This window comes from Pelobates fuscus, chromosome 5 (genome assembly GCF_036172605.1).
Source record: "Pelobates fuscus isolate aPelFus1 chromosome 5, aPelFus1.pri, whole genome shotgun sequence".
NCBI lineage: Eukaryota > Metazoa > Chordata > Amphibia > Anura > Pelobatidae > Pelobates > Pelobates fuscus.
Window position 1 is genome coordinate 271267769 of NC_086321.1, and position 72089 is coordinate 271339857.

Sequence of the window (72089 nt, forward strand, 5' to 3'; positions counted from 1 at the left end):
GAACAAAACCAAGGAAAGGGGAGGAGGGCTGTGCAAGATGGCCCACCCCAAATAGACAACCAAATAAAACACAGAAAATTATAGTAGATTAGTCTATAATAACAGTATAACAATATACAATCACAAATCTGCAGAGCAAGAAAATATGAGGTACTTAGCTGAGGCAGCAGCAAAGAAAGAGGAGTGGCTTAGGGTCACATGGAAGTATATGGAATGAGGATTGCTCCCACTGGTTGCATTTGTTATATCCTTTATGAATAAGTTAACCCTTTAAGGGTATTTGTTTTCTTTTAATATCTTAATATTCTTTCTTTGCTGCTGAGGAAAAAAGAAAGCAATAAAGCCTAATACAAGCTTCTGTGTCCTTTAATTAATAAAATCAGTGACTCTCCATTCACAGAGGCGGCTTGGGAAAGGTACGTTTTTGTGACTGCTCTCAGCCAATCAGCAATGCCCCTGCCCGGCGGCACTCCGCACTTTCTGAAATTTCAGAAGCCGGATGCTGCCTGGGAGGAGTGGGAATCAGCGCTGGTGGTAACTTTGGGGTTAAACGACTTCAGGGGCCTGGCACCATAACAACCTTATTTAGATTAAGTTGTTATGGTGCCTAAGCTATCCCTTTAATAACCATCAGGTTTATTTAAAGCAGTAAGACTTCAAAGTTCATGCAAAGTGGATTTCACATTTAAGGCCATAATAGTCGATGTGGAACCATTATCACGGTCATCTATGTCTCCAGCTCGGCTACCTTGGCCTTACATGTGAAACTCCCTCTGAATTCTCAGTTAGTGAATCTCCTGCTGCCCGTGCTGGCTGCCTAGCCCGGGGACTGGAGCTATAGTCAGCATTTCCCACCGATACTGATCCTATCTCTCACACTATCAGCTTAAAGAGAACAGGAAGGGTGACGTCAGACACGGCTGCTCCTTTAGTGACCCTCAGATGACGTCACCGCCTTATCATTCATAACTGACAGCATCACGGGACTCGGAGGGATGGGTGGGCGCGAGCGATTATGTCATCCTGGAACTCTTACTATGAGGAGGAGTCTGAAGGGTTTGCCATCCAATGAGAACTCCGCCCACTGTGCGCGCTCCAGGTTTCATGCCTACACCGTGTCTAAACGCCAGCAGCGGCATTCACGGGAGGAGGTGGGACCTAGCGACGAGGGGGCGTGGTGACGTTTGGCAGAAGTGGGCGGTGCATGGAAAAAATAGAACGCGGGGACGTGAGCTGAGTAAGAGAAGCTAGGATGGGGGGCGTGGCTATGCGTCTGGCTGATAGAACTGTAGGAGGGTGGTGGGGTTGAAGTGCAGCGCGAGCCTTGATGTCAGTTGGCCTCCTTGGTCCTCGCGCAGGGATTCTGGAGTCATATCCTCTGCCAGCAGCCAGAGCAGGCATTCCCCGCAGCAGGAGGCGGCGGGAGCGGAGCAAAGAGCCGGGTTACGCTGCTCTGAAACATTGTGGTGGACAGGCGGAATAAAAAGGAAATCCTGGAAATAAAAGAACACTTTGATACAGCATCCCCCGCATTGCTGAAATAAGAGACTGGCGGTACTGGCACACGATCTCTAGCTATTTCCCAGTACAATATTTGATGATCACCGCTGCAGGGATTTCTATGTTGTGCTGTCCGCAGTGAGAGCTGGCTGGGGGCCGTCATTACAGAGATATTTCATTCATCGGGCACACACCTTGCCCCTCTCTGGTGCCAGTCAGCCCCTAGGATCTGCCCGGTGCCCCCCTGTCGGCGATGGCGGTGCTAGATCTGGCCCTGCAGGGTCTCGCCATCTTCGGCGTCATCCTCTTCTTCGTGCTGTGGTTCATGCACTTCTTATCCATCGTTTACACGTAAGTGAACTGCTGGCTGCACACTACATGGCCCTAACCTGGCCCCCATGGAGAGGGGGTGACCTGTCACCCAGGCTGTGTAAATATAATAATAATAATAATAATAACTGGGAGCCCTGCCTAATAATGATAATAATAACTGGGTGTCCTGGCTGTTTAATAATATAATAATAACTGGGTGTCTGGGCAGTGTAATAATAATAATAACTGGGTGTCCTGGCTGTTTAATAATAACTGGGTGTCTGGGCAGTGTAATAATAATAATAATAACTGGGTGCCCTGGCTGTTTAATAATAATAATAACTGGGTGCCCTGGCTGTTTAATAATAATAATAATAATAATAACTGGGTGCCCTGGCTGTTTAATAATAATAATAATAATATAATAATAACTGGGTGCCCTGGCTGTTTAATAATAGTAATAATATAATAATAACTGGGTGCCCTGGCTGTTTAATAATAATAATAATAACTGGGTGCCCTGGCTGTTTAATAATAATAATAATAACTGGGTGCCCTGGCTGTTTAATAATAATAATAACTGGGTGCCCTGGCTGTTTAATAATAATAATAATAATAACTGGGTGCCCTGGCTGTTTAATAATAATAATAATAATAATAACTGGGAGCCCTGGCTGTTTAATAATAATAATAATAACTGGGTGCCCTGGCTGTGTAATAATAATAACTGGGAGCCCTGGCTGTTTAATAATATAATAATAACTGGGTGCCCTGGCTGTTTAATAATAATAATAATAATAACTGGGTGCCCTGGCTGTTTAATAATAATAATAATAATAATAATAATAATTGGGAGCCCTGGCTGTGTATTAATAATAATAATAATTGGGAGCCCTGGCTGTGTATTAATAATCATAATATAATAATAATAACAACTGGGTGCCCTGGCTGTTTAATAATAATAATAACTGGGTGCCCTGGCTGTTTAATAATAATAATAACTGGGTGCCCTGGCTGTGTAATAATAATAACTGGGAGCCCTGGCTATTTAATAATAATAATAATAATAATAATAACTGGGAGCCCTGGCTGTGTAATAATAATCATAATATAATAATAATAACTTGGTGCCCTGGCTGTTTAATAATAATAATAATAATAATAATAACTGGGAGCCCTGGCTGTGTAATAATAATAATAATAATTGGGTGCCCTGGCTGTGTAATAATAATAATATAATAATAACTGGGAGCCCTGGCTGTTTAATAATAATAATAACTGGGAGCCCTGGCTGTTTAATAATAATAATAATAATAATAATTGGGTGCCCTGGCTGTGTAATAATAATAATATAATAATAATAATAACTGGGAGCCCTGGCTGTTTAATAATAATAATAATAACTGGGAGCCCTGGCTGTTTAATAATAATAATAACTGGGAGCCCTGGCTGTTTAATAATAATAATAATAACTGGGAGCCCTGGCTGTTTAATAATAATAATAACTGGGAGCCCTGGCTGTGTAATAATAATAATAATAACTGGGAGCCTTGGCTGTGTAATAATAATAACTGGAAGCCCTGGCTGTGTAATAATAACTGGGTGTTCTGGCAATGTAATAATAATAACTGGGAGCCCTGGCTGTATAATAATAATAACTGGGTGTCCTGGCTGTATAATAATAATAACTGGGTGTCCTGGCTGTATAATAATAATAACTGGGTGTCCTGGCTGTATAATAATAATAACTGGGTGTCCTGGCTGTATAATAATAATAACTGGGAGCCCTGGCTGTGTAATAATAATTGGGTGCCCTGGCTGTGTAATAATAATATAATAATAATAATAATAACTGGGAGCCCTGGCTGTTTAATAATAATAATAATAATAATAACTGGGAGCCCTGGCTGTTTAATAATAATAACTGGGAGCCCTGGCTGTGTAATAATAATAATAATAACTGGGAGCCCTGGCTGTTTAATAATAATAATAATAACTGGGAGCCTTGGCTGTGTAATAATAATAACTGGGAGCCTTGGCTGTGTAATAATAATAACTGGAAGCCCTGGCTGTGTAATAATAACTGGGTGTTCTGGCAATGTAATAATAATAACTGGGAGCCCTGGCTGTATAATAATAATAACTGGGAGCCCTGGCTGTATAATAATAATAACTGGGTGTCCTGGCTGTGTAATAATAATAATAACTGGAAGCCCTGGGTGTTCTCGCAATATAATAATAACTGAGTGTCCTGGCTGTTTATTAATAACTGGGAGCTCTGGCTGTGTAATAATAATAATAATAACTGGGTGTCCTGGCAGTGTGATAAAAATACTAATAACTGGTAGCCATGGTGGCAGTGAGAGCCCTGGTTGTCACAGGTGGGAGGGGTTGCATTGTTTGGAAGATGGGTGCAGTGTTCCTGTCACTAGGTATTGATACACACACCCAGCCCCCTCCCCCTGACACTGTCACCAAACACCACTCTCCAGGCACCACAGAGGGCCTGCACCATTGCTGCACCATGGATGCAGTGTGGACTCCTTAACATAGACACTGAACAGGCAATTTATAGCTCACACTAACCATATTAAAGAAAACCTCTTCAGCTATTGTTCTAGCTGAGCAACTTTGGCCTAAAATTAGCTTTCTCTCCCAAGACTGTTGTAGTGAAAAATAATCCATTGTGTCTGCTACCGTTTTATATCTTTAGTATGGAGAAGTCCAACTATTGTATTCCCTCTCCAGTCTCCATGTATCTTAGACTATACCATTATTGTGGTTTTCCCTTTTAGATTTTCAAGATGAGGATTTTTTTTGCTCTATTTCTGATTGTCACTAGTCAATCATAAGCAGAAATGCTGAACATCGTACATGAATTATAAATGCATTTTCTTCTGATATTGATTTTCGCATTTTAGGAGAGGGCCATACCACCCCACCCCACCCTCTCCTCTCACATCCGTTCATACAAACGCTCCTTTCTTCCAACCTCCTGCTTCTGGCCATCCAGTGAAGATCAGGGGACCCTTGAATGAAGCATCATGTGTTGAGACTGAAAGGCAGGAAATCCTTTTTATCAGCCTGTATATATATGTCTGGAGAAGCAGTTAAAAACCCTCTGTCTAGTCCTGGCAGACATGCTTTTTTCTTCTTCTTGGTGTGTGGCTGTGTATACCATGGTTTCAGCATTTCTTTCCTGACTATTTAGAAGGATATGGGTAATGCTTTACCTGGAAAAGCTCAATAATTATTATTTTTTGTGTGTGTATGATTAAACTATCTGCTAATTCGTTTCTGAAATGGGCTTATATACATGTATTATCTTGTCTGTTACATGTCCTTTGTTTATAGGCACACATGGAATAAGCTAATCTAAGTGTATTTTACATTTTGTGCATTTTGAGATCGTCACTCTGGAATTCTCTGCTCCAGAATAGGTGGAAAAAATATTTTAAAGCAGTACAGATATCTGTACCTTCACCATTATTTCTGATATACTGTGTTCCATAAATAATATTTATAGTACGTGTAATGCTAGTACAATAAATACACATTCAAAAAAAGTAGCTGAGGTGACATAACCGTAAAATTTTATTTTAACGTTGCTATTAAGGCTCGTAAAGTGTTGTGGGAGTCTTACTTTTGCAATAGTTGGGAAGCTACATTTTGTCCATCATTGCTACTTGATATATATATTTTGGATCTGTCTTTCTCAATGGGATATTTAACATTGCTCTTTACCCGTCTATCGGTATGCTTTTATTTGTATATTATAATTTTTAGAAACATTTTTACACATAGTAGTGTAGAATTCTGTATTGCCTTGCGTGAAACTGTATGTATGAGTGATGAATTTAGCACAATTTTTTTTTAAATATGAGTGACATGTTCCACAGAGTGGTTTGAGGAGATGAATAGTGCCTGCTGGTTACTCTGGCATTTAATATTTCACACTTCTTTTCAGAGCTCTACACATTTTAAAAAAACAAACAAAAAACACCTCTGTAGGTATAATGGAAAACATACATTTTCTGTCATAACATATATCAATGGTTTGCTAAAATGGTACATCGATGGAAACCTGTCTGGAAAGTGCCACAGTATTGTTTTGCATAAATGATGCATGTTAGCTACAATTTAGTCCCCAGAACCATAGCGTAATGTAGTTGTTTTGGTGTCTATGCTCTGTCCCTGCAGGTATTTTAATGTGTAAACACTGTCTTTTCAGAGAATACCTAGTGTTTACATTACAGCCTAGGGACACCTCTAGTGGTCACTCCTCAGACTACCAATAAAGGGTGCTTTGTGGGGCAGTGCTGCACAACGGACACTGAACATTCCCTATAAAGATGCATTGATTTTATGTATCACTATAAGGAGATTCTTATTGGCCAGGGTGGTGTTTAGCCTCCCAATGCTTTCCTATGGGAATGCATTTTATTGGCTGAGATCATCAGTTTTGATGATCCCTGCCAATGAGGTGGATCGCAGGTGGAAGCAGTGCCGGCAGACCCACACGGCTTTGGAATAAAGATGAGTAAACTCACCTTTCAAAAAGCTGGCCGGGGGGCCTAAACATTGCTCTCACAGCTATTGTGACAGGAATACATGTTTGTATTCCTGTCACTATATAGTGTTCCTTTAAACCCAAACAAGGTTATTCACTAAAGTGAAAATTCAAGGTGATTTGAAATGTAAGGTCACAATAGCCAAAATTGAGAAATTCTCTAAGTCAGCGATGCTTTCAGATTGGATACTCTGGCTTTAAATTTAAGAAACACAAGATCACTTTAAATTCTCACTTTAGTAAATGGTCATGTTAGTCTTATCACAATGATAAGGATTTTGAGGTATATTCACTGACAAAATTTAGATTTGGTTAAAAATAGTTGAGATTACAATGAAATAGAACCTTCATCTTGTGGTTGTTGTCACACAATGAAAGGCCCATGTTTGCTGTTTGCCATTTGATAAATAATTTATCTATACATTTTTATTATTTTTCTCTAAATGTATTGCAGGTTTTCCCAAGTTATGTAGAACAGCATTTGTTTTGTTGAACGTTATTGATCTGAACTCTGAGATATTCTCGAAGTTCCCTAGACTTTTTGTACTTATGCAAAAAGTCTGGACTTTGTTCTTAAAACCCCTTTTTTTTTTTTTCAAATACCATTTCCAAGCAATTACCGCAGTTCTATATTTAAAACTGATTTGTACCCTTGGGAGCCAGTGAGCATTTAACTACTCCCAATGGAATTTTTCGTGTTGGCGGCACAGCTGATTGTTTACGGTTAACGTGTTTCTTAATGGCTACTCTTTTCAAGGTTTGTTCAACCCATTATGTCCACCCTTCCTTTTTCCATCATTGGTTAACATTGTTGTTTGTGGTTTGGACACATATCTTTTGTCATGCAAGCTTTAGATCCACATCAAGAACCTTTTTGATGTTGTACATTGTTTTGTAGAGAACCCTGCCAGTGTTATTTTACTGACCCCTTTTCTCTAGTTTCTAATCTGATATACTTGCAATTTATCAGTTAACCGTGTGTTTGATTTCATTTGTAATTTGGGGTTTGACAGATTTCAGATGTACAGTAAGACAATTTTTTTTTTTTTTTTTTATGGTAATTCCATTTGATCTAATGTAAAACTTAAGACACTGATTTTGGACCCTAAATAAATGTAGGACCTTTCAGGAACACTCCAAGAACCATAACTATTACAGTCTGCTGTAGTGCCTATGGTGCCAGGAATTCCCTTACGACCTCCAAAGTAATTTTGTCAAGCAGTTTTAAAACTGTTTTTACTACTTACCTGTGTTCCCTGGGGACCCAACAGCATCTAGCTTTTCCAACTGGAGAAGCCTATTGTCTCCTTTGAGCTAGGCACGGCTCGATTCATGGCTGCACTCATTGGCTGACAGTGCTCGGTTACAGCTCTCATCCAAGGCTATCAGCCTTGCTTTTCAGGGCAGGAGAAACTGTGAGCAGTTTTGGTGCGATGATGCTGTGTAAGAAACATACACTGTCTACATGTATGATATAAGACTGACAAACGCAAGAGACACTTCTTGCTTAAGAGAGAATATGATTCCTGGCAATAAAGCTGACCATGAGGGACAGCCTGAGGTAAGTAAAACTCACCTGCCTTGGCCAGCGGAACCACGTTGGATCTGCCTGTTTCGGTAGTCTTTGCAAAATACGCAAAGACCCCGAAATTGACATATTCACTTTAACCCCTTAAGGACCAAACTTCTGGAATAAAAGGGAATCATGACATGTCACACACGTCATGTGTCCTTAAGGGGTTAAAGGGTCTAATCCTACGGATGTAGCAAGATAAAAATAACATCCATCCTTTACTTCAGAGATACCACAGACATCAATGTGGATATTGATGATTCTACTATCTCATGAGATTTCATTGCTTTCTTAGTAAACCAAAGCTTTGCAACTATATTGACTTGTTTCTAGACTCTGCATAAAAGTAATGTTCGAGTGAAAATCTAAACCTTAGATTAAGACAATGAGTGGCATGTTGGAAATAGTCTATTAAGCCTTTTTTATTTGGATACCTTTTTGAACAATAATATTAAAAGTATTAATGTAAAGCATTTTACATTCAGAAGAAATATGTCCTCTAATTTGTGAAGGCAAGTAAACCTTTATATTTCAGACAGCAGTTGGCCTGTCTAACTGTGGGATAAAAGCAGCTTTGCAGAACTAGCTTCTTGAGATATCAGGAAGTAATCACAGGCTTTGCTGTCCCCTTTAAACCAATGCTTTCAGTTCTTGACTTGGTCCATGATTTGCAGTTTGTGCACTCTTGATGTGACACATTGAAACAGATGTCAGTGCACATAGCCGAATAACGACAGCTGTCTGAGCCTGAGCATTTCATCTGCAGCCCTTTAACTGTCACCTGTCAAAATGTCTACTTAGAACCCACTGCATTTATACACAAACACGTTGTGCTCTGTTAATATCTGTATGCACCAGGCAATCCTGTGTCATTGCCATTAAAATATGAGTCAAAGAACTATAAATTAGTCATCATACAGAACATACACTCTTACGAATGTATTCACCTAATTCTATATTTAAAGTTTTTACTGGCCTAGATTCTGCAGGGCAAACAATGCTTTAATTTTGTTACTCCATCGTCTGACAACATTGTTCTCTATAATTATTATTGGCTAATCAATCTAATAATTCAGTTGCTGTTAGTTGAAACCAATCATTACATGCCCTTCTGGCTCCTTTAAATTGTATAAAAAGGCATGTACGCGTCCCTTTTTTTTGTTTGTTTGTTTGCTTTTCACAGTGTTTTGGTGGCGTTACCGAAGTAGAAAGGCAGTCTACATTACCTTACAACTGGTTGTTACTAACTCTGGATTGGAATAGAAAGCTGTAACTGGGTTTGCATTAGCTGATATTTCAAAGATTGAGTAACATGGTCTTGCAATAGATAGAGCAACAAGTTATAATTTGGGTTTAATCTGCCAAATTCTTTCAGGTTTGTTTCACCAACTATTTCCAGTACACTCATGGCTGAAAGTAAATACATGTTTTGGGTTTTATCAAGTGAATGAAGAACAGTGTTCTTGTCTCCAGTAATCATCTGTTGGGCCTTCTTTTAATGTAAATCTCGGAAAGTATTGAGATACAAACAAGTACAATCATTGGAAAAAGAAAAGACACCCACTTTGAATTCTGTGTTTTTTTTATATCCGGATATAAACAAGGTAAAGAAAACCTCAGATGAACAACTCATGACATATTACACAGGTTTCACGAGTTAACAAAAATGAAGAAGCCGTGTGTGGGAAAAACCAAGTACATCCTTACTGCTGTCATTGGAATTAAGAGGCAAAGTATTAAACAGGTGCTGCTAATCAAATTAATTGATCACCAGCAAGTGTGACCACCTCGATAAAAGCCAACGTTTTAGCAGTTTGCTAGTCTGGAGCATTCAGGTTTGTCTTAACACAATGCCAAGACATCCGCAATGATCTTGGAGAAGCAGTTGTTGCTGCCACTCAAACTGGTAATGGTTCCAAGGCCATTTCCAAGCAATTTAAAGTCCATCATTCTATAGAGTGGACATGCCAGCAAAATAAGAGGATAAGGAGTTGGAAACTACTCCATGTTTGTAAATGCAAGAAAACCATTTGGCAGAAGAAGGAAAGAAACAAGACAAGATGGAGAATAGTGGGGAAAAAAGTAGAATGTGATGATCGGAAGGCAGAACTGTAGTTCACGAAATGCTTAGGTGCATAGTTACCCATCTGTGCCCTATATACAAAATAGATGGTTTGGTTACTTGCTTCAAATAAGTTGGAGTTTACCTTGGTAATAAAATTCAAATAATAATAATAATATTGAGAAGGTGATTTGCACGAACTGTGCATGGCTATAAACCCTTGAATGTTTAGTTCTGCCAGACAGACTGACAGTGTTTTAAACCACATACAATACACTGACACTCAAACTGCAGTACAGATTGTATAGAAGTGTGGACCTCTCACACAATCTTCTTCTGCACAAGGCTCACATGCTAGGCAACTGTTGCTGGGGTGTCTGATAATGCAGCTATTATTGATGCAATGCTGAGGTAGCAAACCACAGTATGGGAATCCTTATCCAAAGCGGCTGGAGTCTTCTCTTGGTTGTGCTGACACATAAAGCAGTATTACTTATATTGATGAACAATGGTACTTTCTTTGAATTGGTCGTTTCTAATGTTGGCTGACAAAGGTTTTCTGTGCAGAAAGATGTTAAATTAAAATTTAAAGCAGCATAAAATAATATAGACTCCAAAAATGAAATCTACCTAAATTACTCCTAGCAAAATCCACAAGTACGTTTAGTGTTATTGGTTCCCAGCTACTGCAATAAGTTGTGTTTTTATAGCTAAAGGAATTTGCTTCTTGCTGATGCTTGCTGAGCTCTCAAATAAAGACTCAAAACAATTAGACATGTTGTCTAGGGACTAACATTCACTGGCGTGTGTTTCCTAAGCTTCTGTTGTGCCAGTTTACTCGCTGGGTTTTCTGTCTGGTTAACATGGCTTTATAACTTGTGAGCCAACTCATTTCTGTAAATTATAAGATATATTTATTGCGCTGTCTGTTTGCTAATCCATAGTTTGTTTTTGTAAGGTAATTGCCATATTAAATAATGGTTATTATAAAATGGTAAATACCAGGTTCACTTTAGGCGTTTACTTTAAAGATCTGGGTATGATTACATTTCATAATGCAGGGTTGTGCACACCATGTTTGCCTACATCTTCTGGTGGACAGCAGCATAGGGGACAGTTGAAGGTGATTTATTTAGCAGAGGAGTATTCATATCTACATGATTGGGGGAATCTCTGAGAGCAAAGGAGTAGGTAATAGATGGATATTTTGATGCTATGTTTTAGCTCCAACAAAGACAAGAGAATGTCCCAATTGGAAGCTTTGCTAAAAATTGATGAATGACAAGATGATAAAAGCATGGACAGAAAAATATACAACATAATTGCACATACTTCATAGTAGCAGAAAACGAAAGGTTGGTATTACTAAGATGAAGGCCAGTTTAGTATTCAAATTGTAAAGGAACACCATAGTATTAGGAATGCAAATGCGTATTCCTAACGCTATAGTGCCCTAGTCACCATTCAGGTGAACGGACCCTGGTGCCAGGGTTAAAAAGATGATTTTACTTGCCATTTCTCCCTCGCAGGATCGATCTCCAGCGAGATTATCGAGATTAATGAAATCCCCCAATACAATGCTTCCCTATAGGAAAGCATTGAGAGGCTAGTACGCATGCATGTCAAAATTCTGCATCAGTCAGACTGTCTGTCTGAGACCATCTAATTGAACCTTTGGATATTTACTCCACTATATCACGGATGCATCTCTAGTGGTTGTCAATATTGTCAATATGACAGCCACTGGATGCAGCTTAACCCTGAAATGGAAACACTACCATTCCCGCATAACAGCAATATTTAATGGACGAGAAGGTGTGTGTGTGTCTCCTATAGAATGATTTTAAGAGCCATACTTTGGTTAATCAGAAAGCTTGGTGATCCTGAATTTTGCATTCATGAGATAATGGGCATTTCTGAAGGTCACTGTAATATGGTTGTATCTCTAATGGTTGTTATTGGTTTTTTTTTGGGGGGGGGGGGGGGGAGGGGGTTTGGTTTATGGCTTGATATAAAGTTCTGTAAAAGTGTATTCTATTCAAAAACCAAAAACCTATCCTTAAATGAATCATTAAAATGTTAGGAATGCAAACATGTGTTTCCTTGTTGCTAGTGTGAGGGTTATCGAACTAAAAGATCACCGCAAATCCAATGCTTCCCCATAGAGGAACATTGGAAGGCTACTGCGCATGCACAGTAGAACGCCATGCAGCGCCAAGCAAATGGTGTAAGACCATTTGACCATCTTAACTCAGCAATGGAGGCAGAAGTGCCTCTAGTGGCTGTCACACTGCTGCTGTAGGTGCATTTTACGCTTCCTTGTAAACGTTATTTCTACAATACAGGAATGTTTTACATGTAAGGGTTAAAATCACATAACTAGTGCAAAAAGTGTTGATATGGCTTCATGGGGTGAGACGTTTTAGAATATGAGAAGGTACCAATACAGGTGAAATGTAAATCATCTGATGAGGAAGTAATGGATGTGACTAGCAGTATATATTCATTATGTACTACATAGTGTATACATTTGTAGTGTACAGCTAGCATAGCATTAATGGCATTCACTGACCAAAATGCATCCATTGGCTAAAATATATAATTTAGAATGGTGTCTGTTCTAAACCATTCCTGTGCAGCTACCACATCTGTTTATTCTGAGGAAGAACACTTGCCACTAAAGGGCGGTTGTTCGTGTAAAGAGTTCATCAACTAAACTAATCTGAATCAAATGTGCCTGGCCCATACTCTACTGGTCTATTTTTATTTTAAGATATTCTGGAAATACATTTGCCATCATATAGCAGCAATAAAGTCTTTCTCCTTAACACCCCCTATTTTTCTGAGATTTTAAAAGTTTACTTTTCCCACCAAAGTCCTTTTAACCCCTTAAGGACACATGACTGACATTTTCTGTCATGCTTGCCTTTTACTTTTGAAGCTGTGTCCTAAATTAAATTTGGGGTTAAATTGTAAGAATATTTATTTATTTATTTATGTATTGGTTTTAGTGCCAGGGGTGCCCTAATGATCTCCCAAAGTTATTTTTGAAAACCTCTTCATTTTGACAACTTGCCTGGGTCACCTGATTGATATTTTCATTGAGCTAAGCAGGTTCCCTTAGCTTGTGCTCTCAACCAATAAGTTTGGACTTGCTTAGTGCAGTGGAACTGCCCAGTTTTTCCTGTAAGGACCCAGGGAGTGTTCCTTTAAATGGTGACATGTTACAGACTGTGCCTTCAGATGTGTAGAAGCTGCTGTGTCTGGGTAATATGTAGAATATATATATTATGTGTTCTTGACAGTATTTGCATTCTTACATCTTACTCCAGACTTTAAAAGCCACAAATTCATCATGTTTTCACGTGAATTCTCAAAGAATAGCTCACTGTTTTGCACTTTTATATAGGCCTTGATTTAATAAGCTTTCCCAATGATTTGTTTACAAAGATCCCATAGACTTTAATGTTGGCTTCTGGAGATAAACCACTTGAATACTTTTCTAACATTATTTAATCATTTGGAAAGCTTATTAAATCGAGGCTACAGTCTTTGGAGAAATCCTAGAGCTCTAATCAGACTTAAAAGGCTACTGTAAATGCCATAATCGCTATAGTTCATTGTTGTTCATAGCCTTTGGGCCATATCCATCCATTTGCATTAGCTCTGTTTTAGATGTTTGTCAAAAACAAAGGCTCTCCCAGCACCTACAGTATGGCCCCTGTGGGTGTACCTTACCTAATGCAGAGATGGATCTCTGTATTGACTTGTGCAACTTTTAGAAGCAGTAATAGACTGGGAGCAGTGGACTAACCCACTCAATAACTGCAAATAACTATAGTGGTTCTGATACGTTGGATACCTTTTTAACACTGGTTTAATTTGACTCCAACCATTTCTTTTTACATTCCTTCTTCTCAATGTACCCAGTGTTGCGACTACATAAATAATTGCAGTGGTCTGACAAAGCTGCTGTAATATATAGTGAGCTGTTCCTGAATAAGAATTACGGTGCTAGTTGAAATAGTTGTACTACGTTTTTGTTTTTATTTCTCAATGAAATAATTTGTTCATTTTATTTTCAGGAGGCTACACCTCAACAAGAAGGCATCAGACAAGCAACCATACAGCAAGCTTCCTGGTGTTTCACTACTTAAACCACTTAAGGGGGTTGACCCTAACCTCATCAACAACTTAGAGACCTTTTTTGAGTTGGACTATCCAAAAGTATGTATATTTTCCCATTTTCAAGTCTGTATAAAACTGCCTCCGTTTGATTTAAAGATTTTCGTGACTAATGTCTTGCTACCAGTTATTTTGTAAGGATAGCCGTGCTTTAGCACAGATCCATTCACTGGTCATGACTGGTTTCTGTGCCAGAAAGCGCTTAGTGGAAATTTTAGTGGCTAAATAAGAAAATGCATGTCTGGTAAGTATTTAAATACAACTATCTGTTGCTTTCTATACCAGTAGTCCGTGTTTCCCTTGGCTGCTGAACATGGCCACACTATATTTTGATTGTCAGTTCAGCACATCCTGCAAAAGATTGCTTATTTTTAAAGCAGTCTCATTGGACAGCTACACGCTAAATTAACACACCCCTGTTTCTCGAGAGAAATCTATAGAATCGTGCCCAGTAACTATACACATAGTTCATGATCGCACAGCCCAAAATATTTAGTGATTTGTTAGTGTTTTCATTCTCAGAAAAAATATACATAAAATTAGTCATGAATGGCTTGAATCCTTTTTGGCAGATTCCAGGTTATTTTTAGGGTATGAAGTTCAGTTTCTGTTTTCTGCAGAAGGGACAGAGGATCTAAAGTATCTATTCACCCTCCATAATTACACATTAAAATAGGTTATCTATACATGTCTGGAAATACTTACTATAATGTTTGCCAAAAGATAGATCCCCAAATATTGTAAAACTAAATCTCCCACATAATGCTTTGCTACTGTAAAGCGCAGCATAGCCTCCTAGTAGTTGGACTTCAGGGATGGACAAAAGGCAGTTAGTTCCTTGGGTGTTGTAGAATTGTAGTATATGTGTGTGTGTATATATTTAGACTCGGAGATTACAGGCCAATGAAAACGTATAATATGTATATGGTGGTTTCCTTTTATAGATAAATTAGTAACCTAGACTGTTAATGTTTAAAGAGAACAATGCAGGAACTTTAAAAATGGTATTACTTGTCTAAACAATGTTAGTACGTTGAAAGTCTAGGCTATCAGTTCCTGTTTTAAGGGAAAAAATTTTTTCTAAGTGTCATTTACACACTCCCTTTGCGTGGCTTTTCAGTTGCCAATAATTAATGTTTTGGGTTTTTTTCAGTCGTGTGGAGTGAGGTTAGATGTAATGGACAGGGAAGAGAAATTGGCAGAAGTATGGTCATTGTGTGTTGTGACTATCGGAAACCTAAAATAATGATTGGAACTGTAACAGAAGTGAAACCTTTTTGTCTTTACTCTTAATATGAGAATTGGAACTTAAACTGCTCTGATTTTCATACAGACCGTTTATTGAGCTTGTATTTTCCACCGGTCTCAGTGCTGCGAATGTTACCAGTGTATGATAATTCTGTAATGTTAAAATTACTTTTCAGTGCAAGCGCATACTTTGCCAAGGTAAACATAATCGCCACAACTTGGGTCAACAGCTCTGCTGCTGTTCAGTGCAGACAAAAATGAAATTATTAGGTCAAAGATTGTTTAGTTTGGACAGTAAAATAAGCATTCATCAGTTACTCTAAAATAGAATACTTGTCATGACATTTCTTCTTGTCTCCAAACCTCACGTCAATGTGCTAATAGAGTAAATGTCTTCCTGCTGTGTACACTGACTCCAAATTTAGATTTATTATTTTAAGTACAGTTGGCAGTGCATTGCTTCTCAGGAACAGGGTTAAACTAACTTAAAAATGTGCATTATGATATCGCATAGGGAACTGGCTGTGCATCAGTGTTGCTATTAATTTATTTATTTTGCAATGGAGTACTTCATGCTTCAGTCTGGGGTACTGGCACCACACTGGACTGGTTGTAAGGACTTGCTATTTTGCTGACATGACTTGGCATTGGCATCCTGATATCTGCACCAATGTTCTGACGTCCGTTTGAGAGCTGTTTTGACGATGTATACTCTTTTGTATGAGTTTGTTCATCCAGGAAGTTGGAAAGCAGACTTTGCCATTGACACTGACACCTGTTGTTTAATGTAAGCAGTGTAAGAGTCTTTAAAATTCTTTGTTGTCATTATGGTAGAAAAATGTAAATCATGGCATTCTTTCTTGATAGTTTAAATCCACTGAGCTTCTTCATTTCAGCTACAAAATGTTTACTTTTAGAAGTGTTTAACCTATAATCTAGTGATCGACTGTACCGAATATTCCAAACCACTAAATTTATCACTTAGCAGTGATTGCAACTTTTTGATGCTCTTATCTAATTCAGATTGTTTTCAAGAATTCTGCATAATAATGAGTTATTTCTCACTAGAAATAACAGTAGCCGAGGTAATAGGAAAAAGTCTAAACTAATCATACATTTAAAAAATAGATGACATTTTCACGGACTGGCAGAAATAGAGTTGAATCCAGTTGGGAGGTCTGTGTTCGAAACAGAAGGGTAAAGGGGAACAGAGGGCAAGTAGAAGGAGACACTAGCTACTCTAGACAGGGTAATAGCTGCATGTCCTGATGGTTTTTTATCCTTGCCCCTCCATCAGTATGTTATACTTTTATCGCTATGTAAACTGGATACCAATTAGTGCATCAATCAAATACCTGTACAATTGTTAATTTTCCAACTTGTTCTCTATGTCAATTTATTTTCATTTCCTGTTCTTGTAACAACGTTACTATGTTATGATATTGTAAGCATTGTTACAGCCTACTTTGTATGTAACCAAAAATATAATTGTATTGTATTTGAAAACCTTCAATAAAATACAAATTCAGAAACCAGCAAAAAAAAAAAAAAAATAAGACAAAGTAGGGACTACTTTGTCTTATTTTTTTTATTTTTTTTTTCCTACACTTGACAAAGGTGCATCTTTAAGGTTTGCACCAAGCATCACAACTACTATAGCCAGTTGCTATCTGGTGGTCCAGTGACTCGCTTCCAGCTTCTGCAGAGCTTCAAAAGCCAGGGTGGGTGACATTAATTGTCTGACAGCAACCGCTGAGGTGCTTAATGGATTTGGAGTGTTCCTTTTAAAGTACAATTGGGTTTGTGGTTTACTAAATAGAATTAATCCATACTATAGTTTAGGATATCTAAATTTGTTTTGAGAATGTTTTACCATTGTTGGGAAAGCTGAACTGCAAAATATACAGCGGTGAATAGGGGTAGGTTTTTAACATTCTCCACTTTGCTGTTTGGTGAAAGAATCCCCAAAGTCCTCCTAACTTCCTGGCATTTGGATTTTTTCTTTCAAATCTGTTCTAATCTATGGTATAACCAGCACAGCCTTTTATAATCCTGCAGATCTCTGCAACTGATGTCATGGCTTGCAACTCTATGATGTAGTAAAACAAAAGCCATTCTTTACTTAATTGCATTAGAGCTCTCCGTAGGAAAGCATTGAAAATGTGAGTGGTGTACTCCCTTTTGTGCGATACTTTGTGTGTGTGTGTGTGTAAAAAAAAAAAAAATATATATATATATATATATATATGTGTGTATATATATTTTTTTTTTTTTAATCTCCTAGACTTTTGAGATATCTGTCTAAATGTAAGTCTTGTTTTTCAATAGTGCAAAACTATTTTTTTTTTTAATTTTTATTTACTTTATTTTTTTAATATCCTAATTTTCCACCAAGATGTAAAAGAAATGCTAGTGATTGTGAAAAACGTTGTGGTCTGCTATGAAATCTGACTGGGGCTGTATATGGCATGTAGAAATAGGTATGTTTTAAATTCAACTCCTAGTGCTCTTTTATTTTAGTCTGTCAAACATAGATTTTAATTAGTGGAGTGACTCAACTGTTGTGGATTATAATTTGGGGTGTTTAGCAGGTGATACTCTTCTCAACCATATTGAAGATGTCTCGACTCTCGCCAATTATACAAACTGCTAACGAAGAGCCGGTTTTGTCACCTGGCTCTAAGAAGGTAATTTTATAACTGAAACCTCAACTGCCTTTTTCCTTAATCACATTGCTAATTTCCTTTGCATAAACAAAGTGATAAACCAGTAACTCCTAAATGTCAGAGAATTGAAGATTATGCTAGCTTTAGTGTACTAATAATCTTAATTTTAATAATGACAGGAGGCAAGTATTTTGCATATCTCTCTTTACTAACTCCATACAGCAGTAAAGAAACACATAGAAAAAAGAACCAATCACAGGAGAGCAGGATGTACACAAGGCAATGTGACCTTATCATTTCCTCTTTCATAAAGCGACAACAAGCAGAAGTAAATATATAGAAAACAATAAAACTAATAACAACTCCAAGTTCCCATGTGCGAAGGAGCAAACTTCCAAAGAATTCTATTCGAACAACGAAAAAAGTTCAGGGTTGAGACAAATCTAAAGGATAAAATCTCCAATAGTTTTGTGTGAACTGCCAATTATCTTCAAAGACGAATCATACTGAAAAGAGAATTTGTGACAGGTTTAGACATAGTCACGAACATGTAACTCCAATTAAAGTACCACCTAACATCCCATTGGAGAATATAGTAACTATAATCTGATAACTGAGTAATTGTAATGAGAACTCTAATGAGGATTCCATATTAATGGAAGTACGAACATATCATATAAGCACCAATGTGAGAGGCAAACCTACCTTAGCACCTGATATCTGCAAAGCAAATGAATAGAAAGGGTGGGCAGCGAAGCAGTGGGGGAAAATACTTTCCTCCTGTCATTATTAAAATTAAGATTATTAGTACACTAAAGCTAGCATAATCTTCAATTTTACCACATGACAGGAGGCTTCGCATTTTGCATTTCTAACGCTGAGAAAAGAGTATAGAACTAAATAAGAGTCCTACGGTGTGCCGAGAGACCCAGTATTCGGCGTTGTGGGGAGGTCTTCCCCGTTGAGCGCCCCACGTATACACCATCTAACAGGAAATTATACAAGACCAAGTCTGACCGTTTGTCAGCAGGATGTTTAGTCCTATAGAGTGAAAGGAGAACGACCTCCACAACTCATAAGCTGGAGATGTATGACATTGAGTAGTTGGTATCCTAGAGGATCCTAGTCCCTTGGGCATCCTCAGGTAGTGATACGGGCTGCAGTTCCGTCTCCATCCTCACATACGGGATCAAGGTGCAGCACCGAACCAGACGTCTAGATGTAGGGGTAGGGTCGTCGCATCCCTGGGTTCCCAGATTCCCAAGATGTCCCCGGCAGCTTGCGATCGTCCGCTGACCTGACAAGAAACCCCCAAAGCGGGTCCAGGTCCCCAGGTAGCCGACCCTCCTGGGATAGAAGATGTGAATACCTTACGGCTCCGTGAGGAATTGTTTTCCATGAATGTAGCAGGAGAAGATCCTCGCCTGCTCGAGAATTACTGTAGACCTTGTAAGCATGAGAAGCATAAGTCCTCCGGGGAGTTCAGGTCGGACTGAGCGCGATCACCATCGTGCCTCGACTTATACTGTGACGAGTGGTAATATCCAAATCAGTTGGCCCCTATGAGATGTGTCTCCCCCGGGAGACGGGTTGATCTTCTGTGAAGAAGACGGGGATCGAAGGAGCCTACATGTTGTCTGATAAACGTGAGTTGGTCCATCCCGGTGCATGTGAAACCTGACCGCCTAATCTGTGGTTACCTGCAGTAGGGTGCAGCCGATCTAGTACTTCTTTATCAATCCTTGTATTGTGAAGTATAGGACCAAGAAGTCTAGATATACAACGTACAGGGTCACGGTGGTGCCGCGGAGAGTCGTACGAATATTCCCAAGTTGTGGAATAGTCTACGAATCCTCTGAGCGAATAGTCTTCTACAAGAGGTTCCAGCTAGTTCTCGGATGAATGTGGGTGTTGATGAGTTTTCAGTTCCCTGGAGTGATCTGAATGAGGTTCTCCCGAAAGAGTGTCTCGTCTTCCCCGCCTGTATTCATTACTTCTTTCGGTAGTTTATCAGGGCCCACCAGGCTCCGAGCTACTGGATTGGGAAGGAGAGGATGTCCCCTGAAAACTGGGTAAGCTGGTCGAGCGGGAAGCAAGAAGACCGTCCTGACGTGTCTTTAGGTCCTGAAGGCAAGTCGGTTGACTACATGAAAGTGGTCTTCCCCAGGATGGAGTGCCTTTCACCTAGATGTGTTGAAATCCCCTGTGGATGTAGTAGGAGGTATATTGATGGTATCTGTGTGTACCGTGTTCTCTGTCCGCTTATCTGGAGCACCATTGGTTGACTCTCGCTCTATATGGGTAATAGAGCTAGCGGTAGCGTATCTCGGGTCAGATGTCCCGAAGTGGTCGACGACCGGCTCTGTTGCCAACCGGTTTCAAAGAATCCTTTTGTAAAGGTAATCGCATAACACCTCCTTCCTAGGGGTTTGGGCCCTTATGAAAGCCATGGGACCCTTGCGTGTCTAATAAGTTCCCTTTGGAACTTTGTGCCTTGTGCCTGGGGTTCCGACTATCGTGGCACCCAGTACCGCCAACCATCCGTCAGTGCGGAGGAGTGCTGCTATGGGCATCCAATGGGAGAGGCCAACACTGGGGTTTCCTGCGAGGAGCAGAAACAGTTTTTTGAGTCCATATACCCAAGTTGTATGCCCGTTCCTGGACGATGTTTGGCGGCGTCCAGCATCGCCCATGGTAAGGTCGTGAATCCTAAAAGACCTCCTCCGTTGGTCACTATAGTCGTCTGAGCCGTTCTGACCGGCATGGAAGGGCATGGGTTTGTCCGACTGTCAGCGGATATGGACATTCTAAGCAAGAGGCTGCAAAGCCACGAGTGCATAACGTTGTCAAGTAGGTTTATCATGGTAAGAGATACCCCTGTGTAAGGCACAAACCAGTATTCAGGCACATGATGCAGGGCAAACAGATCAGTCTACTATGACAGTAGGCAGTCTTCACAGAAAACCCTTGCGGGTCTATTCCGAATCGTGGCCAAATAAAACAGACTGGGGCTCACCCAGTACATAGAGGTTGCCATAGCATTGCCTCCGCTCAGCAGCACTGTGCAGCGCACGTATAGTGGGGGCTCACCCCGGGTGCACAGGGTATGAACCCTTAAGTGCTGGCCATCGCCCTGATAGAGAGTGTCAGTCACCTCTTCCATTATTAAATTCACCTCAAGGGGAATATATATCGTTAAGTAGGCGGCTTGGAACTCCTGTTCAGCGGTTGTAACCGCATGCCTCTTTTCGGCATTTTAGTGCAGTGCATGCCTAGCCGGGCCCGTGGGCCTTTAACTGCAGGCCGCAGAATAGGTACAGGGCATAAACCCGTACCGTATCATGATTCATTATCAATGGAGGTATTCCTTCAGCTGTAGGTATAGGCTGTTGCCGTAAGACTTCCTTCGGGGGGGTAGTGTGACTCACCTATCGTAGGGGTCTCACCCCAAGAGCACCGGATCTGGGACCAGCACTTACAGGTTCAGACCCGAAGTTCGGATTTTCAATCCTCGAGCTCGCTCTTGAGAGGGGTAGGAGTAGAAGCAGCAGTGCTGTAGGGGGCTCACCCCGGTTGCACAGGGTATGAACCCATCAGTGCTGGCCATCAGCCTGATGGTGTCCTACAGCTCTATCAATAATTAATTCACCGCCATAGGGGATATTCTGCGCTGAAGCTTGCAACTCTGTCCCTTTTTTTTGCCGAATAGATTGGCTTATACCTAGTCAGAGATCACCTCAGGTGCGCGGGGTATGTACCCGTCCACCTTGTGTCGCGGTCAAATAAAACAGACTGGATGAGGGCACAATCCGCTTCATTGTGTGCAATGCACCATGCAGACCCCAGCAGGGTGTAGAAGTGTGCAATTTATTGTCTCAAAGTATCAAAACAACCCCAGCAGGATGTGTGATATGCAGTAGTGTGTACTTATTGTGTGCAATTTATTGTCTCAAAGTACCAAAACAACCCCAGCAGGGTTGTGTGATATGGGGTACCCCAGCAGGTTATCTGTTATAGTGTAAATAATGCCAGTGGACCCCAGCAGGGTCTTTATAAATTACAGTAAGGTGTAATAACCCCGGCAGGGTATTCTGTCTCTGTCACTTAGTGTTGTCAAATTGTCCCAGCAGAGAAAACCACAATATTGGGATTTGTATAACTGGGCCTCACCCAGGATCACAGAGGTGGCCACAGGGCGACCTCCAAAAAGCAGCACCCCAGGTAGGCACAGGGTAATAAGCCCACTAGTGCCTAATATGGCAGTAATGAGACAAAAGTGACTGACCTCTGAGGCATAATAGGATATAACACTATCTCTAAGCTCTGTCGTGTTCTGACAGGTAGTCTTAAGTGATAGGGGTCATCCCTTTGAGAATCCATTACCAGAGTATTGCTGTAGATTCCTTAACACTGATCCAGGTGATATCCCTTCAAATCTCCCATCACTGATGTATTTATACAGTACCATCTTGATACTCTGTGTCCAAGCGTGCTATCCCTTTAAGGAATTCAAGGGTGATATCCCTTTAAGGATTTGGTATCCCTTTTAAGTAGTTCCAGAGTGGTATCCTTTTAAGGAGTTCCCTGTAAGGGTCCAAGAATGGTATCTTTAATGAATTTGAGGGTGCTATCCCTTTAAGGGATTTTTTTTTGGGTGATATCCCTTAAATGATTGTGTCACTTTCAGTGTGTGTGTTTAGTACTTTATTAATAAAAGACCCATTCCTTTTACTATTTCTGAGATTTTTTCTAATACCATACAGGGACAGTACCGTTCTCCTATTTTCTTTATATCCCTTAAAGGTTCCTGTACCTCGAACCACTATACATGGGTACGACTCAAATCTGTAAATAATAGGCTAGTTAGAATACTTACCTTTGCCTGGATTCGAACTTGGGACCCTGGGGTCCAACTTCTGTGTTCGAGAATCGTGAGCCACGAGAGCAGCAACGCTAACTGACAGCCCAGGTATATGTTACTCTCGAGCGCCGAAATCGTGGTTGGTGAGAGTAGCAAAACGGCCGCCCATAAACTCGCAAGACGCAAGGTTATAGATGGCCGCCAAGGGTAAAGGAGGGGGAACATGGTCCCTGGAGTCTCGGTAGACGCGGGATCAAAGATGGCCGCCGCGTCATGCTCTGTTGCCCCACAGACTGCCCTGCACCAAGGTAGTGGATGTTGGAAAGTATCCAGCACATTACCGGGTGCACGGTATTGGGCAGCCTGAGAGAGCGAGGGCAGTGAGTCCGGCCGTCCCCCTGAGGGTTGTAGGAGGAAGGGGTCGAACGGATAGGCCGGGAGCCGACGGGAACCGCGGGAGGGAAGGGGTTAAGCCCCAGCCAGACCCAGAATCCCCATGACACCCTGGGGGGAAGGAGGAAAGCGGGAAAAGAGGGTCCCCAGATGCTCCAGGCATAGAATCGCCAGAAAAGTCATGATACATATGGTATAAAGTACATCTACCATAACTACACATAAAACCTATCTAGTCAATAATACAATTTACCACTAACACCTATTAAATCCATGTTATAAAATACATATGACATCTATTAAATACATATAAAGTACATATACTTATCAAAACAAAGGATAAAATGCCTATAAAACTGACAAATTACAAGTGATATTAATCACAACTAAAGGTTATGAAATAAGTATAACATTAAATCTACATAATATCTATGAAAAAACACGGCTGCACACAGTACAGAAGCACAGCAAGAATATACAGCAAAGTATATAAAATATATAATACAGAAACAACCTCAAAGAGGCACTGTAAACATAAAGTAATGGAGGAGAGTAAATCTGACCTGTCTGCTTGATGGAGCAGTAAATAAAGAGGAAATGATAAGGTCACATTGCCTTGTGTACATCCTGCTCTCCTGTGATTGGTTATTTTGTCTATGTGTTTCTTTACTGCTGTATGGAGTTAGTAAAGAGAGAGATGCAAAATACGAAGCCTCCTGTCATGTGGTAAAATTGAACAGTGAGACTGTTATACCAAAGCGGATTCATTAAGCTAAATCTATACCCCAAAACAGATTTATTAAGCTAAAGTTTTGTTGACTATAGTGTCCCTTTAAGTGTTTTTTTTTTTTTTTGTTTGTTTTTTAGCAAGGTAGTCTAAAACATGCATTTTATGTTTGACCTGCCGAATTGCTGAAATGCACAGCCCTGCTTGACTTGAATTGAACAATAGCATTCTTTTATCTGGAACATTTCTGAGATAACCGGTTTGTCAAGTGTCTTTAAATGTGGCTTATGAAGTTGTAATTTCATGCTATTGAAGGATGATCAGTGATCCTGCTGCATGAGTTAAGATGTTTAACCCCTTAAGGACACATGACGTGTGTGACACGTCATGATTCCCTTTTATTCCAGAAGTTTGGTCCTTAAGGGGTTAAGGGATATTGTAGTAAAATCCTATTGCTTTGTATCACCTCTCATACACTCAGACTAATGACGTTGCACCAATGGTATGTTATATTTAGGCCTAGGAATTTTATATCATGTTAAGGCTTACTGCAGGGTGAGTTTGTGATTTTAAAGGGACACACTAAGCCACAAAACCATTATATCTTAATGTATTGATTTTCATGCAAAATCAGTAGTGCTGCTTGTGAGTAACTGCAGTTTGCATTACATTAGAATGTTAGACAACCGCTAGAAGAGACCCCCATCCTAGTTCAGCATTGCCGAATGCTTTGAATGCTCTTCCTGGAGAAGTATTAGATTCAGTACTTCTATATGACCAGCATACAGTTTGGTTGAGCGCAACAATTGCTGCACATGCCCAGTAAGTCCCTAATGTTTCTCTCTGAGATGCATTGGATTGGGTCAAATATTATCCATTAACAGGAGAAATGGCTTTAATGCACTTAAAGGAACTCTCCCTTTAGGTTGTTGAAAAGATTTATGCTGAAAAGCTTTGTGTGAAGATTGTTTACTATTTTTTTTTTCTTCTCATTTAAGAAATAGTGCAGATTTCAATAGGATATTACTAAAATTATAATGGTTACACCCCCTCGCTTTTCAAGCAAACAGGTCATTTTACTTCCTGGTTTGGTTAGCGCAGCCAAAAAAAATAACTATTCAGTAGATATACCCCAAATGAAAACGTGCATGCATTTTTTCCAATGGAGTTATATCTAAAAACAGCATTCAAAAACTGAAGAGCTCTTGTCTGTTGCCTTTGCAAGCCCTCCTCTTCTAACTCCACCCAGACTTTTTATATGACTTTCCAAATTTGTTCTTATCCCCATTGGAATAAAACAGGCAAATACATAAATCCTGGACTGTTGGTGGGCCATGAGGAGGACTGGTTTGGATTAGCCTATTTGCACTGTACTCAAGAGGTAGCAATTGCCCAGAGCACCTGCTTTGCAAAGACTTCTCGTTGAGCTGCATTGGAAAGTCATATACAGTCTTGGTGGGGTTAGAAGAGGAGGGCTTGCAAAGGCAAAAGACGAGCTCTTCAGTTTTTGAATGCTGCTTTTAGATATAACTCCATTGGAAAAAATGCATAATTAAATGCATGCACGTTTTCATTTGGGGTTTATCTACTAAATAGTTATTTTATTTTTATTATATATTTGTGCAGTGGAGTATCCCTTTAAAAAGTGACTATAAAAATTACAAATTTTATTTTAAAGGGTTGTGGTGGATAATACTAAATTTTAATAAACGCTATAACATTATGAATAACAAAGTACCCCATGATTGTAATTATGAGCATATTACCAGCTGTTGTGAACTTCATCAAAAGAAACTGTTAATATTTTTATCTGACACTGAACTGACATCTTTTTATCCTGATGGAGTCTCTGGATCTCTGGTATATTAAGCTGGTGGCTTTTATTTATATTGGACCCACAGAATATCATTAAAAGACCACTATAGGCACCCAGACCACTTCGGCTTAATGAAGTGGTCTGGGTGCCAGGTCCATCTACGATTAACCCTTTCTGCTGTAAACATAGCAGTTTCATAGAAAACTGCTGTTTACCTATGGGTTAATCCAGCCTCTAGTGGCTGTCTCACTGACAGCTGCTAGAGGCACTTCCACGCTTCTCACTGTGATTTTCACAGTGAGAAGACACCAGCGTCCACTGGAAAGCATTGAGAATGCTTTCCTATGGACTGGGTGAATGCGCGTGCAGCTCGTGCTGCGCATGCGCATTCAGCCGATGATGAGGAAAGGAGGGTCCACAGCGCCGAGGGAGCCCGGCGCTGGAAAAAAGGGAAGAGATTAACCCCTTCCTCATCCTAGAGCACGGCGGGAGGGGGGCCTAGAGGGTGAGGGGGACCCAAGGCCCCTATAGAGCCAGGAAAACAAGTGTTTTCTTGGCACTATATTGGTCCTTTTAAAGGCTACACATAAGCTGCATACATTTGCATTTAGAAAGAACTGATGTTTTATTTAGTGAAATGCTTCAATTCCCATTGCTCCTAAAACATAAGTTTCTAAGTTGGTCTTTACTTCTATGCCATTGGAATAGCAATAATAAATAACCACATGGAGGACATTAGGATGCAGCCTCTATCTCTGTTTGTTTAAAAAAAAAAAAAACAAAAAAAAAAAAAACATGCTTGGTGAGGAAAAGGAATGTCCAGTAAATATATATTTTCAATCTATACACAGCTGTGTACATGTCATCCACATGATTTATTGTCACTTGTCAAACACAAGGCTTTACTGTATCTTTAAATCTAGGTGTATCCTTGTCTAACATGTGTAATGCATTCAAAAAAAGGAAAAAAGTTTCTAGTCTGGAATGTGCTAAAATCAAATCTGTTCTCTTTGCAGAAACTTTGTTTTGCTAAGGATACCAAATGTCTGTTACTGTTGCTTATGATAGTCAATTATTGTGTACTTAGAGCATTCTGTTGCAGACATTGCAAATGCTGTTTATAAGAGATGCTGTATAATTTGCCATTTAGTCCTATCCTATATCCCTTTAAAAGTAGCTGGTACAATTCTAGCTAAAAAATTAAATGACGTTTTGTTCTTTTTGTATTTAGTTGTTCTTGGTGGATGGCAGAAAAGGTGAAGTTGCTGTTTGGGAAATATATGCAGGAAATCTTTTCACTTTCACCTTACCATTGACCTACATATTGTCTCTTTGCTCTTACTGAGCCTAAGCTGCTTGGAAAGAGTACTTTAAATCTCTAAAGATAGCTAGATTAAAATGCTTTGTTTCCTAAATTATAACCAATCATCTGCTCTCAATAAAGAACCGTATTTAAAATAAATAAATTAATAAGCGCCAACAAATTCCGCAGTGCTGTTGAGTCGATTTGCAGGAGCAGTCCAAGGTCTTCTGGGTTTATTACCCCAGATATTGCAATTTGGTGCACAACTCCTAAAAACATAATACAAATAGCTTCTAATAAACTTGGCTTTTATTAGGACAAGTCCCAATCTGCGAATAGTAGCATATTTATCTTGCTATTCTCTAATTTTGCGATTGTATTGCTTAGGGGCAAATCTCTACCCCTTAGCAAATAACTGGTCATAAAAATTCATTATATGTTTCATTGCTTTGGGCAAGTACTAGGTAACACTTCTTCAGTATGATCATGCTTCCATGATCAGACCTGTATGGAGCTTTGTAATTGATCCATAACATGTTGTTATTTAAAGGAGCATGTGTTTTACCATATTCATTATTCTTGTTGTCGTGGTTATCCTACAAGCATTCTACCAGTGCCCTTTCTGGGAAATTTTACCAAAAATGTTTAGTACTAGAAAATGGAGTAAACCTCAATTTTATCACATAAAGATGATCAAATAGAGGTTTTCTCATGTTCGATTTCACTCGCTGAAACACAAAGGTATTTAACAGCACCTTGTGAGTTTCCCAAATTTTTGTGCTAAAGGACCACTAAAGGGTTAGGAACACAAATGTGTATTCCTGACCCTATTGTGTTAAAACCTCCATCTCGCTCCCTTGCCTCCCTAAATATAATAAAATCTTACATTTATTCAAGGGTGCAGATCCTGGCTCTGCCTCTGTCTGCCACTGAAACTGCCTGCTGTCGTCTGACATCATCAGAACTGGTGGTCTGAGCCAATCACAATGGTTCCCCATAGGATTGACTGAGACTGTCAAGGAGGCAGATCAGGGGCAGAGCCAGCACGAGTCAAACTCATGCCTGGCCCATTGGCATCTCCTCATAGAGATGAATTAAGTCAGTGCATCTTTGAGGGAAGTTCAGTGTCTGCATGCAGAGTGAGGAGACACTGAATGGCTGTGCAGCACGTCCCCAGGAAGCACCTCTAGCAGCCATCTGTGGAGTTATCACTAAACTGTAATGTAAGCACTGCATTTTCTCTGAAAAGACTGTGTTTACAGCAAAAAGCCTGAAGGGGATAATTCTACTCCCCAGAACAAATACAATAAGCTGTGGTTGTTCTGGTAACTATAGTGTCCAGTTCATATCAGGCAATATAAGAGGACTGTTGCTGTTAAATCACCAGTTTTAGATATTTAACACGCTCACTCTGTAATCATAATTGGTTCTACAAAGGCCAGAGTTGGACAGAATTCATAATATCTTCTATTCTGCAACTGGTTCTTCATCTGGTCTCTAGGGATGCTCCAATTTCTAAGGGATTTGCTGAAGAATACTAAATCATTGAATCATTTAATTAAAAAATGTGGCCTATTAAACTGTTAGTGGTTTGAATTCTGTCTGTATGCAAAACAATATTTCCATTACTTCTTCATTGTTTCACATCAGTCTTCCTTTCATTTGTACTCTAGAACACATTTACAAGCATAATGCTGTATTGCAGTTGGGGTCTTACTATATAATAATGGGTTATTATAGTAGGAGCATTATGTATACTGCTTGCTTTAGTATTGTAACGTGCAAATTCATGTAGCTTATATTTTATTAATAGATTGAAAAGATAAACGGAAACTAGCATTCATAATATGAGTAGAATTCTCACTTAACTGGGGCTAGTGTGTTTATTTATGTATGCATACGTGTGTGTGTGTCCGTGTGTCCGTGTGTCCAGCTGCTTGCACTAAAAGAATGTATACGTGCCCGGTGCTTATCGGGAAAAGCCAGCACTCAAGGGACTTAGAGTAACATAAAACTTGGCTTTTATTCAGTGTTTGGCAGTTAAAAACAATAAAAATAAAATGTGTATGTGTGTATATATATATATATATATATGTGTGTGTGTGTGTAAAACTCGGGAGACTTCACTAAACACAGATGAGTGTTTCAAAACAGTCAAACGTATCATAACAATCCTATCATCAGTAGAAGTGCAGTTCATTTTTGGAAAATAAAATACAAAATTGAACTCTAATGTTTGCCAAGGTTTGTGACCAAGTGTTAACTAGACTTGTCATCCTCCATTTTGAATACCCTGGGACTTCTAATTTTTCAAATGGTAGGCCATAATGCTGGTAAATTTCATTCCTGGGCTGCCATGCGGTCTTAAAGGCAAACCAATCTGGCAAATTTCAATGTGCATAAATGGAAAAGGGGCTAGTCCTATATGTGACCCTGTAACTTTCCAAAACATTATTCATATGAAATTATGTTTAATATATAAAGATTTCATGTGAAATGAAAGTCATATTTCTCCTGAACAAAATAACAATATATGTGTGGGTACTTTTAATATGAAATAGGTCAATTGTGGTTGAACAGACATATAGCTCATTCCAGGTTTTGTTTTGATCAGAACTTCCTCCATCCTTCAGGGTTGGTGGGTTACACTGGAAATGGATAATTCTTGCAGGGTGAACTATGTATTTCTAATGGTGTATACCAGTCCATTCTGACGCCACTGTTAACCCCTTAAGGACCAAACTTCTGGAATAAAAGGGAATCATGACGTCCTTAACGGGTTAAACTAATCTGCAAAGTTATTATTCTAAATATGAAATCTTCATCTGGTTGCAAATCTTAAAGAAATACTATAGTGTTAGGAATTCAAGCATGTATTTTTAACACTACTGCCACAGTCTTTTCAGATTACTGGGTTTCTGTTCCTTTAACTCCACCGCTGTACTGGTCAGGAAGACAATAACTAGATGTGTGTTTAACCCGACAATGAAAACATTGCAGTTTCTCCAAAGTAGCAGTGTTTTACATCGCCTTTAATGGTTTCTTTAAAGGGACACTATAGTCACCAGAACAACTATAGCTTATGGTATTTGTTCTGGTGAGTAGAATTATTCCCTTCAGGCTTTTTGCAGTAAACTGTCTTTTCAGAGAAAATGCAGTGTTTATATTCCAGCCTAGGTATAACTCCACTGGTCACTCTTCAGATGTTTGCTTTGGTGCTTCCTGGGACAGTGCTGCACACCACGCAGTACTGCCATTCCATGTCTCTTTCCTCTGCATGCAGACACTGAACTTTCATCTCAGAGATGCATTGATTCAATTCATCTCTATGAGAAGATGCTGATTGGCTAGAGCTGTGTTTAACTTGTGGTGGCTCTGCCTCTGATCTGCCTCATTGACCGTCTTAGCCAATCCTATGGGAAATCATTGTGATTGGCTCACAGAATCACTTCTGATGAATACAAATGTAAGCAGGCAGGTCAGGGACAGAGACAGCCGCTGCAGACTTGAATACAAGTAAGATTTTACTATATTTAGAGAGGCAAGGGGAACCTGGGGGCTTGATGGTGGTTTTAACATTATAGGGTCAGGAACAGGTTTGTGTTCCTTTAAAGATTACAGCAACTAGCAAAAAATTTTCATTTTGTTTGTTTGTTTGTTTTGTTAATCAAGTAGATTTAAATCACTAGTCAGTAGGACCTGTTTTAAATCCTATTTAATCAAATACACACCATGTTTGGAATGCAAGTAGGAAATAGGAAGAGATTTTCTATTTATTTATTTTTAAGGCTGAGTACTATTGGTCTGACACTTTTATGACTGAATAACTTGTAATACACGTTATACCAGTGTGATGTAATGGAAGGTTTTATTTTTTAAATTACAGGGTGACTCATATTGACTAAAAGATAGCTTGGTTCATTTAGCAATAAGCAAATAGGTTATCTAGACTTTGATTATTAACTATACTTGTAGAAGGTTATTATAGATCATTTACAGCTAGTTTTTATATCTGCATTACGTAATTACTTTTGTGAGATTTCTCGTGAACTTTGAAATTTTATACAAAAGGAAAGAAAGCTAGAACTATGTAGATAATTTTCAAAGTGAAACTTCCAGCATCGTTAAGTAAAGAGAAGTACGGTATATGGAAACTGCCCATAAACTTGTACATGTGACAGCTGGGGCTGCTGTAGCACAATTGTTGTAATGTAGATAGTTAAGACTCATTATAGCACAATTAGCAGGCTAAACTTATTTGGGGTGCACACCTGATAATACAGAACATGCAATTAATGTATGTAGTTATATATACAAACTATATATGAATCAATAAACAAAGTGAAAAGTGACATACAGATTTGCGTTGCTATGAAATGTGTTAAAACATGCATTAAACGGAAAATAATTCCTCCTTTGCTGAATAGTTTGGGTGAAAAAAATTATTTAAAAAATGCAATGCCACCAGATATTCAAATTTAGACTGCAGCAGTTGTGTTAGTATGTAACTGGTGCGCGGCTTTTATCTAATATTTTTTGGCATCATTAATTAAACCAGTATTGACCTTAAACAGTCTCTACTGTACACTCTGCAACCACATTTGTTTTGTTAAAGCCTTTAAATGTACTTCACTTTTGCCTAGACTCCATTCGATTATTAATATCATGATGTAAAGGGTATCACTTAATCTCAAAGAAATGACAGTGTGGATCAATCTTGTGATTTAAAATAGTGTTTCTAAGAAATGGCAGGTTGTTGGTTTCTTATTTTTTCGGGGGAGGGAAGGGGTTTAAACGCTTCTCTATTCTCCTTGCAGTTGCCAGACCTCTAAACTTGGGGTTAGACACACATTTAGTTAAAAAGACACTATAGTCACCAAAAAAACTTTAACTTAATGAAGCAGTTTTGGTGTATAGATCATGTCCTTGCAGTCCCACTGCTCACTTCTTTGACATTTGGGAGTTAAATCACTTTGTTTATACAGCCCTAGTCACACCTCCTTGCATGTGACTTACACAGCTTTCCTAAACACTTCCTGTAAAGAGTCATCTAATGTTTATACTTCCTTTACTGCACATTCTGTTTAATTTAGAATTTCTTATCTCCTGATCTGTTAATAGCTTGCTAGACCCTGCAGGAACCTCCTTAATGTAATTCAAGTTCAATATTCAGAGCAGGAGATAAAAACATTGAAACTTACATCTGTTTGAAAGCGAAACCATTTCATTTTCATGCAGGCTGTGTCAGTCACAGCCAGGGGAGGGTTGGCTAGGGTTTCATAAACAGAAACAAAAGTAATTTAACTGCTAAATGGCAGAGAATGGAGAAGTGAGGCTGCAGGAGCATGATCTATACACCAAAACTGCTTTAGTAAACTAAAGTTGTTTTGGTGACCATAGTGTCTCTTTAATGTATTTTCGACTGCCGCCTGTGTGTCCAGAGACACAATGAGTTAGTGGTTCACTATGATGGTCATGCGTGCGCATTGTTTCAACAATGTTTTGATCCTACGAATGTGCAACTATCACCACAAACCACTAGTATTTATAAGAAGCGGTTGGTAACTGCCCAGCATCAACAAGGAAGTCTGTGCTGGACAGAAAGGCGGGAGCATCCGCACTAGCAGCATCATTTCTGAAAAGTAAATGATAAGCAGATAGGAATTATAAAAAAAAAATGTTCAAATTGTCTTTTAAGGCAAATGACTACCATAGATGCGGAAGGTGCTTCAAAATTACTTCAAACAAGGCAATGATAAATTCTGTAAAAGGCTATACGACTTCTGTAGAGGCAAGCTGTATAACCTTTTAGGCCTCCTCAAACACCTATAACACCGGATACCTTACATGCCACAAATAACAAGACCTGTGCATATCTACAGAGATATATTGCGAGTGTTGTAAATACAGTGGAATGTATAATTATTTGTGTAAATTAGTAACTCTTCTAGGGATTTAAATGATTATTCTGGAAAATATTTCGAACTTTGCATTTTTACAATATTTCTGTATATATCTTTCTGCTGTCTAGTATGTGTTGTATTTTTTTCCCTTTGCCTGTTGCCTTTCTATCCCTCTATTGAATGAGTAGAAGAACAAAAAACTTTCTTTAAAAGTTCTATGCTAACGTTTATCTATTTACCTGTTTTCCAGTTTGAAATCCTTCTTTGTGTGCAAGATCTTGATGACCCAGCAGTGGATGTATGTAAAAAGCTGCTTGGCAAGTACCCAAATGTGGATGCCAAGTTATTTATAGGTAAGCAACAATTATTTGTATTTGTTTTAATTTGCAGGCAAAAATCAGGCAATGCTTACATTGGTTTTATTTTCTACATGCTTATAGGGCTTTATTTTGAAATCGATCATGTTTTACCAAATCTTGCAATAGTATCTCAATATAACCTCCCTGACAATACAGCCAAACCACATGTTGGTTTACTGTGACTATACTGCAGTATCCTGTGATGTCTGCATTCTGTGGCTGTTAAATGTCATTTTGTTGCCTTGTATAGTGTGGAGTGATGCAGACTAAAAGGGCTTGCCATTATAGAGTAAATAACTATCTAGAAAACAAAATGACTCCCACTGTGATGTAGCAGAGTTGACTGCATAATCTAGGAGACCGTAGCTGATTAAACAATAACTTAAATGAAAACAAACTTCCTCGATTGCATTTCAGAATTATTCAGGCCTTTGGATAATCAACCCTAGATCTGAATAGCCTGTCTTTAACTATAAGCAAGTTGACACACATCTTGTTTAGAGTAAGGTTGGATTAGTCGTCGTTCATTCAGTCCTCTCTATACTTAATTGGAAGTTATATAGTCAGTTTGTAAGAGCCCATAATAAATGCATTAGATTATATTTACTCAGAATACTTCAGGTTTTTTCGACCCTGCTATTGTTAATGTGAAATAAATTTGACCCCTCCTCTTTTTGACACATATGTATGCATCTTTTATTGGATTGTCTGTTATCTGGCTCAATGCTAAATATTTTGTAACTATCTGTTGCTTTTCTCAAACCATGTGCTCTTTTGGAAATTGTGCAAATGGATGGGTGCTTGCAAAATGGTGTCCGATTTAAATATGGTTGTCAGAAATAGGGTGTGGAAATGTAGGCAAAGGATCTCTTCAACAATGCCAATATTTAATATAAAGAGAAGATTAAAGTTTATCTGAAGGCATTACGTTTTGATCCCAGTGCTCTCTTACACTGCAGAATAAGCTCTTATAATATGCATACCCTGATAACAGAACAAAGCCTTCTTTAAACAAGCACTATAGTGCCCCCACCTGTAAAGAGTAAAACATTGGTTTTACTTGCCTTTCTATCTCATAGTGCTGGTCTCCATGCTGTCATCCTGCTTCCATTTCTGAGATAATCAAGATTGATGATCTCAGCCAGTCAAATTCCCATATGAAAGCATAGAATCATCTAATTTAACTAGTGGAGTTTAAAGGGACACTCCAGACAGCCCTTTTTACTCACCTCGTTCCAGTGCCGGGAGCCTCGTGAAGCCGCGCCCCCTATTTAGTAAAAATGACAAAATAGGCGGGCGCGAGCAGGGAGCAATCAGACGCTTCCATACGGAAGCGTCATTGCTCCCTTGTGCGCATGCGCGGCTTCGCCACACATGCGCACATACTTCATAGGGCAGCATTCATGCCGCCCTATGAAGTCCTGAGCGCACTACCGCGCATGCGCGTGGTGTGCACGGCCGCGAGCTGAGCTGACTCTCAGCTCGCGGTCTTTGCCCGACCCCTCTCCTCTGCTGAAAGGCAGGAGAGAGAAGGCGCGCACGCAGTGCCTTCTCTCTCCTGCACACGTCAGACTTATTTTAATACATCTAACGTGTACATGGCCTTTTTAGGCCATGATGGGAAGTCCCTCTGGTGGCAGTCTGAGTGACGGCCACTGGAGGTATTACTATCACTCAGCGTAAACACTGTATTTTTTCTGAAAATACAGTGTTTACATTAGATTGCCTGCAGGGAGCTATAGGTCTCACCTGAACAACTACATTAAACTGTAGTTGTTCAGGTGACTATAGTGTCCCTTTAAACCCTTCAATGTAAGCATTGCATTTTCTACAGAACAAGGCACTCAGATCACTTCATTGAGATGAATAGGTCTAGTGTTCATTTATGAAAGCCAGTTACTGCATAATCATGAAACATAACAATTTAAAAAAACTCCGCTTATATTTGTCAATAGCAGCAGCACATACCATCCTATGCAATATTCTATTAATGCTTCTGGACTTTCCCAGTGGAAGCAGTTGCACCCGAATCTCTCTCTCTCTCATTTGCTTGATCATTCATGCTTGGAATCCATGACACACCACACTGAAACCCTATTAAAAGAAATTACTGCAGTGCTGTTAGAGTACAACATCTGATATCTGTATTCCAGGACTTCCTTATCTGCTGTTAGAGGTGGAGATACTTAAGAAAGACTTAGCCTTTTACTCTCATTTATTGGGTGTGGTGGCTTTTTAATTATTATTCCATTGCACACAAAGTGAGCAGTTAAGGAAGTCTATTGCAAATGCATTAATAAAAAAATATATATATCTCCATTAGATTGTGAATCTTCTCCATCTGTGAACAAATTTCGACATATCCGATAAAGGCAGCAGAGCTGTTTTAATGTGATTGGCAGGTTTTTATTGTCTCTCTGTGGTATTGCCTGGCTGATGCTCTGTAAGTTCTGCTGATGAAGGAAAACTCCTTAGACTCCTCTAAAGATGCATCACAAAGCAGTGTTTGCATTAACAGAGAATTTGGCATGCAAGCAAATCATAAACGGCCTCCATGCCTTAGAGACAGCTGAGTTTTAATAAAACTGCCTAGCTGACTATAGAGGACTCTGTGCTTTTAATCATGCCAATCTTTTCTGCCAGCTATGAATAATTAATAGCTCGAACTGCACATTTCCACTATACCCCTGCAATTCTTCAACAACTGTTACTCTGTTGACTGGAAATGTAGGTTTTTACATCTCTTCCTATGTTTGTATAGAATGGCTTACAAGGTACAATGCATGCCTTTACGTGTACGTTTTGAGAGATCAAACTACAAAATAAAATAAAAGCAATAAAAACATATTGCATCCTTTTATAAAAGTTGGGTAAAAATAGACTGTGGGTCTTGGTTAAAGGACCACTCTAGGCACCCAGACGACTTCAGCTTAATGAAGTGGTCTGGGTGCCAGGTACCTCTAGGATTAACCCTTTTTTTTATAAACATAGCAGTTTCAGAGAAACTGCTATATTTATAATAAGGGTTAATCCAGCCTCCAAATCCTCTAGTGGCTGTCTCATTGACAGCCGCTAGAGGCGCTTGCGTGATTCTCACTGTGAAAATCACAGTGAGAGCACGCAAGCGTCCATAGGAAAGCATTGTAAATGCTTTCCTATGCGACCGGCTGAATGCGAGCGCGGCTCCTGCCGCGCATGCGCATTCAGCCGATGACGTCGCGATCAAGATGGAGAGGAGGAGGAAAGCTCCCCGCCCGGCGCTGGAAAAAGAGGTAAGTTTAACCCCTTCCTCTCTCCAGAGCCCGGCGGGAGGGGGTCCCTGAGGGTGGGGGCACCCTCAGGGTACTCTAGTGCCAGGAAAACGAGTATGTTTTCCTGGCACTAGAGTGGTCCTTTAATGGTGGACTTTCTAAATGAATGCCCCAAGCACCATAATTGTTATGGTGTCAAGAGTTGCTGCTGTCCCATGGTAGGGTGTCAAACCATTTTAATTACTTTTAGACCGCTTATCTGCATCTCCCAGGTTGCCCAAGCTGCATCTGATCTCTTCTAGGAATAGAAACTGGGTGTTTCTGTGGAGCAAAATACAACCGATACAGTGTAATGTCAATGACTCCATGATGTATTTTTTGTTTGTTTTTTCACAATCCATAAAAATGTATCGTCACTTATGCATCAGCAGTTACGATAGATTTCATTTATTATAGATGGATAGATAAATAAATAATTTCAGAGATTAAAATCTAGCTGGATATGTTTTGTTTTATAGCACATTGTCCCGCAAGTTACATAGCTGAAAAGAGACTTGCGTCCATCAAGTTCAGCCTTCCTCACATTAGTTTTTTTGCTATTGATCCAATTAAGGCAAAAAAACAGTTTGAAGCACAATTTTGCAACAAGCTAGGTAAAAAAATTCCTTCTTGACCCCAGAATGGCAGTCAGATTTATCCTTGGATCAAGCAGTTATTACCCTACATTGAAAGATTATATCCTTGAATATTCTGTTTTTGCAAGTATGCATCTAGTAGCTGTTTGAACATCCGAATGGACTCTGATAAAACCACTTCTTCAGGCAAAGAATTCCACATCCTGATTGTTCTTACAGTAAAAAAAACCTTTCCTTTGCCTTAGACGAAATCTTCTTTCTTTCAGTCTAAACGCATGGCCTCGTGTCCTATGTAAAGTCCGGTTTGTGAATAGAGTGAGTCACTATGTAATAGAAAGCTGCCTTAACCCTTTGTTGGGCATGTGAAGTGAAGTGGTGTGGGGAGCAACAGGAATCTAAACTATGTTCGAAACCCAAACCTCGATTTTGCTTCCCTTTGTCATCTCTCCTAGTATTCAAAGTACACCTGGATTGCTACTACTGTAAGACTCTTCTGGTCCTTATTTAGTTATCGTGTAGTAAAGTGCATTTATAAGCAATTTGCTGACTTAGTGCTTTTTCTTTCTGTAATCCACAGGTGGTAAAAAGGTTGGCATCAATCCCAAAATAAACAACTTAATGCCTGGCTATGACGTTGCAAAATATGAACTAATATGGATTTGCGATAGTGGGATCAAAGGTATGTACCTTGGTTAGAGAACTTATTCATTACATTCACATGGAATAGATTGTGCAAAAGCATCTTTGAGATACCAATGTACAGTAATAAATGGTGTCTGGAAGTATATGCTTTGAACTGCTCTATAATACAAAGACACAAGAAACCAGTGATGGAGAATGGATGACAAAATCTTGTTGATTTGAATAAACTTACTTCCTATTTTAACATTGTCTCAATCAGCTCCCTGTGGAATGATTTATAGCTCAATGAGATTTTCAAGGTCCAGTGGGGCTGGTGAAGATCTGTTTATCCTTCCTTATCATCCACACTGTCTTGTGCTGGTTTGATGTGCTGTTCTCTGCAGACAAAGTAATGAGCAGTTCTAAATCTGTCACAAGCCTGCATTACTCAGGGTATCTTATTCCTCTGAGAAACACCATAGATAGCTTCTCAGAAGTTGCAGTGCAGGGAATAGTGGTAATGCACAGTATGAAAATCTGCATTGACGCTGACCTTAAGTTTTTAATACCTTTCTCTTCCCCGGCCCACTCGGAAAATATTTTATTTTGTATCACAGAAATGGAACTAGTGGTTTTACTGACAATTGCTTTTCTAAGCATTTCCATATCACAACGTAAATAGATTTTGTGTAAACGTATTTCTTAAGTGTGCATATCTTTTTAGTTGATGGCTGCTGACTTCAGCTATGAGAATAATTATTTCCCTTTTGCCCCCCCCCCCCCATTCTCTATTTAATTAAATAGCTTTAATTAAATAGCTCTTAATGCTGCACCTGCAGTATCCTCTGTGTAGAGTTACTTACATAAAGTTACTTCCATAAAGTTACTTAGTTACTTATTAGAGTTACTTCCATAAAGTGTCTCTCCAAGCCTGAAAGCCCCTATAATTTGTGGTAGTGGGTATAAGGCTAAGAGTGCAGACCCCCTGGTTTTTGCTGCCCTCTCACTATCATGGGGCTATCGTAATGAAGAAGCTTAGTTCCTGTTTATTTAATAAAAAAATGCTTTAGCTGTACTGGTGGACATACAGTATCTCTCAAAAGTGAGGACACCCCTCACATTTTTGTAAATATTTTATTATACCTTTTAATGTGACAACACTGAAGAAATGACACTCTGCTACAATGTAAAATAGTAAGTGTACAGCCTGTATAACAGTGTAAATTTGCTGTCCCCTTAAAATAACTCCACACACAGCCATTAATGTCTAAACCGTTGGCAACAAAAGTGAGTACACCCCTAAGTGAAAATGTCCAAATTGGACCCAATTAGCCATTTTCCCTCCCCGGTGTCATGTGACTCATTAGTGTTACAAGGTCTCAGGTGTGTTAAATTTGGTGGTATCGCTCTCACACCCTCTCATAATGGTCACTGGAAGTTCAACATGGCACCTCATCGCAAAGAACTCTCTGAGGATCTGAAAAAAAGAATTGTTGCTCTACATAAAGAGGGCATAGGCTATAAGAAGATTGCCAAGACCATGAAACTGAGCTTCAGCACGGTGGGCAAGACAATACATCGGTTTCACAGGACAGGTTCCACTAATAACTGGTCTAACCATGATTGACCAAAGAAGTTGAGTGCACATACTCCGCATCATATCAAGAGGTTGTCTTTGGGAAATAGATGTATGAGTGCTGACAGCATTGCTGCAGAGGTTGAAGGGGTGGGGGGGTCAGCCTGTCAGTGCTCAGACCATACACTGCATAAAATTGGTCTGTATGGCTGACGTCCCAGAAGGAAACCTCTTCTAAAGATGATGCACAAGAAAGCCCGCAAACAGTTTGCTAAAGACAAGCCGACTAAGGACATGGATTCTTGGAACCATGTCCTGTGGTCGGATGAGACCAAGATAAACTTATTTGGTTCAAATGGTGTCAAGCATGTGTGGCAGGAACCAGGTGCGTAGTACAAAGACGTGTGTCTTGCCTACAGTCAAGCATGGTGGTGGGAGTGTCCTGGTCTGGGCCTGCATGAGTGCTGCAGGCAATAAGGAGCTACAGTTCCTTGAGAGAACTATGAATGCCAACATGCACTGTGATATACTGAAGCAGAGCACTATCCACTCACTTTGGAGACTGTGCCACATAGCAGTAATACAACATTACGACCCCAAACACACCTCCAAGATGAACACTGCCTTGCTAAAGAAGCTGAAGCTAAAGGTGATGGACTGGCCAAGCACTGTTATACAGGCTGTACACTTACTACTTTACATTGTAGCAGAGTGTCATTTCTTTAGTGTTGTCACATGAAAAGATATATAATAAAATATTTACAAAAATGTGAGGGGTGTACTCACTTTTGTGAGATACTGTATGTAGTCTTCTTGCCCCATAATCACTACAATAAGCTATAGCGAGAATGGCGCTCCCAGAGTCCCTTTAATCAGCTAAGCTTCAGATTTCCTTACATTACTGCCCTGCTCTTCAGTCTATGCATTGTGTTAGCATATGTGTAAATGCATAGTAATTTTAATGGTTTTAGATTTGTAATTAAAGGTGTTCATATGGTATTTTTTCTCTAAACACAGTCCTTCCTTATTTCCAAGGAAAATGGGTTTATTATACCTGCATCTGAATGGCTTTTGAAGTATACATTTGCTAGCAGCATGGTCTCCACAATGTATGTGTTTGATGTTCTTCTTTATTTTGTACATCAGATTTTAATTTGCATCACAAGACTAGAACAAGTGTACTTGATTTGATGACTTGAGTCTTGCATATCAGTGTGGCTTATTTTCCATTGCTGGATCGTTTGCTTTAGCCCAGAGTAGTTTACTTTATTGTAAAGTGATACTTAAAGCAATTTGAGAAAATTATCTAATCGTTTTAATTATTTAATAGTTTTTTAAAAGCAGGTGGCAACCATTCACTTCTGATTGCATACATTTGTTTTCAGCCTTTGTTTCTTCTTCTACAAGAATGAGACAAATGTGGCCACAGCTGTGTAGCTAGTGAGAAGGAAGCAACATTCCTATCATTACTTACACACGTGTCCTCTGTGCTGTAATAAAAAGCTCTATCCCAGGCATAAACCTAGTATCGTCCTCTCTAGGCATAGAAACTACATAAAAGAATAAAGACCTTTTGTATTTTAATGCTTTTAATTGTTCATCAGTTCTGTTTGGAGTAGACCTGCTTGATAAAGGAATACACATCTATATTCCTTACACTATAGTTCACTTGCGGCCCCCGTCCACCCTCGTGCACTGCAAGGGTTTAAATAAAAAAAAAAAAAAAAACACAACGCTTACATGATAACAGGGCCAATCTCCCTTGGCGCTGGGTCGAGCCTTGCCTCCTGCGATGTCATACAATGGGGGGGTGGGGGGAGAGGGGCTAATGCACTGGATTTCCTTGTGCAAGACGTGAGGACATCCAGCGTCGTTTAAGTGACCAAAAGTCACTTGGCAAGCAGGAAGTGCGTCTAGTGGCTGTCTGAGAGCTACTAGAGACAGTCTTAGTCCTACAATGTAATCCTTGCAGTTTATATAAAAAGATTTACATTGCAGGACTAAGGGGACATATACATTGCACCCAGACCACTTCATAGAGCTGAAAAGGTCTGGGTGCCTATAGCGTTAAGCTGATCTGTCTTTATCTGGTTAGAATGCATATTGCTTTCATTCATTAGAAATTTGGCCTGGAATTACTCTAAAAGTAAATATAGTTAAAGGGATAGTCAAAGCAGAGAAACAAAATTGGCTTAATGAAGCTAGAGTTGTGTTGGTGCTTATAGTGTCCCTTTAACCCCTTAAGGACCAAACTTCTGGAATAAAAGGGAATCATGACATGTCACACACGTCATGTGTCCTTAAGGGGTTAAGGCCTCATGAATGAAATATTGTTCATATGAGTGATGCACAAATAAAGTTTCCAGTTGAAGGGTGCTTTACTTTTATTGTGCTTGTAATAGTGTAGTCAGCAGGAATGTTTCTTTGGTTTCCGTTGTGATTGCTCCATTGCCTTCAATGCCAAGAAGTGCTAAACTACTGAATATAACCCCTGCCAATGTTTGTGTGGAGGGAATATCTTGATTGCCTTGCTTGTGCTTCATTCATTCTTGATCTGGAGCTTTATACACCATATGGGGCAGGACGATTTTTACCAAGTTAAAACTCATGATTTTACTTTACTCTCGGCTTCTTTTGGTATCTCTCAATCTATGTAAAGGAACACTATAGTGCCCCTCTACCCCCGCATTCCCCCAACCCCCTTCACGGCCATGCAAAGGGTTTAAAAAAACCAAAACTTTTAAAACACTCATCCTAATTCCAATGCTGATGTCCCTAGGGTCGGGCTCCTCCTCCGATGTCAGTCAATAGGGAAACCAAATATGCATGTGCAGTGCTTTCGTATGGGGCTTTTCAACAGGCTGGATGTTCTCATGCAAAGTGTGAGGATGTCCAGCGTCGTTTCACGGAGTCAAACTCCACGAAATTGCAGAAAACTGTAAAACTGCAATGTATTACTTTGCACGTTTAACGGGACAGGTCAGTCGAGTCGAGGGACACATTTCAGTCGAGTTTCCAGTGTACTTCTGGGATTTGGAGCAAGGTCACGATCTTTAAAACACAGCTATAACTGTCAGCATGTTGTTGATATTTTCTGAACAAATCCTTTTTACCGGCCAAATAAGATCCAAATTTTAAAAGATTCTGAGTGCAAAGTAAAACCAGCACAAGCCGCTTTTACCTGTGTTATGTATACATTGAATAATGTCTAAAGAGATGGAGGTAGAAGTTTCCATTAGTCTGTGACTAATAATACTGTGGGACACACAAAGTAAACAAAAGTTTCATATTTGTATCAAAACAGAATGGACTACAGCCATTTGTTCAGAACCATGTTTAATCCAGAAGGGGAAAAAATATCGAGTCATGCGCTCTCGATGCAAACCAATTCAATCTCTGCTTCACATTTGGGTATATTTACTTAACAGAGCTATAAATAACTGTGTGTGTGTGTGTGTGTGTGTGTGTGTGTGTGTGTGTGTGTGTGTGTGTGGGCGCGCACGCACAGTATGACTTCCTTGTTTAATTTTCTCGTACTGTTTTACTTTGTGCATGGAAATGAATGGTTACTCACTTACCTGACAAGGGAAATTCAGATTTTCTCCCAAAATAGATCAATTAGAAGTATTCTCGTAAGTCTGCTACTTTAGGTCTACTGTTTGCTCTTCTTTGGCAGTTCTGGTATATATATACAGTGGGACCTCGGTTTACAAACGCCTCGGTTAACATAATTTTCGGTTTACAAATGAAAATCCATTAAAAATAATGCCTTGGTTTACAAATTTGTTTCGCAATACACAATTGCACCTGGGTGGTTTATAGCACTGCCCCCTGCATGCTGGAGCCTGTGGGTAGCACGTGGCGTCGAGTGTGGAGGTGTTGGAGCGGCTTTTCCATCACATTTTGGAGCCATTCTGGAAATTGTTTGCAGTTGTTTTGGGACTTTTTGGTGCATTTCTCAAGCTGTGGAAAGGTAGGGAGCTGAGCTTTGTTGTTTGCATGCCTTTTATTGTGTGTTCTGCATTGTGGGTTGGTTTCCATGCCAGCTCATTTTGACTTATTTCTGACCTCCAGAACGGATTAATTGGTTTTCAATGCATTCCTATGGGAAACCGCGTTTCGGTTTACAAATGTTTCGCAATAAGAAACGTCCCGGAGAACGCATTAAATTCGTAAACCGAGGTCCCACTGTATATATATATATATATATATATATATATATATATATATATATATATATATATATATATATATATATATGTATATGTATGTGTGTGTGTAGTTTATTTTAGGTCATGGCATAAACTAAAAATATCCTTAAGCTAACGGCCATAAGAAGTCACACTGTTTCACCTTTTTTCAACTCAAGGAAATCTTTATTGACACACACATGTAGCACTGACCATGTGGACTACGGAAATTGCTTGCACGCTGCAAGTTCAGGGTTGAAAGATGCCAAGATCCATGAATGACTTCAAAAGAACATTTCCTCAGTAAAATGTTATTTGTCCAGTCCTCGCCCCAGTGTAAGATGTTTCTTTATTAGGCGCTGTGCATACAATTTCGGTGCCATTTTGACCTTATAATGTCTCCCAAATCACTGTAAACTGTTAGGCCACGGATTCGTTTTTGCATCGGTAGTAAGGAAAGTATATTAGAAAGTGCATACACTAGCTGTTTCAGGGCCTTCTGTATAAATAGGAGTTTGTTCGTTGTTTCCTTTGCAATCAATGGAACATATTGCATTGATTTTGCTCATCAATTATACATGTTTTAAATCTTTTATTAATGTATGTGTATTTCCAATAGATAGAAATGGGTTTTGAAGAGCATTTAGAAATTGGATATTCCTTTTATTTTAATATGAAGCTCATCTAGGTCTTTGAGGATCTTTCCTGGTGGTATCTTGTGATATCTGAGATATATTATTGTTCTGTGTACTATGCAATGCATTCCTTTAACCTTATGGATTGTAAATATCATGGATTTCCTTTGTATCCAGAATGTTTTAAGATTTTCGTTTTAATACATCCCTTTTCCTCTGTATAAATGTGTATAAAAATGTGCTGACAAATCATATTAATTCGATCCATTTACTGGAGACTTACATCCCATATTTGACCAAACCCGTGTTTTCTATGGCCAGATATTACATTGTTTTAGCACAATTAAAGACCCAGTTACCATCTTTCAGCACACATTATCGTTCTCTCTGGCACCAGCAGGTGCCTTATGTTCTAGAAACACGTGCCTCATTGACTGACCTTTGTTTGTTAACGTTCTAATCATTTTGATTTTACTTCACAGTGAAACCTGACACACTGACGGACATGGCCAATCAAATGACAGAGAAAGTTGGCTTGGTCCACGGGCTCCCATATGTGGCAGACAGGCAGGGCTTCGCTGCTACACTAGAACAGGTAAATAATTACTTCAAATTGGCAAGTGCATTGTGCCAGATGCACCATTTTGCAAAATGTATAGAAAAGTTTTCAGGTAGCATTGCTTTGCTGTTCTATATCTGTTTATGGCAGCTGGATTGGAACATTTGGAAATGTCTGAGTTAAATCTATATTTCTTTATTTTCTGTACCTTAGGTTTATTTTGGGACTTCACATCCAAGGTCCTACATCTCTGCCAATGTAACGGGTATCAAGTGTGTGACAGGAATGTCTTGTTTGATGAGAAAAGAAGTTCTGGATCAAGCGGGGGGGCTTATTGCCTTTGCTCAGTACATAGCTGAAGACTATTTTATGGCCAAGGCTATAGCTGATCGGTAAGTTCAGTAGCCTTTGCACCAATCACATATGGAACTTGCTGTGTCTGTGGTAGAGGTACAAGACCGGGAGCACTTCAACTATTGAGCTGTCCCGCTCGTGACTAATTCTTCTATATTAGCCCACAGCCCTTCATCTGAGGTCCCTCTCTCACTCCTGTGTCCCGGATGGGTGACAACCCCCATTTACTGCTAGACATCTTATCTGTAGTGTGAAATGCATCATCACTAACACACCACTATGCTGTCCCCACTGATTCCTCTTAAGTCCTGGTTTCACAATGGGACTAGTTTTTCTTTTGAAGCTAACACTCCAGTATAGCTCGTCATGTGCACACAAATCTTCTACTCATGAAATAATATATATATATAATGTACAGAATCCAGCGCACTTGCTTATTAACTAAACAGTGATTTCAAATCTGATTGTAATAGTTTTATTTAAAAACACCTCACCTAGGCAAAAAATTATTGTGGTTTAGTTACACTATATGATCATACATTTCATAAGCCTGCCAACTGTGTATATTCGGCAGGTCCTATCCTAGTAGCAGCCTAATGCTTGCTCTTATGAGATTAATCCACTTACTTGGGAAATACTTTCCTACTGGGAATCTCTACAAGTCAAGGCTAAATAGGGTCCTGGAATGAGGCACCTGTAACAGGGAGGGGTGCAAAACCAAGGAGTTGGCCTGGGACTCCCAAATATATGAAAGAAACCAAGAGGGATGCACTCACCTGAACATGCATACATTATAAAGTGCTGCTGGGGCCAAAATATACAAAATACAGAATCCAGCGCACCCTGTTACAGGTGCCTCATTCCAGGACCCTATTTAGCCTTGATTTGCAGAGAGTCCCAGTAAGGAAGTATTTCCCAAGTAAGTGGATTAATCTTATAAGAGCGAGCATTAGGCTGCTATTAGGATAGGACCTGCCGAATATGGGGTACTTTGAAGTAGTTGGCAGGCTTATGCAATTTATGATCATATAATGCAACTAAATTCCCATAATTTTTTGCCTAGGTGAGGTGTTTTTAAATAAAACTATTACAATCTGTAAGATTTGAAATCACTGTTTAGTTAATAAGCGAGTACGCTGGATTCTGTATTTTGTATATTTTGGCCCCAGCAGCACCCTATAATGTATGCATGTTCAGGTGAGTGCAGCCCTCTTGGTTTCTTTTATATATAATGTGTGTGTGTGTATATATATATATATATATATATGTATGTATGTATGTATGTATGTATGTATGTATATATATATATATATATGTATGTATATGTATGTATATGTATGTGTGTGTATATGTATGAAAATGTCCTATACATCTATGTATACGCTGATCATTCATTAGTAGTCATTGGAGGCATCGGTAGCACTACTATTAAATAATGCTTGTCCTGTGTATGCACTCGATGTGGAGTTTTTTTCCTTTGGAAAAAATAAATTAGAAACTTGCTGAGAATTATGGCTATATGCCACTAAAATTTGCTGAACTTGTGGCTTCTCACTAATGACACTTGCAATAAGGGCTAAGAAATTGATATGATTTTTATTGCGTTCTCTACATTTATATACTCTAAAACTCATTATATGCAAGTTGAATGCTAATCGAATGAAAGGATAGCTTGGACAAAGTGAAAGACTATCCACGTTTTTTTGTTTCTGATCTGATTTGTACTCTGTTTGTGTAAAACAGTGGCAGAATAAAAAAAGAACAAATATGCAGCATATTCTCCGAATTAGGAAAAGAATGCTATTCAAAAAATCTAGTAATTCCACATTGAGACCCAGTGCTGTAGCGCTTGTTTTTCTAAAAAACATAATATTCATGGATATAATGAATATATATATATATATATATATATAATATATATAAGCAGGTTGTTGATCCAAAGTGAAATCTGATTTCCATTATGGAGTCAAGGGAATTTTCACACGCCCCTTTATATGGCACAATTGGCCATTGCTTGAATTCTCTCTCCCCCTTTTTGATCAACAGCATTAACAAATCAGTTTAAAGGTTGAACTTGATGGACTTGAGTTTTTTTTTTTTTAACCTAGATCACTGTGTAACTACTTCATCCTAGGAAGTTTTTAGTGACTATTATTTAAAAATTCTGACTTGCTCTAAAATGAATATAATATTTCCTCTTTTCATATAGGTTGTAATGGGTGGATTTATACTTGCTTCACAATCAAAAATTCGAATTTAAGGCCAATGTATTTTAGGGAGTATTGACACAAACTGATTGGTTTCTTCTTTTTTCAGGGGTTGGAAGTTTTCTATGGCTACACAAGTGGCAATGCAGAATTCAGGCTCATATTCCATATCCCAGTTTCAGTCACGGATGATCAGGTAAATAGCTTGTTTTATAGTTTTTGTTTTGTGATTTTTGACTTTCCATTAATGCGTTCAGGTACACCATAGGATACTCTCTAAACTCGAAACAGTGAGTGCCCAGTAGGAAATACTTGAATCCAAACAATACGTTGGCCCCAGTGTTAATGTGCTAATTGAAAGGCATTGGACACAGCTGAAAATAAAAGCTCACTGCTGCTCTGTTTAGATACTGATGAGGCACGTGAATGCGATGGACAGTTCACAAATGCAGCTCCTGTTATGCTCCACACTGGGAAGCTTAGGATGTTGGATTTTCCCTTTGCTCAGAGGATTAACCTTGCAGAAAACATCCACACACACAGAGCCACAATTGTTTATTTTTCATAGACACAGGAAGACTTTCCTTCAAAACAAATATTGTGTTCTGTGCTCCTAACAGGAAACACCTCCTTCCATTTGTGATTAATGGAGTAGCTCTTCTATTTTTCTTCAGTATTTTGCTGTTAATTTTACATCTTTTGAATCTTTTAGTCAGCGGTAGTCCTGTTTATTCCTCTCATTTTGCTTCTCATGCTGAGCTGAGCACACTCCTAAAACTTAATTTATCAACAAGACATGAACAATTTTTAAACCCTAATGATGTATGTGCAGTTGCTTACTAAGGAAATTATCTGGCAGAATAGAATCTGTAGAAAATACCTTAAAGGAACACTCCAAACACTATACTACTGCTCGCTGTAGCCATTCCCCATTACTCTGCAGCCTCCAGGAGAGTATGAAAATCCTGCTTACCTGTCTGTTAGCTCTTTTAAGCAAAGCCCTGCACTCAACTTGGCTGTAGTGGTGACACAGAGTTGGACCTGTCCTATCCCAAGTAAGAAGTCGAACAGTCTTAAATGGTTTGACTACATACATTGAAGAGGTGCCGGTGCTCTCATGGCACCATAACCGCTACAGCACACTGTAGTGGTTATAGTGCATAGTGTCTCCATTTAATAGCTCTGTTGGGGTAGCCATTATAAACATGCTATTTTAGTAGTAGTTGAGGGGGTAAAGTAGTGTGAGTAATCTGTATTCTATTTCTCCAACTTGGAAATTCTGGAAAATATATAGCCTGCATATAGGTGTTTATTAGAATAATTAGTAATAAGATTTCATTGAGATATCGGGTCATAGCGTTTACATTCTGATGACTCTTATTCAATACTATTTGTTCAGCCAAATTTCTTAATGTAGTCTCTTTAATACATATGTTTACATGCTGTCTTTCAGGTGGGCAAAACTGAGGATTAACATGCTTCCTGCCACAATCGTCTGTGAACCCATCTCTGAATGTTTTGTTGCCAGTTTAATAATTGGCTGGGCAGCACATTACATCTTCCGGTGGGACATTATGGTGTTTTTCATGTGTCACTGTTTGGCTTGGTTCATATTTGATTACATTCAACTTCGTGGTGTCCAGGTATGTCAGTTTTATATACATAAGTTGAAAGCTATGTAATACTTAAATCTTTTGTATCTGTTACCAATCCTTTTGAAGAACTGGGTTAGAATTGGAAGGTTCAAGGTAGTATACTTTAATGGGTAGATTGCCACATAGGAATGGTGTTCTTGGAAACTGTGACTGCTTTGCAATGGCATCCGATTTAATTTCAAAATCCAATTGTAGAATTTGCTAGCAACCATGCAGTGTAGCTCAGATGCTTACTGTTGCTTCCATGCGATGGTGTTTCTAAAAGTGGAGCTGTTGACACATACATTCTATTGGTTTCCATGGTGATTGCCCTACTAGAACTTTGTCCCTTTTGATTCCAAAGTAAGTGGTACGGTGTTTAGCAAATCTCTATATCATAACATGAGGGATAGGCCTTTTATATTTAAGGGTTAATATATTAAAGTTTGATCGGTGTCTATTCTTCTGCAACCTTCTCAGTATAATTCTGGCGTGGTCTTGTTTCGTTCTTTAATTGCAGATCTCATTTAGGAACAAGATATACACGTTGCCCCAATCTGGTTAATAGAACACCTAACACAGTAACAACAATGAGTAATTATTTCTGAAATTATTGAAATTCATATAACAACCATAGTGTATTTTCCCTATCCCCATCAGTCTACTTTTAATTTACTTCAGTACATCTGAAACACAAAAGCAGTTGAGTCAGTAAACCTTACACACGAAAAGGCAGTAATGACTGATTAAATTATTGAAAATAACCTTCCTCTAGCAGTGGGACTACTCAAACATTTCACCATTGATGGCTGGATGAAGATACTTCCTGTGCGCGAATAGATTTACTTTGGTGCCTAATGTTTTCCGCATATCATTTTATAAGCTGGAAAAAGAAGCATTTAAGTGCTCAAATGTGATTAATGATGTATGTGAGCTCTTACAAAAGGGTAGTGTATGACTGAGCCATGTGTTCACGTTATTTGATCCCTATACATTGATCAAAGAAGGATCTAGAGAACAATTGATTGCTTTTAGTTTGGCATACCATCTAGCAGTGAGCTAAGAATACCTTTTTGCCTTTCTTGCAGGGAGGACCGCTTACGTTTTCAAAATTGGATTATGCAGTTGCCTGGTTCATACGAGAATCCATGACCATCTACATATTTCTCTCTGCCTTATGGGACCCCACTATAAGCTGGAGGACAGGACGCTATAGGTTACGATGTGGGGGCACTGCAGAAGAAATCCTAGATGTATAGCTGTGGACCTCTGACTGTATATATAGATATATAAATATTAAAAAAAAGAAAAGAGACAAAAAAAAGAATATAAAATGAAAAAGTATTATAAATTGTTTATACAAATGCTTTTAAAGGAAAAAAACTACCTTTTGAATAGTTTTATTACATGTATGTTTTGCTATCTGATGTTTAATTTATTTTGCATGGCACTTGAATCTGTGAAAACAAACTGTTTTGTAACCTGGACCATATGTGGGCGATAAATGTTTTGTTTGCGTACACTGGGAGAAAACCTGAAATCATTAAAAATATTCTGCAATAACTGCATGGGAAGCAAATAATAATAATTCTTCCTTTACAGTTTAAAGGAAATAAGAGGAGCTTATCTTTGGAAAGGTTAATTGTAATCTCCTCTCAGCTGATGCCCTTTTCAGGTAGGGGAACATATCCTTAATCTTTGATTGCTAGAAGGATTGTAGCAGACCCCTCTAGTATTGCAATGTTAATGGATATTTATATTTAAAAAAAAAAAGAGTGCATTTTTAATGATTATTGCATATTGATTATTGCATATTTTTTTTATTTCTCTTTACTTAAATTACACTTATAACACAGTCTGCACTGTTAGTCTTTGACATTGGAGTCCACTATTCTACTCACTGAACAGCTTAAAGGGCACGTCATGCCAACTTGCCAGCAAATATTTTAATATCTACCTTATGCCAGCTGCATAGAAGTAAATTCTAAACCATAAAGTAAACATATGGCTGCATGCATTATTATACAGCCTCATTCCATGTCTTGTAGCCATTCTGAACTGTACAATTCACTATGTAGTAAGAGGCAGAAAATCTGCCTGCACTGATTCAATATGTAGTAACAGTATAACCGCGCAGTGAATGTCAAAACAAGAAAAAAAAAAGATGGAGTAATGCGCAGCTCTAGAATACAATGGGTGCATGTGCATCCAAAATCTGACATCCACATTTATGTGAAGTGTAAAGTTTAATCTGGATATTTGCTGGTGTTTTTGCTGGCACAATGTATAGATTACATTTTATAAATTCGCTGTAGCAGACGTTAGTGGATGGCTATGGCCATCTTTGATCGAACCATATTAAAAGCCTACCTGATCAGAGGCGCAAAATTCCAATTCATGCAACCTCTGAAAATCATTGTGATGTTAAGCTAAAACGGCAAGCTTATTTAGAAATCTAAAAGTGACTGTTCTATTTGCTTCGCATAATTTCAACCACTATTATTTTTTTTTTATTTTTTCTTGTGGAAGAGGGCATCCCAAGAGGGACTGAGTTAGGCAAATAAATATACGGTACCTTTTTTTTTTTTCTTTTATATAGATCTATTTGATTGTGTACATGCTGCAAACAAAACATTTAATAACAGCTACTAGATTTCTAATGTGCTGTTTGGCTACCTCTGCGGAGTAAATCTAATTGTCAATAGATAACAACTTGTTTGTGAACTGGATAAATTCTGTACAAACACGCAAAGTGTTTAATATTGACCTGCATTGTTTAGAACAATGGGATTTTCTCCCTAGCTGTTACTGCAATGAGCCAAAAGTAGACTGTGTTTAATGGTTACCTACAGCCAATCATGCCCACATATATAGGCAACTGTGACTCCACAGCTATTGTAGAAATGCAACATCCATCATCTAAAGCCCACCTATTCAAGGCTACAGATATGCAGAGGTTCACTTCTGCTGTAAAAGATCTTTGATTCATGGTCCATTTTAAGACCATTGCTTGTTATGCTGTAAATGGCTTTATCCCTTAGCACTAAGTTTCCTCCTGGTGAGGTAATTTTTGATTCAGTATGCTTATTTTTTTATTTATTTTTTCCCCCCCTTCTTTTTACAAATGCAAGAATACCGTAGACAAACCATTTCACACACAAACTATTTTCGTACGCCACATACAAATTAATAAAAAAAGGAATTTTGAGACATTTAGTATATTTTTTAATGCATGTATACTACTCAAAATGGAAATCATAGTAAATATTGTAAATATATAAATATATATATATATTTAATATGTATTTAAATATATAACGTATGAATGTACATATGAATTTAAAGAACGCTACACTGTCTTTAATTTATTAGCTGTCAAACAAGTCTACTATTGGGTTGTATGCTTTAACATAGTTGAATTTTGTTATTACATTTGGATATTTTTTATTTGTTTACTTGTATAATGACTTTAAAAAAAAAAAAACAAAAAAAAAAACTTACCAAACTGTATATGCATGCTGTATATTTGTTCCTGCAACTGTTTTGTAATCATTGGCTTTAGTTTAAACCTGGTCTAGTTTTTCTTGAAACTGTGGTGAACTGGACTCCTAATGGTTATGTACATGCACATTGAAGAAGTGAATAGAATACAAATAAGCCTTTAATAAATATATATACATACGTTATGTTGTGCCCCATCCCACTTCAAGCATTATTGCAATCACTGGTGTCATAGCTACTTATTAGAAAGTGGCAAGTATTTAATGTCGGAGATCTTAATCTACCTTTTTTAATAGCAATAATGATCTCCAATTCAAATAACTGGGCAGTTAATTACCTTTTCTGAGCCAATATATTGAATTGCCCAAATGTTGATAATCACACACCAAATCAAGAAAGATCTATGGCCAAATCTATTTTAGCCAGCTTTAATGTTTTTTTTGCCTTAGGACATCATATTTTATGTTTGATGGGCATTTATATTCAGAATCAGTGGGGTAAGGCTTCTGTTTCATGTTCACTTTCTTTTAATGAATCAGGGAAAATTGTCCTTGAGGAAATAGCACATTACAAGCCCGTCTAGTGGTGACCCACGAGTGCGCACAATGAAGCGCCCTTCAATTTTGTTAAAGTTTCTGTCTATAGTTTTTGTTTTGTTTTGTTTTTCCGATTTGTGCATTGAAGTTTGGTTGATGCCATCCGTTACACTGCAAGGAGGATCTCCAGTATAAACGTCTGGCTGGGCGATCACCAATTTTAAGCAGTGTATCTACAAAATGAAGGTTGAACAGACTTCCGTTATGTTTTCTAGATATTACTATATTTCTAATGATTTGCACTTCTCATAGATCTGCTCATTGAGGGAAAGTTAAACTTTCCTAAAGCACAGTGCTGAATCGTTTTGTGTTTTGTTTTTTGACGACTTTGTTTTCAGCGTTCAGAAACATTGCAAGCAGAAAATTTGAATTCCAAATTCTGTGTTAATTTAAAATGGTCTTAAAGTAGATGCAAATGGATGAATGTCTAGAATATTCAATGTTTATTTAAATTTGTTTTTGTTTTTTGTTTAAAAAAAAAATAAATTTTGATTACTATCAGATATGTTGACCCGTTTATCTTCACTTGCACTTTTTTCAAAGTGTGTGTGTCTCTCTCTCCCCCCATGATGCGGACCTTTCACCAGAAACTGCACTTGTTTAACAACATTCACTAGCATCTGTGCTTTATGAGGTTATGCTTATTCTATGTTTCCATATCACATTTATAATAGATTTAACAGCAGAGCAATGATGGCATGTACATTGTCTGTTTATAAAAGCAAGACCTTTAAAGTAGGAACCAAATTATTGCCAAACAATTAAGATTTCAAATCTGTAATTCATGTATTTTATTTTTGTGTGAAATATAGATAAACTTATAAATTCAGTTTTATTCTTAAATGACTGTTAAAAACAGCAAAGCATTACATTTGAAGATAAAGGAATACTCCCATCCCTGTAATATCTTAAGCTCATTTAAGGTGGTGTCCTGCACCCAGAACATCTGTTTCCCCTATTCCCTGGTTAACACTTCCAAGTAATTGTTGTTTTAGGCCAGACAGTTGTATTGTAGAAGTTCACTAACTTTGTATGCTTCCATTGCAGCTATTCTTCAGTGTTGTTCACTTTCTTTTCTGAATAATGGCTTTTCTGAATTATATAGTTAATAAAAATATAAAATGTTTTAAATGCACGCATCACACCAGATAATTTGACGTCTGTCGATTACAGATCCCATTTTCTTTGCTTGGCTGTGTAAGCATAATGGGAACTGTAGTTCAGTAACTGCAGAAGGTTAAACACTGCTTATTTAGTGTGTGTATATATATTCTACACCCAGTGGCGTACAAGCAATCCATAGGGCCCCGGTGCAAAACTGATCGTGGGCCCCCCAACACACACACAGAGACGCACACAGACAGGTACACATACATATAGACAGACACAGTGACATACACACACACACACAGACACACATATACAGAGACACAGATACATACACATCGACACACACAGACAAAATCGCAGCTGCGACCGCGGTATGTACGCCGCTGTATACACCTATGTACCAAAAGAAAACCCCTTCCACCTGACGTAAGTGGATAGTTAATACATTGCTAAACACAAATCCACAAACCAGTAAAGCCGTAAGACTTGATTTTCCTACAGGAAATCTCACGTTAACAGTGCTCTCACTACTGCAAGGGATTCTGGGTGGGCATATGCAAATGAGCTCAACAAAGAACCACATTTTTGTCTCATAATTCCACTTTATGTATAAAGTGGAATTATGAGGCAAAAATTTGGGATTTCTTTGGGAGAAGCAAGTCTTATGGCTTGAGTGGTGTGTGTATTTGTTTAGCAATGCATTATATGTACAGGGAGTGCAGAATTATTAGGCAAGTTGTATTTTTGAGGATTAATTTTATTATTGAACAACAACCATGTTCTCAATGAACCCAAAAAACTCATTAATATCAAAGCGGAATATTTTTGGAAGTAGTTTTTAGTTTGTTTTTAGTTATAGCTATTTTAGGGGGATATCTGTGTGTGCAGGTGACTATTACTGTGCATAATTATTAGGCAACTTAACAAAAAACAAATATATACCCATTTCAATTATTTATTTTTACCAGTGAAACCAATATAACATCTCAACATTCACAAATATACATTTCTGACATTCAAAAACAAAACAAAAACAAATCAGTGACCAATATAGCCACCTTTCTTTGCAAGGACACTCAAAAGCCTGCCATCCATGGATTCTGTCAGTGTTTTGATCTGTTCACCATCAACATTGCGTGCAGCAGCAACCACAGCCTCCCAGACACTGTTCAGAGAGGTGTACTGTTTTCCTTCCTTGTAAATCTCACATTTGATGATGGACCACAGGTTCTCAATGGGGTTCAGATCAGGTGAACAAGGAGGCCATGTCATTAGATTTTCTTCTTTTATACCCTTTCTTGCCAGCCACGCTGTGGAGTACTTGGACGCGTGTGATGGAGCATTGTCCTGCATGAAAATCATGTTTTTCTTGAAGGATGCAGACTTCTTCCTGTACCACTGCTTGAAGAAGGTGTCTTCCAGAAACTGGCAGTAGGACTGGGAGTTGAGCTTGACTCCATCCTCAACCCGAAAAGGCCCCACAAGCTCATCTTTGATGATACCAGCCCAAACCAGTACTCCACCTCCACCTTGCTGGCGTCTGAGTCGGACTGGAGCTCTCTGCCCTTTACCAATCCAGCCACGGGCCCATCCATCTGGCCCATCAAGACTCACTCTCATTTCATCAGTCCATAAAACCTTAGAAAAATCAGTCTTGAGATATTTCTTGGCCCAGTCTTGACGTTTCAGCTTGTGTGTCTTGTTCAGTGGTGGTCGTGTTTCAGCCTTTCTTACCTTGGCCATGTCTCTGAGTATTGCACACCTTGTGCTTTTGGGCACTCCAGTGATGTTGCAGCTCTGAAATATGGCCAAACTGGTGGCAAGTGGCATCTTGGCAGCTGCACGCTTGACTTTTGTCAGTTCATGGGCAGTTATTTTGCGCCTTGGTTTTTCCACACGCTTCTTGCGACCCTGTTGACTATTTTGAATGAAACGCTTGATTGTTCGATGATCACGCTTCAGAAGCTTTGCAATTTTAAGAGTGCTGCATCCCTCTGCAAGATATCTCACTATTTTTGACTTTTCTGAGCCTGTCAAGTCCTTCTTTTGACCCATTTTGCCAAAGGAAAGGAAGTTGCCTAATAATTATGCACACCTGATATAGGGTGTTGATGTCATTAGACCACACCCCTTATCATTACAGAGATGCACATCACCTAATATGCTTAATTGGTAGTAGGCTTTCGAGCCTATACAGCTTGGAGTAAGACAACATGCATAAAGAGCATGATGTGGTCAAAACACTAATTTGCCTAATAATTCTGCACTCCCTGTATATCTATATATATCTATCTCAATAAGATTAGTACAGACTAGTGAAAGACAATAGTGATGTACCGAACTGTTCGCCGGCGAATAGTTCCCGGCGAACATAGCGTGTTCGCGTTCGCCACCGCGGGCGAACACATGGGCGGTTCGATCCGCCCCCTATTCGTCATCATTGAGCAAACTTTGACCCTGTGCCTCACGGTCAGCACACACATTCCAGCAAATCGGCAGCAGACCCTCCCACCTCCCTCCCAGCATCCATTTTAGATTCATTCTGAAGCTGCATACTTAGTGAGAGGAGGGAAAGTGTAGCTGCTGATGATTAGATAGGGAAATTGATAGCTAGGCTAGGGTATTCAGTGTCCACTACAATCCTGAAGGACTCATCTGATCTCTGATGTAAGAACAGCACCCCAAAAAGCCCTTTTTAGGGCTAGAACGTCAGTCTGCTTTTTTGTTGTTGTTGTTTAATGTAATTGCAGTTGCCTACCTGCCAGCTTCTGTGTCAGGCTCACAGTGCATACTGTGCCCATTTGCCCAGTGCCACCACTCACTCACTGCTGGTGTCACAATAGCTTAAGCTTGCATTTAAAACCAAAAATGTTTTTTCACTGTAATAGATTGAAGAAGAGCAGTTAGTTGTCTGCCAGCTTCTGTGTCAGGCTCAGTGGATACTGTGCCCATTTGCCCAGTGCCACCACTTATATCTGGTGTCTCTGTAGTGTGCTTTTACAAAGAAAAACAGTTTTCCAGTGTAAGCTAATAGCAGTCAGTGTCCTTAAAGCGGGTGTTTCAGGCCTTCAGCGTGTGCCCTGCAGAACCCTGCCAGTGTACTTTGACAGTTGCCACTCATATCTGGTGTCTCTATAGCGTGCCTTTACAAAGAAAAAACTTTTTTCACTGTTATAGATTAAATAGCAGTTAGTTGTCTTCAAGCGGGTGTGTCAGGCCTACAGCGTGTACTCTGCAGACCTCTGCTACTTCAAAGTGCCACTCATATCTGGTCTATGTCTCAGGCAGGCAGCATTACACACATGGACGTACGGTGTGATGCTGATGATGTTGTACCCGCTGCTGCTTCCTTTGCTGAGTTGTCAGATACAAGTGAAGCGGTTGATGATGACGATGTGTCCATGGATGTCACGTGGGTGCCCGCTAGAAGAGAAGAAGAACAGGGCGAAAGTTCAGATGGGGAGACAGAGAGGAGGAGGAGACGAGTTGGAAGCAGGGGGAGGTCGTCGCAAGGAGCTAGTGGCATAGTCAGACAGCATGCATCGGCACCCGGGGTCAGCTCGACAGCACGCCAATCAACGCATGCTGTGTCCACCACCAGAATGCTGTCATTGCAGAGCTCAGCAGTGTGGCATTTTTTTGGTGTGTCTGCCTGTGACAACAGCGATGCCATTTGCAACCTGTGCCAAAAGAAACTGAGTCGTGGGAAGTCCAACACCCACTTAGGTACAACTGCTTTGCGTAGGCACATGATCGCACATCACAAACGCCTATGGGATCAACACATGAGTACAAGCAGCACACAAACTCAAAGCCGCCATCCTCCTCCTGGTCCAGCATCTTCAGCCACGTCCTTGCCCCCTCTCAACCATCCGCCACTCCGTCTCTCGCCTTGAGCAGTTCCCGCTCATCTTCCCACAGTCAGGTGTCTGTCAAGGACATGTTTGAGCGTAAGAAGCCAATGTCACAAAGTCACCCCCTTGCCCAGCGTCTGACAGTTGGCTTGTCCGAACTATTAGCCCACCAGCATTTTTCGTTGATATGCATTTTTATTTCTTCTTAGATAACCAAAAAATTCTGAGACGACATTGGCAGGGCTATTCACTTGTGTGATCTGTCATGAATTGTCATTTGAATGTTAATTTGAACTGTGGGGCACAAGAACTTGAATCGAAAACATCTTTAAGCCAACTATGTTTTCACTAAGCTTAGTGAATAACTAACATTAACGAGTCGGATTAAACGCACTCTGCACTTGAGGTATGATCTGTTTAAATGACCCCACTCGGGCCCTAAATGGTAAAACGTTTCACATGGGCATACGAAAGGTACACATGGCAATTAAAATCAGAAAATATGTAAAACATTTTTAGATATACTGGAAATTAGTACACCAATACGATTAAGCACTGTACTTTCTGTACTTTCAAGATTCATGTTTGCACGTTTTTTTTAAGAATTTGACAGGAATCTATTTTTGAAGTTGTTCCCCTCCTCTTGACACGATCAATGACCTCAGAGTCTCCGTAAGCAGGGTTGACCTGTTAGTCCCGTTTTCCATTCAAGTTGTGCATGATGTCCCGGCTAGGTTTCCAGGTACAAATGTTGGAGCCTCGGCGTTGCCCCAATATGGAGGGAGCGTGGAGTTTGTTGGAGGCTTCGATGTGAGTAGCGAGTCCGGGGGGAGACCCAGTTGCCCCAGGATTCCATCTGCCTCCTGCATGTTGCGTACGGTATGCCTGGCGTACGCATGGCGACTTCTCGCTTCAGTAGTTAAGACGCCCCCCTAGCCCGCCAGCTTTTACCATACAAGCTGGTGGAGTCTGAGGCGTTCAAAAAATTTGTAGCTATTGGGACACCGCAGTGGAAGGTACCCGGCTGAAATTTCTTTTAAAAAAAGGCAATCCCCAACCTGTACTCGATTGTGCAAAAGGAAGTAATGGCATGTCTGGCACACAGTGTTGGGGCAAGGGTCCATCTGACCACTGATACCTGGTCTGCAAAGCATGGTCAGGGCAGGTATATCACCTACACTGCGCATTGGGTAAACCTGCTGACGGCTGCCAAGCATGGAATGCGTGGCTCTGCAGAGGAGTTGGTGACACCGCCACGACTTGCAGGCAGGCCTGCTGCCATCTCCTCTACTCCTCCTACTCCATCCTCTTCCATAACCTCCTCGGCTGAGTCCTCTTCTACTGCTGCGTCTTGCTCCACATCAACGGCACCCCCCAGCTCCCCAGGTGCTATTCCACAGGTGTGAATCCATATCAGGTGTGAATCCATATCTGCCAAGTGACCCTATGTAGGGGGAACAGTCTCTATTCTACTCTGTGTCAGTGTGTATCATGGGCTCTGAGGACGGGGAACAGTCTCTATTCTGCTCTGTGTCAGTGTGTATCAGGGGCTTTGAGGACAGGTGTCCATCCATACCTGCCAAGTGACCCTATGTAGGGGGAACAGTCTCTATTCTGCTCTTTGTCAGTGTGTATCATGGTCTCTGAGGACGGGGAACAGTCTCTATTCTACTCTGAGTGAGGAGGAGGAACGGGAAATGAGTAGCTCGGCATCCAACCTTGTGCAAATGTGGTCTTTCATGCTGTCGTGCCTGTTGAGGGACCCTCGTATAAAAAGGCTGAAGGAGAACGACCTGTGCTGGGTGTCCACGCTACTAGACCCCCGGTCTCTATTCTGCTCTGTGTCAGTGTGTATCAGGGGCTTTGAGGACGGGGAACAGTCTCTATTCTGCTCTGTGTCAGTGTGTATCAGGGGCTTTGAGGACGGGGAACAGTCTCTATTCTGCTCTGTGTCAGTGTGTATCAGGGGCTTTGAGGACGGGGAACAGTCTCTATTCTGCTCTGTGTCAGTGTGTATCATGGTCTCTGAGGACGGGGAACAGTCTCTATTCTGCTCTGTGTCAGTGTGTATCAGGGGCTTTGAGCACAGGTGTCAATCCATACCTGCCATGTGACCCTATGTAGGGGGAACAGTCTCTATTCTGCTCTGTGTCAGTGTGTATCATGGTCTCTGAGGACGGGGAACAGTCTCTATTCTACTCTGTGAGGAGGAGGAACGGGAAATGAGTAGCTCGGCATCCAACCTTGTGCAAATGTGGTCTTTCATGCTGTCGTGCCTGTTGAGGGACCCTCGTATAAAAAGGCTGAAGGAGAACGACCTGTGCTGGGTGTCCACGCTACTAGACCCCCGGTCTCTATTCTGCTCTGTGTCAGTGTGTATCATGGTCTCTGAGGACGGGGAACAGTCTCTATTCTGCTCTGTGTCAGTATGTATCAGGGGCTTTGAGGACGGGGAACAGTCTCTATTCTGCTCTTTGTCAGTGTGTATCATGGTCTCTGAGGACAGGGAACAGTCTCTATTTTGCTCTTTGTCGGTGTGTATCAGGGGCTTTGAGGATAGGTGTCAATCCATATCTGCCAAGTGACCCTATGTAGGGGGAACAGTCCCTATTCTGCTCTGTGTCAGTGTGTATCATGGTCTCTGAGGACGGGGAACAGTCTCTATTCTGCTCTGTGTCAGTGTGTATCAGGGGCTTTGAGCACAGGTGTCAATACATACCTGCCAAGTGACCCTATGTAGGGGGAACAGTCCCTATTCTGCTCTTTGTCAGTGTGTATAAGGGTCTTTGAGGACGGGGAACAGTCTCTATTCTGCTCTGTGTCAGTGTGTATCATGGTCTCTGAGGACGGGGAACAGTCTCTATTCTACTCTGTGTGAGGAGGAGGAACGGGAAATGAGTAGCTCGGCATCCAACCTTGTGCAAATGTGGTCTTTCATGCTGTCGTGCCTGTTGAGGGACCCTCGTATAAAATGGCTGAAGGAGAACGACCTGTGCTGGTTGTCCACGCTACTAGACCCCCGGTCTCTATTCTGCTCTGTGTCAGTGTGTATCATGGTCTCTGAGGACGGGGAACAGTCTCTATTCTGCTCTGTGTCAGTGTGTATCATGGTCTCTGAGGACGGGGAACAGTCTCTATTCTGCTCTTTGTCAGTGTGTATCAGGGGCTTTGAGGACGGGGAACAGTCTCTATTCTGCTCTTTGTCAGTGTGTATCAGGGGCTTTGAGGACAGGAGTCAATCCATATCTGCCAAGTGATCCTATGTAGGAGAAGGAGGAACGGGAAATGAGTAGCTCGGCATCCAACCTTGTGCAAATGTGGTCTTTCATGCTGCCGTGCCTGTTGAGGGACCCTCGTATAAAAAGGCTGATGGAGAACTACTTGTGCTGGGTGTCCACGCTACTAGACCCCCGGTCTCTATTCTGCTCTGTGTCAGTGTGTATCATGGTCTCTGAGGACGGGGAACAGTCTCTATTCTGCTCTGTGTCAGTGTGTATCATGGTCTCTGAGGATGGGGAACAGTCTCTATTCTGCTCTTTGTCAGTGTTTATCAGGGGCTTTGAGGACGGGGAACAGTCTCTATTCTGCTCTGTGTCAGTGTGTATCAGGGGCTTTGAGGACAGGTGTCAATCCATACCTGCCAAGTGACCCTATGTAAGGGGAACAGTCCCTATTCTGCTCTGTTTCAGTGTGTATCAGGGTCTCTGAGGACAGGTGTCAATCCAGATGTCAAGGTGTCAATATGTCATATGTCAGGTGTCAATCTATATCCATTGCGATTTAGGAATGTTAGGTGATTTCTGCCCTTTATGGATTAAAACCAGACGCTGCATCAACTGTGTAATTTTCCATGGGAGTTTTGCCATGGATCCCCCTTCGGCATGCCACAGTCAAGGTGTTAGTCCCCTTCAAACAACTTTTCCATCACTTTTGTGGCCAGAAACAGTCCCTGTGGGTTTTAAAATTCGCCTGCCCATTGAAGTCAATGGCGGTTCGCCCGGTTCGCTGGTTCGTGAACGTTTGCGGAAGTTCCCATTCGCCGTTCGCGAACCGAAAATTTTGTGTTCGCGACATCACTACAAGACAAGCCCAATACCAATCCTATTACCCTTATTAAAGTACTAGTCCAACATTGGAATGAGAACCTTAAAAATGTATAATTCACAACTTTATTAAATCCCTATAAGGATGATGTAAAAAAAAAAAGCAGTGCTAGAAAAATGTGATGATGTGAAGAAATAGAAAATTAATAAAATTGAACAAGCAGATGGATCCTATATAGATAGTCAGAATGATCTCCCAGCTTGGAAATAGGCTAGAAAGCAGGTGAATGTAACCTGATACTATCTTGCAAAATTGCATACCAATTGAAAGCACCCAGCTAAGTTTTATAAGCTGCTGTGGGCTAGGAAAATCTGATATAGTATCCAATATATAACAATACATGTAGATAAAGAGTAGCAGCAGACTGATCCCAAGGCAGTGCTACTTCAAGGCAGCCTCAAAGTGTCCCTATCTCCCCATAGAGTTATCAAACCAAAATGCTATATAGGAGCATCTCCCATCCACTCAGCAGACAAGGCATGAACAAAAAGTAAATATAAAAACCCAACCAAAAAGGAAATATAAATTCAAATCATGCAATTTATTATTTTCACTTTTCTACTTTGATTTGAATTTATATTTCCCATTGGCAAATTATTTACCAATTTTTATTATACCTATTTTTGTTCTAAATAAAGGTTTAACAAACCCTCCCCCTCACCCCCCCCCCCCCCCCCCCCCCCACCACCTCCCCCTCTATGTGACGTTTACATCTAGAAGTATATATCTGAGAACGAGATTGGACTACACCCACGGAGTGGGATTGGTTCTCCATTTTTTTTTTTTTTTTTAATTTTTTATTGTTGTGTGCATATGGTTTACAAACATTCCGTCCATGCCCCAACAGCATCGACAGACAAGCAATATAACAGTACTTAACAATTGTGTGGCATTTGATAGTGCTGCACTTTTTGGTAATATTTAATATTAGCTTTTTTCTCTCAGGAACAGCCATGTTGTCAGCTGACGGCGGATAGTAGGAAACGCTATATATGACATACATTAGTTTTTAAGACAGGGTTAATAACTTGGTTCATAACACGTTGTACATTCACGTTGTACCTCTCAGGAGTGGCAAATAATGTCGGCTTAAGGCGCATAGCAGGTAAAGCCACATATAATATGCATTAGTTTTTAACAGAATTATTAAACTAGGTTCATAACACTTTGCACCTTAGAGTTTGTCTCTCATGAGTGGCAAATAATGTCGGCTTAAGGCACATAGCAGGTGAGGCTGCAATGGTTTTTATCAGGGTTGTTAGCTTGGGTCTTATCCCTTTGTACATTAGAGTTTTTCCTCTCAGGAGTAGCATATAATGTCGGCCTAAGGCGCTCAGCAGGTAAGGCTATACATGACATTTATTAGTTTTTAACAGAATTGTCAATTAGGTTCATAACTCGTTGTTCATTAGAGTTTTACTCTCAGGAGTAGCACATAATGTCGGCCTAAGGCGCACAGCAGGTAAGGCTACACATGGTATGTATTCGTTTTTATCAAGATTGTTAACTAGGTTCTTATCACGTTGTACAATAGAGTTTTTCTCTCAGGAGTAGCATATAATGTCGGCCTAAGGCGCACAGTAGGTAAGGCTATACATGACATGTATTGGTCTTTAAACAGAATTATTAACTAGGTTCATAACACTTGGTACATTAGAGTTTTCCTTTCTGGAGTAGCACATAATGTCGGTCTAAGGCTCATATCATGTTATGCTATATATGACATGCATTAGTTTTTTAGCAGGAGTATTAACTAGGTTCATAAGACGTTATACATTAGAGTTTTCCTCTCAGGAGTAGCAAATATTGTCGGCGTAGGGCGCTTAGCAGGAGATGCTATATATAATATGCATTAGGTTTTTAACAGGATTATTAACTAGGTTCATATCACATTGTACTTTTGAGTTTTTCTCTTAGGAGTAGCAAATAATGGCGGCTTAAGGCGCGGAGCAGGTAAGGCTATATAAGACATATTAGAATTTTGGGGGCTAATTCGTTAATATGTGTAGGCGTCTAGTCCGCAGGATTAACGTTATTTTGCGAGAGGTGGTGTACTCTTATGTTGGGGGCTATGTGGTCGAGGTTTCAGGACAGCAAAGGTGAATCGGTGTCGTGTTAACCCCCCCCCCCCCCCCCTTAGTGTGTAGGTGTTTCATCTGGCTAGATTTGGGGTTGGGGTTAAGCTAGGATCAGGATTTAGCCTCATTTAAGGTCTGCCGCGGGGGTCGCTTAGGATTAGATGTCGCCCTAGCTGCTATCAATCCACATTGTTAACGGTAGTACAAAAAAGGACAAGAGAACAACTAATCATATATAAGAAATAAAAGAAATAGATAATAAACAAATAAGAAAAATAGAGAGGCCACCAGCAGGAACAGCCAGCATAAACAATAGCCAGGTACCAGTTCTGACAGTGAGCATTATGCTGTATTTGGGGGTTCACCCCTCAGCAGCGGCGAGTGTCCCTGTTTGTGCCACCCGGTCTCAGGTGCCTGTTGACTGGCGGTTGACCCTTTGTGCCTTAAATGCGGCAGAGGGTGAAGCCGTGGCTCCGGTCGGCTGGAACGGTTGGACTTTGGATATGTCCCAGATGTGAGGAGGATGTTGTCTCGGGGCTTGAGTGGTCTGCATGGGGTGTTGTGGTAGCTGCAGTGCGTTCAGCACCGAGTCCATCTCTTCCGCTTCAGTTATGCGAGTTGTCGCGCCTCCATGCGAAATGACCAGGCTTCGAGGGAATGCCCAGCGATAGGGGATGTCGTGTTGGCGAAGTGTGGTGGTTAGCGGTTTGAATTTGCTTCGCCATAGTAATGTGGGTCTGGATAAGTCCTGGAAGAAGGACAGGATGGTGGTTTCAAACGGGAGGGTAGCTGTTCCTCTTACCGCCGCCATGACGGTTAGTTGGGCCGACCGTGTCAGCAGCTGTAATATGACATCTCTTGGTACGCTCGCCGGAGCTTTGCCGGCCCTCGGTATGCGCTATATCCCCTCGATCGTAGCCATTTTCGCCTGTTGTGGCGTGAGTAGGGAATTGAGGAGCCTCCGAATGTATGGCAGTAATTCACCTGGGGACACCGTCTCCGGGATTCTCCTGATCTTTATATTTCTGCTCCTGTTCCGGTCCTCAAGTGCATCCAAACGGTTATTAAGCTGAGTCTGAGTGCGCTGTAGGTCAGCGTTCTGGGCTTCTAGCTGTGTACAGCGTGCGTTGAGGTCCTGCGAGCTTTCCTCTATAATCTTAACTCGCCCCTCCACACTATGTATTTCTTCTCGTAGTATGGCGACGTCTGCAGCAAACAGTTTGCGGAGGTTGCAGAGTAAGGCCTTGATGTCCCCCTTCGTGGAGGGCAGTTCGCTGTCCTCGTCGGAGGAGGGGTGATAGAGACCCCCCAATGTTGGGAATTCATCCAGCTCGTCCATGTTGCGTTCCTCGGAGGAGGCTGAGGCTGCGTCGCCATATTGTTTTGGCGCGGTGAGGCTCTAGGCCTTTGCAGGCCGGAGGAGAAGGTCCCCAATGTCGCGCGTTCCCATTGTTTTTGTTGCTCCTTGATGTTTGGCTTTCTTCCCCATCTTTGTGTACCTCAGTGGAGGTTGAATTTGTGTGGAGAAGGTGTATAATTCGCTTATTTCAGGCTTGTTGGTGCGGAGCTTTGCTAGTGCACGTCTGCTCTGTGTAGTTGCTGGCTCCGCCCATTTTAATACTGATTGGTTCTCCATTTAAGTTCTCAATTCTCCTTTTTGCCTTTGACTTTATCTGGGGTTAAGCCCCTTATACCTCTTGTAACCTACCCGGAGTCTGTGGAGCTGGCTAGTCTAACTCCATTCACTCTTTTTCTTTATCCAGTGACTCTATCTTATTAATCAGCTAAATAAGATAATAGAAAGAAAGGGAAATTGGAATATATAAGGTAATCCAAAGCAGTAAATCCCAGGCTGAGAAACCATAACAGCTTGGAAACCAGCAATGGAATAGTAAATTATTCCCTTATGGTCAAGTGCTCAGAGCCAATATAATAATATATAGATGATAGACAAGTATGCATACCTAAATTGGTCCACTCATAAGTGAAGGAACAAGTCGTCCCATATGGGATACACCCTGAAGATACAGAGATTAGCCAATAGTATAGAAAAGATAGCCTTTAAAAAATAAAAAAAAGTAAATAACTGCTTCAGGGTAACCCCTCATAAACTAGATATAGCCAGTGTGAAATTAGCTAAACATTGCTGCTTCAAAGCAGCCAATTATCTACCTAAAAGCCGATACTAACTTATCTACTACTGCCTAAAAGTAGAAACTACCTATTTGCCCAGAGAGATCATTGGGATTTATAGTTATAGCAAGTTGCTAAGGCATGCAAAAGCTGTCCAAGTATTAAAAATGACAAGTGGAGCGTCTGCTCGACGCGCGTTTCGGCGCTGGTATGTGCTTTTGTCAAGCGCTAAGATCAGACTGAAATCTTGCCTCCTTTTAAAGGGAAAATGAAGCCGCCCCTTCTTGTGATGTCAGTGACAGCTGCGTATCCGATTGGAAGGGGGTGGGCTGCCATTAAGCAGAGAAAGACGAGGAGAGTCCCCCACCCCATGCGTAAAATAAATAAATCACCCGACAGCTTAGTAACCCGCCTCACCACCTCCACGACAGCTGACTGGATGGGGTAAGAGGTCACAGTCCTCTCCCATGCTTCCCATCAACCCAGCTCCTACCCAGGGACACAGAGATATCCCACGAGCTATAGGGGGCTGATCTATGAGAATCCCATCTCCACAAAACAACTGAACCCAAAAGGAGTGAGAGAGTGCACAGGCAACCCAGAACCCAGTGGGAGATAGCTGTGCAGCCGGCATGCCCAGGTCAGGCCGCTCAACTATGCACCCATGGCTGCTCATAGCCAAGATGCTACTTCTGGGGCAGGGGCAACAGAACAATATAGATTATGTATATGATGAGGAGGCGGAGGTGCTGCAGGAAGAAGGCATTGCCCCCTGCAAAGTTGGTAAGAGAGAGGGGGGAAGAGAAAGTGGGGATAGTGTGAGAGAAGGGGGAAGGGATGCAGGGAGAACTAGAGGAGGAGGAGAGAGAACCTCGGACAGTTCAGCAGAGATTAGTACAGTTCACAAACCGGGGATCAGTGGAAGAAAGAATGTATGTGATCAGGCCACCCGTGACAACATTCAACAATTGCATGCAATAAGTCCTTGTGTGAAAATCAAGAAAGTGCCTATGGCTACCAGTGTGCAGACCCAGGGCCGGCCTTAGGGGTGTGCGAGCTGTGCAGCCGCACAGGGCGCCATGGCAGCAGGAGGCGCCCTATGGCCGACACAGCTCGCACACTCCCTGCCCTCTACCAGGGCTTAGCAGAGATTGAGAGACTATATGAGGCGGAGCCAAGCGGCCGGCGGGGGCGGAGCTAAGCAGCTGGCGGGGGCGGAGCTAACCGAGGCCTGAATCTGCTGCCTGGTAAGTGAGACCATAGTGCCCCTGCTCCCCCTATAGTACCCCTGTTCCCCATCTATCCCTATAGTGCCACCCTCTACCCCTATAGTGCCCCTGCTCCCCTTATAATACCCCTGTTCCCATCTATCCCTATAGTGCCCCTGCTCCCACTATAGTACCCCTGTTCCCCCTCTATCCCTATAGTGCCCCCTCTACCCCATAGTGCCCCTGCTCCCCCTATAGTACCCCTGTTCCCCATCTATCCCTATAGTGCCCCCTATCTAACCCTATAGTGCCCCTGCTCCCCGATCTACCCCTATAATGCCCCTGCTCCCCATCTACCCCTATGGTGCCTCCCCATCTACCCCTATAGTGCCCATGCTCCTCATCTATCCCTATAGTGCCCATGCTCCCCCTATATTGCCATTGTTCCCCGTCTACACTAGTGCCACTGCTCCCCCCCCATATACTACTATAGTGCACCGCACTACTACTATAGTATACCACACTTGCAACAGGGGTCGTGGGAGAAGTGCAACAAGGAGAAGGCGATTCTAAATAATAGTTTACAAATAATCAACCTTTCATCTCATCTCCTCACTACCCAAGAAACAAATGTGCTCTCAAAGGGCCTCTCTTTTGTGCCGGTCCCGCCCTTTAACAGATTTATATGGGTTAAAGACCTACATTTATTTGTTAGAAAGTTAGCCTTGTGTAAATATCATCAAATCAGAACTGACAAAAAGCTAAAAGATTTGGGTCTCATTGGTAAAGACTATGATTGTCTTATGACTTTAATATCTCTCCTGGATGAGAGCGACACAAACACCACGTTACAACAAACAAACTTAAAACCTCAAAGTCGCTTTACACCTAATCTGGGGAATTTTAAGAATATTGAATTATTTTTAGAGTCAGTCAAATTTGCAATAGAGAACATCAATCATAAGGATTTGAATTTATTTCCCAATATGAATCTCACAAAATCTGAGAACAAAGCCCTCCAGTCTCTAAAACTGGATACCACAATTACGATCAAACCGGCTGACAAGGAAGGGAATATAGTCATTTTGAATTCAGCAGACTATATAAAAATGACTCTCAAGATTCTAGATGATAGAGATACGTACCATCTTCTCAGAACAGACCCCACCAATACATTCTTACAGGACTACAAAGCAATTTTGGACATGGGCCGCAGTAGAGGGGTGCTATCCAGAGATGAATACGATTTCATCCTGAATAAATTCCCCAGGATAGCTACCTTCTACTGCCTGCCCAAAGTCCATAAAAGCCAGATTAATCCCCCTGGGCGCCCCATAGTTTCGGGTGTTGATAACCTTACCCAAAATGGTAGTATTTATCTGGATAAGGTTCTCCGCCCATTTGTGGAATTGTTACCCTCCTTCATTCAGGACACCAAGCAAACTTTGGTTCGTCTATCAAGTCTAACAGTGCCCGAATCAGTGGCACTCTGTAGTCTTGACGTTGAAACATTGTATTCATCCATACCACACAAGGGGGGCATTCAACATGTTAAATTCTACCTGGACAAAAGGGGTCCTGACCTTAATGATCACTCTAATTTTGTCTTGGAACTTCTTGAGTTTATCCTCTGCCACAACTACTTCCTCTTTAATGAAAAATTCTACCATCAGGTGCAGGGCACTGCGATGGGGACGGCTTGTGCCCCATCGTATGCCAATCTCCACCTAGGTTGGTGGGAGGAAGTAGTTGTGGCATCTGATGTTTTTTCACCATACAGGCCCTTTATTCATCATTGGGCCCGTTATATTGATTATATTTTGATTTTGTGGACAGGTAGTAGGGAATCTTGTGATGAATTTGTATCCCTACTCAATATTAATGAGTTTAACCTACATTTCACTTCGGAGTTTGGGGGCAATACACTTAATTTCTTGGACCTTACGATCATGGTCAGTGGTAATTCCATCACCACTACGTTGTATAAAAAGCCCACATCTTCTAACAGTCTCCTTCGTTGGGAGAGTTTTCATCCCCAATCCCTTAAACGTGACATTGCGACGGGGCAATATCTTAGGGCCCGTAGGAACTGTAGCGATGTTGGAGATTTTAAGCTTCAGGCTAACATATTGCGACAACAGTTCAAAATGAAGGGCTATCCTAATAAATGCCTAAAAAAAGCCTATAGAAGGGCTTTAGAGGCAGACAGAGGCACTCTACTATCTCCAAAAAAAGTGGATACCTCCATCAAACCTCAAGCCCCACGGATAATAGCCACTAACGATTCAGGCTGGGAGGCTGTTAAGCTCAAGATCCAAAAATTCTGGCCGTGTCTGTTGGATGATGTTCACCTTAAAAGGCTCTTAGGGCCAAATGTGGATATGACGGCACGTAGAGGCAAAAACCTTAGGAACCTTTTAGTCCCAAGCCATTTCCATCGTTCACCCACACGCACCTGGCTACACACCCCTATAGTGGGATCATATCAATGTGGCCATTGTGTCGCGTGTAAATACATCAAACATGACTCTAAGTCTATTATGGATAGCGATGGGAAAAAGGCTTTTGGGATTAAATCCTTTTTCAATTGCAACACCGCTGGTATAGTCTATCTCCTTACATGCACCTGTAAGCTACAATATGTAGGAAAAACTTTTAGACCGTTTAAGGAGCGCATTAAGGAGCATGTTAGATCTCCAAAACTACCTGTTGATACTCCCATGCGGGCAATCCGCAGGGACTCCGGTTCTGTGGATTGGAATTGGTGCGCAAGGATAAATGTAGGGGCAACTATGACAGATTTATGAGACAACGGGAAAGCCTCTGGATTTATCAACTTCGAACACTTTGTTATGGTACTTTTTAGCAGTAAACCAAAATGTTTAAATGTCTATCTGTTCCTGTCCAAATTAGTAAAATTGAATTGCGTATATACGCTGAAGTAATTAAGTCTGACACACGGAGTTCAGGTTAAAATAACTTCGAGAAAATTTATTGGCAAGTGATTAAAAAGCGGGCGCGCAGGCCCTTTTAAGAGGCATTTTACGTCATCATTGATTATTAGAATATCAGCAAATAAACATCATTAATTGGATTAATTGTTAAGTGTCGGAATTAGTGTCCTCCTATCAATATTACTAATTGGCTCAAAAATTAAGTGGTTAGTCCCGTGCCCACCCACCAAGAGGTGGAATTGTTCTGGACACGGGTGGGGACAAGGGGGTCTTGAGCGTCATTTTACACGGTCAGTGATCTCAGGCCTCGTGGCCAGGTGCAAGGTCTCTTATGAATAGAACATTTCATTACTACTGTGTTCTCATGGCCTTCAAATTATACTATGTTGCAAGTTAAGGAAAAGTCAGCAATTCCTGTGTTAATCATGTCTTTACAGAAAATACAGTCCTTTGTCTATTGTATTAGATGTGCTGGGAAATTCTGTCATGTAAGGTAGTTTTAAAATGAACAAGTTAGGTTATGAGGACAAAATGGAGGATTGAAGAAGTCAGGTTAGGAGGACAAAATGGAGGATTGTCACAGTATGAAGTTAAAATGGAGTTAGTGCAATAATTCAATGCAAGTACAATAAAGATTTTTAATAATCCCACATCAACTTCACCCAAAAGGTCTCAATGAAGGTTTTTCTTTTGCCCCTTTTATTTAAAAACACTGCAATGTCTTGATAAATTGTCCATTATCATTAATATCATCTATTTCCACCATTACTTACTACTTTTCAGTTTTGCGATTTATTAGTTATTTGCACCAATATTACATGATATGTGAATATAGATATATTATATTACTTCACTTTTCATTCATTCATTCATTCATTTATTTATTTATTCATTTATTTTTCCATCTCTCCTTTCATTTTACCATTAATGGAGTATTTTTCAATTTGCTATCTAAGTCAATACAGGATTTCTACTCTAACGAATTCTCTTTGAATCAATATGTATTCTCCCTCTTTATATTTGGAGTTCACTCTATTCTCTATTTTAACCACACTGTGGGGCTCATGTTTCTATGCCCTAATTTATTATTCTAGTTATATAATTTTGAATACCCCTCTAATGTTGTTTTCTCTGGGCTCATTATATACTCACTACATGATAGTTTATTAAGACATACAAAGTCACACATTGTGCTTAATTATTACATCTTTACTTTAAGTGATTAGTTTTACACTGTGTGTCATACTCATACATGTAGTGCCACTGTTATGATATTTATCATGATTACTAGGGAATTGCTCCCTACATTGGCTTCAATTGTTTAACCTGTAGCGTTATGTCCATTTATACACTACCTTTGCCAGCTCTTCTGCTCATTTACATTTTACATTTTGTGCCTTCACTCTATGAA

General features: G+C 40.2%; 1 protein-coding gene across 1 annotated transcript; it reads left to right on the forward strand.

The window, feature by feature from the left end:
• Positions 1 to 1279: 1279 nt before the first annotated feature.
• Positions 1280 to 53740, forward strand: UGCG (UDP-glucose ceramide glucosyltransferase). Its single transcript, XM_063455295.1, has 9 exons — positions 1280 to 1851; positions 14103 to 14244; positions 33370 to 33472; positions 37942 to 38043; positions 44869 to 44981; positions 45159 to 45337; positions 47616 to 47702; positions 48960 to 49149; positions 50229 to 53740. Exons 1-9 carry the CDS (start codon positions 1754 to 1756, stop codon positions 50397 to 50399), a joined length of 1185 nt encoding a protein of 394 aa, XP_063311365.1. The 5' UTR covers positions 1280 to 1753; the 3' UTR covers positions 50400 to 53740.
• The last annotated feature ends 18349 nt before the right edge of the window (positions 53741 to 72089 follow it).

Excerpts from the sequence above, each read along its gene's own strand:
- UGCG (XM_063455295.1), top strand. The coding sequence starts at position 1,754 with ATGGCGGTGCTAGATCTGGCCCTGCAGGGTCTCGCCATCTTCGGCGTC. Across the intron at positions 1,852-14,102 it reads TTCTTATCCATCGTTTACAC|GAGGCTACACCTCAACAAGA; the intron begins GTAAGTGAACTG and ends TTTTATTTTCAG. Across the intron at positions 14,245-33,369 it reads TTGAGTTGGACTATCCAAAA|TTTGAAATCCTTCTTTGTGT; the intron begins GTATGTATATTT and ends CCTGTTTTCCAG.